Here is a 72,089-nt window from a genome sequence, read left to right on the forward strand (position 1 = left end):
TCAAACAAATTCATGTGAAAAAACATAGAGGCCATAAAATCACAAAAAATACTAAAATAAAAATCTTTAATGAATATGTAAATGTATTAAGCTCCTCCCCATGGAGGTGGGCTCTCTCCATGCTCCTCCCTCTCCTACCGGAGCTAAAAGAGGGCGTGAGGAGGGAGGCGGGCTTCATCCATGGTTCTCGCCTTAAAAAGACCGAAAATTGAGATCTTCCCTGACCAAGATTCAAACCCACCACCATCCACTTGTGAAGCCTATGCTTTACTCTTGCACCACCATGCCTTTCACATTTATTAGGATTTCGAGGTTATATTTAAAGTTAAAGCGAGAGGTGACAGGTCAAAAGATGAAAATCCACAGCAAACACCTCTACCCCTGACAAAATGACTGGATCTACTAGATACACCCTCTGATGATCAGGGAAAGGGTTCATTATGACACGACTGAGATTTAGGTTGTTTAAAACCATCTGTTAGAAAACGTTTACTCTGGCTGAGTCTGAACCCAGATTGACACTTTCATTGCAAGGAAACAGAGAGATGTTTCGTAATGTCATAAAAAATCATACCCTTTTTGACATTTATAAATTCCTTAGTTTCAGATGATCAAAACTATAGCAGTTTTGGTGTTAAATCAAGTAGGCTACATTGTTCTCACTTTGGACTGGACGTTTCGGTAGTGACACAATGGTGTCACTACCGAAACGAGAAAAAAAATGTTCCCCCAAAAACCTGTTAGGAGTACGTTTCAGGCAATTTAAAGTTGATTGGTAGTGACTTTTTTTTTGGCCCCTAACATTCATCGAGCTCTGGACTTAGTAATTTTTTTTCCGTTTCGGTAGTGACAATGGTGTCACTACCAAAACGAAAAAAAAAATGTTCCCCCAAAAACCTGTTAGGAGTACGTTTCAATTGTACTTTCCATGCCAGCGTGGCTCAAGAGTTAAACACAGGGTCTGAAAGCAGAAGGTTTGGGGTTCAAGGCTCCTGAAGAACATTTTCACTGTCCATCTAAATTCTAAAAGGCGGGTTAAGGATGACGTTCCCAATTGTACTTTCCATGCCAGCGTGGCTCAAGAGTTAAACACAGGGTCTGAAAGTAGAAGGTTTGGGGTTCAAGGCTCCCGAAGAACATTTTCACTGTCCATCTAAATTTCAAAAAGGCGGGTTAAGGATGACGTTCCCAATTGTACCTTCCATGCCAGCGTGGCTTAAAAGATAAATCAAAGGTTCACAAACTAAAGGTTCGAGGTTCAAAGCTCACTCAAAACAACTACTAAATAAAAACTAAAAGGGTAATACAACAAAAAAAACAATGGAGCTGTGGTCAATACAAACTGGTGATGAAAAAAACAATAAAAAAATGTCTCAAACAAATTCATGTGAAAAAACATAGAGGCCATAAAATCACAAAAAATACTAAAATAAAAATCTTTAATGAATATGTAAATGTATTAAGCTCCTCCCCCTGGAGGTGGGCTCCCTCCATGCTCCTCCCTCTCCTACCGGAGCTAAAAGAGGGCGTGAGGAGGGAGGCGGGCTTCATCCATGGTTCTCGCCTTAAAAAGACCGAAAATTGAGATCTTCCCTGACCAAGATTCAAACCCACCACCATCCACTTGTGAAGCCTATGCTTTACTCTTGCACCACCATGCCTTTCACATTTATTAGGATTTCGAGGTTATATTTAAAGTTAAAGCGAGAGGTGACAGGTCAAAAGATGAAAATCCACAGCAAACACCTCTACCCCTGACAGAATGACTGGATCTACTAGATACACCCTCTGATGATCAGGGAAAGGGTTCATTATGACACGACTGAGATTTAGGTTGTTTAAAACCATCTGTTAGAAAACGTTTACTCTGGCTGAGTCTGAACCCAGATTGACACTTTCATTGCAAGGAAACAGAGAGATGTTTCGTAATGTCATAAAAAATCATACCCTTTTTGTCATTTATAAATTCCTTTGTTTCAGATGATCAAAACTATATCAGTTTTGGTGTTAAATCAAGTAGGCTACATTGTTCTCACTTTGGACTGGACGTTTCGGTAGTGACACAATGGTGTCACTACCGAAACGGAAAAAAAAATGTTCCCCCAAAAACCTGTTAGGAGTACGTTTCAGGCAATTTAAAGTTGATTGGTAGTGACTTTTTTTTTGGCCCCTAACATTCATCGAGCTCTGGACTTAGTAATTTTTTTTCCGTTTCGGTAGTGACAATGGTGTCACTACCAAAACGAAAAAAAAAAATGTTCCCCCAAAAACCTGTTAGGAGTACGTTTCAATTGTACTTTCCATGCCAGCGTGGCTCAAGAGTTAAACACAGGGTCTGAAAGCAGAAGGTTTGGGGTTCAAGGCTCCTGAAGAACATTTTCACTGTCCATCTAAATTCTAAAAGGCGGGTTAAGGATGACGTTCCCAATTGTACTTTCCATGCCAGCGTGGCTCAAGAGTTAAACACAGGGTCTGAAAGTAGAAGGTTTGGGGTTCAAGGCTCCCGAAGAACATTTTCACTGTCCATCTAAATTTCAAAAAGGCGGGTTAAGGATGACGTTCCCAATTGTACCTTCCATGCCAGCGTGGCTTAAAAGATAAATCAAAGGTTCACAAACTAAAGGTTCGAGGTTCAAAGCTCACTCAAAACAACTACTAAATAAAAACTAAAAGGGTAATACAACAAAAGAAACAATGGAGCTGTGGTCAATACAAACTGGTGATGAAAAAAAACAATAAAAAAATGTCTCAAACAAATTCATGTGAAAAAACATAGAGGCCATAAAATCACAAAAAATACTAAAATAAAAATCTTTAATGAATATGTAAATATATTAAGCTCCTCCCCCTGGAGGTGGTCTCCCTCCATGCTCCTCCCTCTCCTACCGGAGCTAAAAGAGGGCGTGAGGAGGGAGGCGGGCTTCATCCATGGTTCTCGCCTTAAAAAGACCGAAAATTGAGATCTTCCCTGACCAAGATTCAAACCCACCACCATCCACTTGTGAAGCCTATGCTTTACTCTTGCACCACCATGCCTTTCACATATATTAGGTTTTCGAGGTTATATTTAAAGTTAAAGCGAGAGGTGACAGGTCAAAAGATGAAAATCCACAGCAAACACCTCTACCCCTGACAGAATGACTAGATCTACTAGATACACCCTCTGATGATCAGGGAAAGGGTTCATTATGACACGACTGAGATTTAGGTTGTTTAAAACCATCTGTTAGAAAACGTTTACTCTGGCTGAGTCTGAACCCAGATTGACACTTTCATTGAAAGGAAACAGAGAGATGTTTCGTAATGTCATAAAAAATCATACCCTTTTTGTCATTTATAAATTCCTTAGTTTCAGATGATCAAAACTATAGCAGTTTTGGTGTTAAATCAAGTAGGCTACATTGTTCTCACTTTGGACTGGACATTAAAAAATATGTCTTAAGTTTTCAACTATAGTTCCTCAAACAGTGCTGTATTACAGATCCTCTATGATTAACTGAATTAAGTTTAAGAAAATACCACTTCGCACTCATGGCATGCAGCATATCAATCAAATCAATGATCAATTATAGGCCGAGCTCCATACTTCGTTTTGAGGTATTCTAGTGACTCAGGGATAACAAATTACATATATTCAACCACTTAAATGTAATGTATTTATTGCAACAACCAACCAAGAGTGTTGCAAACGGCTGAGTTCGTAACAAAATGAGGAAACTCACACAAACAAAGAACGTTTAATTTTTTTTATTAAAACCAACTTAACCCTATATGGGTAACCGGTGAGCCTCAGGGCTCAATACTAGTGTATTTTCTGTTTTGTGTTATTATGAGGAAAGTTTTGACTGAAAATAGCCGATCGACAAGCTCACAACGTGTCGCAGTGAGCTTGTCGATCGGCTATTTTCTGCTAAGGCTGAAAATTTGGGTTGTGTAGTTACCTTGCCATGATGCATCTCCAAAGGTGGGCAAGAAATCTAAAATAATTGCTCCATTGATAATAAAAAAATATGCTCCTCATTGAATTACATTGTAGGCTGAAACAGCTCTCAAAGTCACTCTTTTAGCACAAACGAATGCAAATAAAGTTGATTCAGACTATATAGAACATCACCAAACCCAGTACAGTTTGTTTTTTAAATAAAAATGCTAACATCCTGTTGATTTTACTATTTTTATTAAAAAGAACTCGGACTGGATCCGCGGATCTGGATCTTCAAATAGTAAAATCAACAGGAAGTTGACATTTTTATTAAAAAAAAAAAACAGTACTGGGTTTGGTGATGTTCTATATTGACTGAATCAGCTTAGTTTGTGTTCGTTCACGTGCTAAAAGAGTGACTTTGAGAGCCGTTTCACCGTACAATGTCAATGAGGAGCATATTTTGAATGATCAATTTCTATTCAATTATTATACACCAATTATTTTAGATTTCTTGTTCACCTTTGGAGTTACATCATGACAAGGTAACTACACAACCCAAACCTCTACCACAGTGATCTTGTTCTTTAACAAGCAAAATCCAAAAGGCTGGAGTGCTCCCAGTGAGCTTCACGGTGAGAGAGAGGACAAGAGTGAAGTCCAGCCACCTATTTTATAGAGGACAATCCAGGTGGGCCAGATCTCCACTGATGACACACTCCGCCCTCCAATCATTCTGAAACACATGACGCATGGTTAGTAACCATGACAACCACACCAGTTATCCTGACAACCCCCAGGATTGTCACAAGAATTAAATATAAAAATAGATAGCTGTGCTGTAAACAATTTAGGCTGACAAGAACAAAGTATTATGGCATTGAATAGCTTTCTCTTTTTTAACAACAGGACTGTATGGCATTTTGTTTAAACTAAAGTATTGTATGACTTCATTTTTTTATGACACAGTTGATTTCTTATACCAGGGGTCTTCAACCTTTTTAGGCCAAGGACCCCTTAGCTGAGACAGAGATGAAGCAGGGACCCCCTCTACATATTGTATAAAATTGTGTTTCAGATTAAACTTTATTGTTTACTTGGTCTGCTCTTTTTTCCCTCTACACCTATCTCTTTGCCAAAAATAGCCGATCTACAAGTTCACAATGTGAGTTTGTAGATCTGCTATTTTTGGCTAAAGTTCACCTCAGAAAAGGGATGCTAGGGTTCAAGTGGTTAAGGTAAAAAAAATCATATCACACAAAGATTTGGCGGACCCCCTGTAGTAACTCTGAGGACCCCCTAGGGGTCCCGGACCCCCTGTTGAAGACCCCTGTCTTATACTATACTATATATACTAACAAGCTAAATCAACTCCTCCAAGGAACAGGCCATGTGATGTAGTTGGCAGGGCTTCATTGAAGAAAAGGTGACATTAAAAACAAACAACATTAGGAAGGGGGGCAAACAATAATTGACAATTATGAATTATGAATTCCACTTAATTAACTTACAATATCACTGGTGTTCAGCGTTCACTTTTAGGCTACGGAGTTGGGAAAAATTCATCTAAAACTTAAAATGCAATCAAAAATCCATAATTCAAGTTGCACAAAGACGTGTCTTTTCAACAGACGTCTCTACCCGCTGGGCACATAATACTACAACGCCCAAACGCCGTGCATACGCCGTCCATACGACGTCCGAGTCAGACGTGTCTCGACGAAGTTTCAACGTATTTTTTGCAAAACAGCTGCTGACTGAGGTTTGACTCGGACGTCGTATGCACGGCGTGTGCACGGCGTATGGGCGTTGTATTGTGCCAGTGGGTAAAGAGATATCTGTTGAAAAGACACGTCTTTTACAACGTCGATACGACGTCGTCGCAAAACGCTGATAGGATGGATTACTGACAATGAATTACGAAATGGTAGAATCCCCCCCACCGTGGGGCCCACCCCCTCTAAATTCAATAAATCTAAGATATGATCGCTATTAACTACCTGAGACATCATCAGCAGAGATTCTAAGGCAGTTCTACTCTGTAGCAGCAAAATGAGGAATAATAATAATAAAAGACTGTCTTGCTAATAAAGCGTCATGTCTCTCATTTTTTACAATGTATTTGATATTACCTTTTTATTATTATTTTTGTTTAAAAACTCTTTATTTTCAGAAGTTTTATCAGACAGTACATAAAATCAAATACACACACACACACACACACAGTCACACACACACACACACACACACACACACACACACACACACACACACACACACACACACACACGACATCATATAGTCCAGTCAGAAGTGTGACATCATGGTGAGGATGAGTTGTTTACTGCTTTTACTTAACTACTCATTACATTGTGTCAGTTTGGTTGAACAAAGAGCCTGTGGTGGGGTTTAATTCAGGTTTCCCTTGGTGGAACAAGTTGTAACCGTCGGGGTGACACAGACTGACAGCTGTATGGACCGTTATGTCAGTGGTTAGTTATAGGTACCTACTGGAGAAGCTAATAGCTAACTGCTAGCTGATGTAATCATTTGTAATAACAGCTAATGTTAGTGTCTGTGCTGTTGTGTAACTCTGTTGACAACACTTGGTGGGATAGGAAAACAAAGTAATACACGTTGTACAACACATGACATGACTGTGGCACTCTGTGTCTGGGCGAACATTTTTTGCTTAAGTAAAAGTATCAATACTGCAATGTAGAAATACTCAAATACAAGTACAAATTCCGGAATTCAAAATGTGCTCGAGTAAAAGTACACAAGTATTAGTATCAAAATGTACTAAAAGTATCAAAAGTAGAAAGTACTCTTTATGCAGAATGTCTCATTTCACACGTTTTCAAATGTATAAATTGTATAAAAATCTTTAGTAAATAGCAGATGAGCTTGTCGATCCGAAATGTACAGTATATAGGGCTGAAGTGGTTAATGTATGTTTTGTAATAATAATTAAAATCTAAGTAACTAGTGACTAAAGTTCAAATAATTATAGTGTAAAGTAAAAGTATAATATTTGCCTCTGAGATGTAGTGGAGTAGAAGTAAAAGTAAAGAAAATTGTACAGTACTTGAGTAAATGTACTTAGTTACTTTACACCACTGGTGCAGATAACTTTTTAACTGCAAGATAACATAACATGGACATGATTAAAAATACATCTTTGTAAACTTAATGTTAGATCATACATACAAGGCATAGCCATAGCAGCTGGATTTGTTTTTATTTTATTTAAACTTTTTGGAACCACAGACAGTGGTTTGGTGTTAAGCTTGGAGGGCTTTTCTAGGACACGTCACACGATACATACATACTACATACTTATATATTAGGCCTGCATACAGAGTGTGTGTGTGTGTGTGTGTGTGTGTGTGTGTGTGTGTGTGTGTGTGTGTGTGTGTGTGTGTGTGTGTGTGTGTGTGTGTGTGTGTGTGTGTGTGTGTGTGTGTGTGTGTGTGTGTGTGTGTGTGTGTGTGTGTGTGTGTGTGTGACTCCCAGAGTGCACTAGTGGTATATTAATAGAGTCCCTGGCCTGATATGTCTCCATTGGTTATCCTGACACTTGACTGACGTTGCTCTTCCTCTGGATGGCAGACTGTGTGTGTGTGTGTGTGTGTGTGTGTGTGTGTGTGTGTGTGTGTGTGTGTGTAATCCAAATTGTATCTAAATGTTTCATGTGTTCTCATGTTCTTGGACATGTAGGTTATAAAATAAAGCGTTATTTTTGGAACATTCATAACCATTTATGATAATACAGGCCTTAGACGTGTTTATAAGCATTACAATTAGACATATGTGAAACCCATCTGCTCTATTCTGTATGCAGATGTTCATAAGAAACGTACACAATACGCAATATTAAAAAAAGAAAAAATGGTGAAAATAGCATATCTGCAATTTGTGAAGACTTTCACCTAGACATGCCCAAAATAGGGACGCCAGGTTGAAAGTAGGTTTTAAAAAAAATATATACTTTTATTGCAATTAGTTCATATTACAGTACACATATTACATTACATTTATGTACATCCGGTGTTACAAACTAAATAAAAATGCAGTAGACAAAAACATGATTACACAAATCCAAGTCTGACATGAGGTTGAAAAAATACCCCCAAAATTAGAACCTTTTATATGGATTATTCACCTCACGTTACCTTGAATTCCTGGAGTAGGCGTGCTACTTTGTGCAAGAGTTGCTGTTTGTCCGGAAATGTTTTATACTGTAATTTAAAGATTTGGAGTGTTTTTTGGATGTACCGAGCAAGTGAGCATAGTACTGTAATCACTGGCTACAGTTTTGCTCGTTTTAAACTTGGCCCCAGTTAACTTCAGCTCATCAAGCATTCTCTCAGTTTTTGGATTCTTCATTCACCAAGGAGCAGGCCAAGTGAGAAAAAATAAATCCTGGGGAAAAAATGGATATACAAATGTTCATTTTAGGGGTGAGAAGTATTACTTTAACAGCTTCTGATTTAGTGTGCTGTTCAGTGTGGAAAAACATGTTCTTGGAAGCATTGCAGTGAAACTCATCCACATTTGGCACTAGTGTCAGTGTGCTCCAATTAATGGATATTGGAGGGAGAGCTGAATAGTGTTATGCTGAGTCGAATATGCATTGTCTCTTTGCCACAGGGAGTGTGCTGCGAGCTGATCATGTTTTTTTATACAGATGCAACCAGAACTTAACATTCTGGAGCCCCTTAAATGAAATGCACAAAAAAGTCTACACTATACTGCAATAACAGTATTGTGGGGTTTAAATATGAAGGTTAATATATCTTGCAGAATGTGAGAACTTGTAGAACAAAAATCTGAACTTGTACAGTACAGTATGTAATAATAATGTTAATAGTAATAATAATACATCAAACTTATAGAGCGCCTTTCTAGGTACTCAAAGATGGTTACATAAACAGAACGAATACCTTAATTAAAACAACAATTAAATAAATGAAAGAAATGGGGGGTACAGAATAAGACTAAAAGCAGATCAAATCTAATTGGAAAACAATGGAAAAAGGATTAGTTTGGGGGAAGGCAAGTCTGAAGAGGTGGGCTTAGGGTGATCAGCTTTTATGTGGGTTGGAAGTGAGTTCCACAGAGAGCGGGTGGCAACTGGGAAAGCCCTGTCACCCCAGGTTAGGCACTTAGGTCCTGGGGGCTTCTAGGAGGTTGGCATCCCTAAGGGAGTGGGAGGGGACATAGTGGTGGAGGTCGTCAAAGAGGTAGAAGGGACTTCAAGGGAGCAGCTAGGTTGTTGAGAGTATTTTGAAATGTATTCTCGTGAAAAAAGCGTTTGTCTTCGGATTCCTGAATCCTCACTGGTTAACCCCCCACCCCCACAAACATACAAGCTCAGATCTTTCCTGTACAAGTTTTCACATGATATTCTAAAACACATTTTCCTTCATGTTTAATGTCACTCGTCATAGTGATGGATCTGGCGACTCGTTGGTAATCTTAGCAAATATCACCCACATAATTCCTATATGCTTAGTCATACGACGAATAGCAAAGATCTACAAGCTCACAACATGGAACATTGCGACACATTGAGCTTGTAGATCACATGCACAAAGCCACAATCCTGGTTAGAATGGGACTTTTTAAAACTTGAACTAGCTATTTTAAGGCAGCCTATCAATAGTTCTACACATGTGTATCAGCTGATTGTCATGATTCTTCTCTGTGCAGGGATTGTGTCAACAAACAAGTCAAACACGCGGAGGCGTTCCAGTGAGCCACTGCAGGGATGTTCCTCTGTGGTTAGTTATAGTGGCTACGAGGGCGTGGTCCAACACCAGGCTACATAACTTTGTTTGGTTAACTCACCTTACTGCACTTGATTACGCCCTTACTACACCTCTGTTGCCGGTCACTCCGGGACATCACATTTCATAAGAGCAGACACTATAACCGAGCTCCTCATTCTCTGCGTCGTCTCCTTGGTTCACTTAAGCCGAAGGAACTCTTTTGGCTTCATTTGATTTTGAGCAATTTTTTTTTCATCATCGTGCCTCAACACCAAGCCTTGTTATTATTATTCCTCCGCTGATCTCTCCTCCAGCGTGAAGATGAGGCCCGAAGTGCCTGTGATGCTACTGGTGCTGCTGGCCGTGGTGGGGCTGAGCCATGCCCAGGTCAAGACCTCTCTCCTGGAGCTGACCAACAGCATCGGCAGCCTGCTGCCCACGCTGAGCCGCCCGGCCAACTCCAGCCGTATCTTCTACGCGGTGATGTTCGACGCAGGGAGCACGGGGACGCGCATCCACGTGTATACCTTCATCCAGAAAGACTCAGGTAGACTCATGTGAACCGGCCTCTCTTGGCACACATTGCTTTTAGTATTATTAGTTTATTTTCTTACATTTAAAAAAAATAATTTATGCTTGAAAATTACTGTGAGCTCCTTCTTTAAGATAATTGCTGTGTATGAATACGTTTTTTTTATATTGAATGCAGCAGTCGTACATGTTAGGTGCATTTATTGTACAGCAGCAGAGATTTTAATACTCCCATGACATTTGGAATGTATTTACATTCCACAAGCAAGCTCAACAGTATGCTATTGTACATACTATGTCGACTGACAGGTGGGAATCCCTAGCCCTATTGCACAACAGCAAATTTATACCTGCAGATTATATTGAATTTAATCTGTTTTCCAAGTTATATAAAACCAATATTTTGTCAAATACGAGTCAACTTGAATTGTCTTGAATGAGATCAATGCTGCACTGTATGTACTGTATACCAGGTTATTTCGATTTTAAGGCCTCCGAATGTTTTGAATATCTGCTGTATAACTGATGCGTACTGTATATATGTTGTATCTTTTAGCGGAGCTGCCTGTTTTGGACAATGAGATGTTCCATTCCATAAAGCCCGGCTTGTCGGCATATGCTGACTCACCAGAGATGGTGAGTTAATTGTCAGTACTAATCAGTTCAGTTGAGCTGAATAAAAAGTGCTGTTTTCTCTGAAGCTGCATAAAGAAAACCGTCAAAAATGATTTAAGACTTGGGGCCCGATCAGACAGGATGCGTTTCAGCAGCTGGGGGCATCTTTTTGTAATTCTTATTTCAACTTTTTGTGAAGTTTTTTTGCATTGCAGTGCACCAAGCGTTTTTGTACTCCATGCGCTTCATGTTTTTGGTGGAAGAGAAAAAGGTGCTGCAAGCTGCTCTGCTTTGTAGGCTGCACATAAAAGGCAGTGCGGTGCACCCTGTGTTTTGCAGCGTGCAAAATGCATCCTGTCTGATTTGTGGTATACTGTTTGGTTCTTTTTTAATTCGATGTTGTTTTGCATAGCACTGTTATGTATCGAGTGATTTCCATCTGTCCCCATAGGACAGTCACACAGTGATGTCCCTCTGTCCCCATAGGACAGTCACACAGTGATGTCCCCTCTGTCCCCATAGGACAGTCACACAGTGATGTCCCTCTGTCCTCATAGGACAGTCAAACAGTGATGTCCCCCTCTGTCCCCATAGGACAGTCACACAGTGATGGCTCTCTGTCCCCATAGGACAGTCACACAGTGATGTCCCCCTCTGTCCCCATAGTACAGTCACACAGTTATGTCCCTCTGTCCCTATAGGACAGTCACACAGTGATGTCCCCCTCTGTCCCCATAGGACAGTCACACAGTGATGTCCCCCTCTGTCCCCATAGGACAGTCACACAGTGATGTCCCCCTCTGTCCCCATAGGACAGTCACACAGTGATGTCCCCCTCTGTCCCCATAGGACAGTCACACAGTGATGTCCCCTCTGTCCCCATAGGACAGTCACAGTGATGTCCCTCTGTCCTCATAGGACAGTCACACAGTGATGTTCCCTCTGTCCCCACAGGGCGGTCACACAGTGATGTCCCCTCTGTCCCCATAGGACAGTCACAGTGATGTCCCTCTGTCTTCATAGGACAGTCACACAGTGATGTTCCCTCTGTCCCCATAGGACAGTCACAGTGATGTCCCCTCTGTCCTCATAGGACAGTCACACAGTGATGTTCCCTCTGTCCCCATAGTACAGTCACACAGTGATGTCCCTCTGTCCCCATAGTACAGTCACACAGTGATGTCCCTCTGTCCCCATAGTACAGTCACACAGTGATGTCCCTCTGTCCCCATAGTACAGTCACACAGTGATGTCCTCTGTCCTCATAGGACAGTCACACAGTGATATCCTCTGTCCTCATAGGACAGTCACACAGTGATGTTCCCTCTGTCCCCATAGTACAGTCACACAGTGATGTCCCTCTGTCCCCATAGTACAGTCACACAGTGATGTCCTCTGTCCCCATAGGACAGTCACACAGTGATATCCTCTGTCCTCATAGGACAGTCACACAGTGATGTTCTCTCTGTCCCCACAGGGCGGTCACACAGTGAGGATGCTGTTGAAGGTGGCCCGGAAGACAGTCCCTCGTTTGGAGTGGAAGAGGACGCCGGTGGTCCTCAGAGCCACCGCAGGACTCCGGCTGTTGCCTGAAGACAAGGCCAAAGCTCTCCTGGACCAGGTAAAGGAGCTACAGTACACACTGGCGTTGACTGAAGCCTAATCGGCATACGTTGTTAGCTTGTAGATCAGTTATTTTTTGGCAAAGCTTCGCCACCATGCCATGGGATTATAAATTAGGCTCCGGCGGCGTGGTTTGAAGAGCCAGGAGGCAGGGGGAGATAATGCGAAGCGCAGCGTTAGTCTCTTGTACTGCCTGGAGTGATCATCGCCACAGAAAGCTATCCTGACTTGACTGTTATTATGGGAAGAAGAGTAGCAGGGCAATCTGCACAGCCTGGTAGAGATGAGGGGGGCGGGGAGGGGGGATGACAGGTACTAGAGCGTTGAAGGAGGAACAGCATTGTTATCAGGAGCGCCGTGGAGTGAGCTTTAGTGTGGAGAGGGCTCTCACAGAGAGGATAAAGCATAATGGATGGCCCCCGGGCATTGTGGGAGATATATGATACTTTATTAATCCCCCGGGGAAATTAATTAATCCCCATCTTGTGGAGGGCACGTCTGGAGGGGCTACCATTACTGCAGATAACATTAAGTCAATTTTTCTCGTCCTCGCTTTATTTTCTCACTCGCTTTATTTTTCACTTTCTGTCTTAATTCTTTCTTTCACTTTACTTTTTTCTCTCGGTTTTACTCTTTGTAATTTTCTCACACTTTGTCTTTCTCTTCATTTCTCTATTTGTTCTTGATTTTTTTCCTCTCTCTCTCTCCCTCTCTCTCTCTCATCTTCCTCAGGTCCTGGATGTTTTCCATGAATCTCCCTTCTTGGTGTCAGACGACAGCGTCAGCATAATGAACGGCACGAATGAAGGTAACGTCTGGTCACCTTTGGCCCCAGCAAGCAGCAGTCAAAGCCTTTCATCAGCTCCCACTGTCACGCTGCTTGTTTCTGCAGCACCTCCACAGTGCCATCAGACCAATTCTAGCATGCTGCGCACATTTTCTTCATGAACTATTTATGACATTAGCTAAATTACAGTAGATTATTGCCATGTTTTATGATGACACTTTAGAAAATTGAATTGTTTTGGGGCAACAGGGCTGTTGTGACCTGAACAGGCTGCAATTATGTGGTGAAAAGATTTGATGTTCTTAAACCACACGTTGTGCCATGGTGTAATTGATTTGTCAGCGTTTCAACCTTGTTTTTGTGAATTATAGCTCTGGTTCCAGGTGTTTGCACTTGTTAATGTATATGTTGTAAGCATTGCAATTTCAAATGAAATTATGTGGTTATCTTCCCTGAAACGGTCTTGTTAGCTTTTCTTGAAAATGACTGTTATCCATTTCTTTTGCTTTTGTTTGTTTGCTAATTTGCGTTGTAGGAATCCTGGCCTGGGTAGCCATCAACTTTCTGACTGGTGAGTTCTGAAAAACCCACATGACCTGCTATGTACATGAATACAGTATTTGAGATAAAACATTGTTAATCCCAGAGGGGAAATGTGGTTGTCTCCGTAGCCAAAGTTATGTAGCTACAACTAGCATTACTCACAAATTACACAACCAACAAAAACAGTTCCACTCAAAACTTCCCACGATCTGAGCACCTCCCCACTAAACTAAGAACACATGACCTCATATATTATAACTGATAAATACCTCAATATTAAGATATGAACCCTCGTGCAGATCTACAAGCTCACAACGTGTCACAACGATTAGGTGTAGAGGGGAAAAAAGAAGCAGACCAAGTATAGAGCCCTGGGGGACCTCGGTCAACTAAGTATATATAGAGTTTAAGTGGTTAAGTGAAGGTTTCAGCTGCACGTATAATTTCACATATTCTGCAGTTATATTTTCACCAGTAGATAGAAGCTGAACGTGTTTACCTTACAGTGTGACTGAATGATTTGGCTCATTATCAGCTACAAAGCTGAGTTTTCGTACCCCTGGTTACATAATGGGCCTTTTGAAGATAACATCTTAAGTGTAGCGGATTCCTATCTTCTCTGTGTGTGCTGCAGAGTTCACCGCTGGATTAAACCAGGGACCTTTTTTTCTCGCTTTCTTTTAGGTCACCTAAATTCACAAACTAAGAAGACTGTGGGGATCTTAGATTTGGGTGGGGGATCAACCCAGATTACCTTCCTACCGAAATCAAAGGTTTGTCGCCTGTATTTTAATTAGCTTCTTTATTTAATGTATTCTTGTTTTCTTTATTTTAATTAGCTTTTTCCTGTCATTTCTCTGCGAGTTGTTTTGAAATAATGTTGTATTTTTGGTCTGACATACAGTATTTGATATCCCTCCGTAGAAAACAGTTGAAGGCGCCCCGTCGGATTACATTGCCAGATTCGATATGTTCAATTCCACGTTTGAGCTATACACTCACAGGTAATACGTTTTTAAATGCAAATAAAAACGGTAATAACAGTATGACAAGTAATGTGTACTCATTTCCATGATATGAAAGCTTTGTTGTTCCATCTTCTGATGTATGTTGGCCTACTTAAGAGACAGCCATGCTGAAATCTGATCTCAATTATATTTGATTGTTTGGAAGTAATGTCAGACTTGATTCTTATTTTTTAGAATTACCCAAATAGTGAGATGTTCCGCCTACATCATTTTAATTGGCTTCCACAATAGAGCAGTTTTCTTGCATTTGGGACTCCAATTAAAACCTACTGTTGTGAGTCAGATGACCTATGTGCCATTGCTATTTCCAGAGAAGCAACTAAGGAACTCTCCACTTAAATCACAAGTTTCAACCTGCCATCCGTATTTTGGGCTTAAATGCCTTTGTATTTATGGAAATAATAATCCCTATGTCAATATAGGCACAAATCTTTTTTGAAAATAGCAGATAATACACAAGCTCACGACATAATCCATAATGAGCATTTAATCTGTTTGGAGTGTCATTAGTACATGGATCATGTGACAGTGGGGCAGGGATATCTAGTTTGCAGAGTACATTATATTGTGGTGTGACTGGGGTGGGGGTATCTAGTTTGTTTGCCGAGTACATTGTGACAGTGTCTTATTACCTTTTTGTTCTTTTCACTCATTGATTCCCTGCAGTTATCTGGGCAACGGGCTGATGGCAGCGCGACTGGCAAGCCTGGGAGCTCTGGGAGCAGAAGGTACATGAATGAATGGTTATTCGGTTTCCATTAGCTGGGACTCCACGACGCAGGCGACACAGGGGTTTCACTTTCCTGTGTGCGCGCGCACGTTTTTCGAGTGTCAATGCTTGAAGTACCTTTTATTCCTTTCATCTTTTCCTCATAATATTTAAAGGTTGTGTTTTTGTGTTTGGGGTGAGGGGTGATACAGGGGTTTACTAAGGTCAAATCCTCCTTTCTAATCAGAAATTCTAGTGAGATGCTGAGAAATAATAGGGAGTGCCATGGATTGCCAAAAGGCTTGGGTGGAATTCATTGTCGATCTGTTTGACTCCGTTCCCCTGTCTGCGCCGTAAGACCACAGAAACCGGGTGTGTGGTTTCTTGAGCCAACCGAGAGATTAAACACACTCTTTGTGTCCTTCCTCACTAGATGTGGAGTGGCGGGTCTTCAAGAGCTCCTGTCTGCCAAAGAAGTTCAGGGATGAGTGGAGCTTTGGAGGAATCACCTATCAAGTCAGCGGGATCCCAGATGGTGCGAACTGATGTGCTTTGAATACAAGCACGCAATCTGTTGCTTGGGGTTAACAAATCAACATCAGTGTGGAGAAAGCCATTTAAGATGCTCAACGCTCTCACAAAGCGTTGTTTACTACAAATATAAATGTCCTTGGGTTGATGGAAATGGTTCAGCGTTGACAGCAGGGAAGGGGTAAATGTATTGCAGATTTTTATCTACTAAATGTAGATGCCTTATGGGGCATTTTGGAAGGTTCCATATGTAACGTTGTGTCTCTGTCCCTTGCATCAGGTTATGCAGGATACAAGCTGTGTTATCAGGAGATCATCAAAGTGGTAAAGGGGATCATCCACCAGCCGTACGAACTGAAGGACAGCGGTGTCTTCTACGCATTCTCCTATTACTTTGACAGAGCTGTGGATGCAGGCCTCATCGGTGAGCGAATACACACACACACTCACAGCAGGAGGTCGCCCCCCCCCACACACTCTAATTGCAGACAGAGACAGGGAAATATGATTCATCAGCAGCTGAATCGGTGGGTTTGACAGCCTATAGGTGTGTAGTTATTAGACTAATCACTATCCTCTCTGCCGGCCCGAGCCAAAAGGGCACGCACACTATTATTAGCATGATAGAAGTGTGTGTGTAGGCCTACTTTCACTGTAATTAATGGCGTATAGAATTAGCATGAGACGCAAATGACCCCAATCACCTCTTGTTGCAGACGGGACCCAAGGAGGCAAGCTGGAGGTCAAAGACTTCAAGAAGAGGGCTAAGGAGGGTGAGTCAAGCGCCGAGTGCTGGAACGCACGGCAATGCATAACGTCGCTGTCGGGTGGAAACCTTGTATGTCCAAAACGATAACGTTTCAGGAAATGGAAAAAATAACCTGTGTTCCATTGTAGTTATTTAGACACAAGCACTTGTTAATACTTCATTGGTTCAATATTAATAAAACCCCACAGACGCTTAACTTTCACTGTTATCATTTTCAAAAATAGCAGAAATAGCCGATGTACAAGCTCAAAGCACATCACAACAGGTTGCGGCTATTTTTGCTACTTTTATGACGAAGTAGGGCAATAATTGACGAAAAAACATGACAAGTTGAAATATGGAGATACAAGGTTTCTGCCCGACAGCGACGATAATCACTATTACATACCTGCCATGCACTTGAGACGAGGGAGCATGTCAATTGTCTGCCGCCCGCTCCGCCCTTCAACTGCCCTATTTGAAACCAGGACCTCGGCCCACACAGCAGCATACAGATGACTGATTATCCAACCCGTTAACAAAGGCATCACTTCACTGTTTTTGTTCTCTTTGTGTCGGCTCAGTCTGCAACAAGATGACCAAGTATGGCACGGCCAGTCCCTTCCTGTGCATGGACCTGACCTACATCACCTGCCTGCTCAAGGACGGCTTTGGCTTCAAGGAGAACACTGTACTGCAGGTAAGACACACATCACAGTAATAATGTAGTCCAGACTCTAGAAACAGCTCAGGTCGTGTTACTAATTGAATTTGTACATTGTAGACAGGGCTGGGCAATATATCTATGTGACAATACTATGTGATATGAGTAGTAATAATAATAATAGCGGTAGTAGTGGTATAGTAGTACTATTACTGATATTTCTACTACTATAGCAGTAGAAGTAGTAACATGCCATCAAACATAATCAAACGGTCATATAAAATGTTGTCAAAAACCAGCAAAACTATAATGCTATAGCATGTAGTCAAAATTCATCACAAAAGGTCATACTAACAGTGATACTCAAACCCATGAGTGATTTTAATTGACCCCCCAATGAAAATCAAATAATAATATCATTCAATCTAATTGACGCATATCATCAACTTTGGGTATTTTGGGGTGATTAGCATGTGTTTGGACACTTGACTGACATGAAGAAGACATGAACTGTGATGATTGTTAGTATTTAATTAAATCAACAGCATGTTAACCTGGCCTGGTGTTGAGATGGGACATTTTTAAAGTTTGACACATGTATAAAAGTGCTTCGACTTGCTTTTCTACATATTTGGTTCCTATCAGTTAAGACTTAACTACAAATGTCTCCTATGTTTAAGTTGATTGTAAAAAGCAGTTGATTCGGCAACTCTGTCCCGATAAAACTATTGCACAGACAAAAAAAAACCTAAGAAACGTTACACAGACAGACATGTTACTTTTTTTATTTTATTATTTCAATAAATACAAAGGCATTTAAGTGATTTGGTGTTGTTATTTTCATTATTTGTTGTTCTATCCCCCCCTCCCAGTTGACCAAGAAAGTGAACAACGTGGAGACGAGCTGGGCTTTGGGCGCCACGTTTCATCACTTCCACAACCTGAAGATCCACTGAGGAGGGAGGAGCAAGAGGATAGATATACTGCTCATTTAGTTGGTGCTCAATCATCAAGGGTACTGAATAATGGCCACCGCCTTCTCTGTCTACCCCGGACGTTTGCTGTGTATTTTATATGGGGCTGTAAAAGAACTCATGAGTAATTGTTTATGTCTATTTTTTGGAACGCGATTCCTCTTGTGTGTTGATATATCGAGTTGTAAACGAGCCACCTGTTGTCTTAAGCCCGAGTTGCACTTGGTTGCGCGCCGTTGTTGCACACCGAAAATAGCAGATCTATAAGCTCTACAAGCTCAAAGCGCGTTGCAAGCTTGTAGAGCTGCAGTTTTTGGTGCATGACACTGGTGCACAATTATTAAGTATAAATCGGACATTACACCGACACCAGCTTACTTGACAGTTTTTGGTAATACGCGCAGTAAATGTTTTGAATGCGATTCATCTCAGGGGTTGGTATATCGAGTTTATTCACACGCCGAAAACAGTCAACCTCACAACACGCAGCACGATTCGTTGCGAGTTTGGAGACTGGCTTGTTTTCGGTGCACAACACCAGCACGTAACCAAGTATAAATCAGGCATTACATAGACACCGGCTGAAACATGACAGTCTTTTGCTAATACGCGCACAGTAAGCATATTTCTTTGCATAATTTGGCAAAAACGTGTCCTCATTTGCCAGAAACTGATAGGGAGTTTCATGGTCCATGGATGTCCTGTGGTGTAGCCCTTTCCATAAGATGACTGGCAGTGTGCTCCATCATTTCCATGCAACAGTGGGATAGACTGTTGGTGACAACTTTACTGTAACCGAGTGTAGAGGGAGTGGTTCTCAAACTAGTTTTTTATTTCAAGGACCCCCATAACTCAAGAGTGTACAAATGTACACATTTGTACACTCTTACAGACCTGTAAGGGGTCCATTTGGAACCCCCTCGAGGGTCCCTGGACCCTACTTTGAGAACCACTGGCGTAGAGAGAGTGCAATATGTCTGGCACATTTCAAGTGGTAATTTTATAAATTATTATTAGCCGCTGGAACAAAACAAATAAATGGCATTCGGAGTTGTTAATTTTACATTAGGAAAACCGCTGTTAACCTTAAATGTACATGATGATGAAAATGCAGGTATCTATACATTATTGTGTTTTCATAAAACATAATTTTTACACCCGTCTTTGTATTTCTTTGGGAGTACTTAGTTTTCTTAAAAAACAAAAAAAGAAACTTGAGGAAAAATGTCATTTTGTACAAACTTTAGCATTTTGTGCTTTTTGTCAAAATAAAACCGTTATTGGCAGCTAATTACATATATATCTACAAGGGTGACAGTCAATGGTAACTATTTACAGATAGACGTCTTCATGTTAAGTCCATTCCTTTTGCTTGACTGACCGCTCAAACATGATGTGAGGGGGAAACAACTGCATTATGACGACACTATAGCAGAGCCACGGTGACCTGTTCTCCATACGTTGCATGGCCCTCGGATGTCATCGTCACCAGCTCATGAGGTTGAGAGAGAACCACCACAGAGTCTGCAGAACCTGGCCAGAAAAAACAGACACCATGTTCAGAGAGAGAAGAGACGTTACGCTAAAACTAGAGTTTCCCAAACAATGGTGTCGGGAGTCTTTTTCAACAGAATTTCAGAAATGTATAATCCATAAATTAAAAGAAACTTGTAAGAAATAGTGAAATTAGCAGATCTACAGTAGAGTATCTGTGTCATTTTAGAATGTTGCATTGTCTATTCAAAAACAGCAGATATACAAGCTCACAGCGTTGAGCTTATACATTCTTCTATTTTTTTTTTACATGTTTTAAAAATCTGGAAAGAGTGAAAACTACTGATTTAGAAGACATTTGTTGAATCTGCCTCAGGTCTTAATGGGTTCAGTTTGGGTCCCGGCCTCCTGGGAGACAGACACCACATTTCTCTTTTGAGTCTCGAGCTAAAAAGGTTTGCTGCGCTAAACATCAAAGGTGTCTGTGACAGGGGGAAACGACTCGTAACAACCTCACCGAGGTTGAACTACGACAGCGAGGTCCTCCTCTTAGACATCCATTCATTCCTGGCTGGCTGAAGGGAAATGTTAACGGTGTTTGACAGACACTTGTCACATTGCAGGAATGTGTTGCTACAGTTGTCCTTGAGTTTTCTGCAAGCTGGCGGCTGGCTCTGCTGCTTGGATTTAATGAGGAATGCTGACAAGTCATTTTGGGGAATCTGAAGGACAAAATGGAGTAACTTTTCCAAGTAAATGGGCACTACTCCAGCCAACCGTGGTACTTTGCTAGTATTTGCCTTGCATTTTTCACAAGCCTCGTTCAATCTTAACTAGTCAAGACAGGCCAAAACCTACAGTAAAGCCTGAGTTATACTTGGCTGCACGCAGGTGATCTACAAGCTCAACATGTTCTGCTGTGACGAGTTGTGGGCAAAAATGCATTTTCTGCTTTATGTAAAGCACACTGAATTGCTGTTGTGTTATGAAATATGCAATAAAAAATGAATTAAATTGTATTTAAAGCAAAAAGTGGGGTCCAGGGACTCTCTGGGTTCCTTTAGGGGTGCTAAAATGGACCCTTACGACAGTGTACAAATGGACCCAAATGGACCAGTTAGGGTCCTTTGGTTTCATTTGTACACGGTCATAGTTAAGGGGGGTGCTTGAAATGTGCAAGTTCGAGAACCACTGGGTTAAAGACATTAAGTCAAATAGTCATTCCTGCATGTATGACATGACTGTTTAGGTGGGATGCGGTCACTCTAGGTATGATGAGCTGTGACTGTGTAGTTACCATCACCATCCTCCTCTGCCGGTGACGCGTTTGTGTCACATGTGATCCTACGCCTACCTTGAGCTCTCAGCAACGCATGATGAAGGTTCATGGGTTCCACCGACGTCGTCGTCATGGTGACCATGCTGTCACCTGTCTCCCCATCAGCCTCCAGCAAGCTGCTTTGGGTCAGAGCCTCTCCTGTCAATCACACACACACACCGCTTCAATTATGTGCCCATACAACAGCACCCACAGTGACACTTGGGGAACAGGTAGGGGCCGATATAGGGATTTCTAGACCCATTTTAAACAGCCATAGTGGGGACTCAAAATCACCCACACTCCACACAGGTTTAAATTATTATTAACCACCCTACTAAACCCGCATTGCGACATGCTGTGAGCTTGTACATCAGCAATTGTCATTGAATAGATTTGGTGTAGAGCAGGGGTCTTCAACGTTTTTAGGCCAGGGACCCCATAGCTGAGAGAGAGATGAAGCAGGGACCCCCACTAAATATTGTATAAAATTATGTTGCAGATTAAACTTTGTTCATATATTTCATACATACTGTAGTTGGATTCATGCTAATGAGTATTTTCAGATAGTTAACTTTTTAAACTCTCAATATTTAGTCAGCTTGACCGCTCTGTAAGTGGTCTGCTCTTTTTCCTTCTACACCGACTCTCTGAAAATAGCCGATCTACAAGCTCACAACGCCTTGCAGCGCGAGGCGTTGTGAGCTTGTAGATCTGCTATTTTCAGCAAATGGTCCCCAACCACACAAAGATCTGTCGGACCCCCTGTAGTAACTCTGAGGACCACCTCTTGAAGACCCCTGGTGTAGAGGGAAAAAAGGGGGCGGACCAAAGTATAGAGGCCTGGGGGACCCCCGGTCAACTAAGTATAATAATAGGGTTTAAGTGGTTAAATAATAATTGTTGTGTTTGCGAGTCGTGCATTTCCCCGGCGAGCTTGTCTGTTGTACACTTGCGTTTGTGCATCCTCCTGTTATGTTCTGATGAGTGCAACTCAGCAGTTTACTGTACATAAGACTCTGGATTGTATGTCATGCACAGAGATAAACAAGTATAACAAACTTCGCCTTATGTGTCGTTTGCAAAACAATACATGATTTAGTTGACTATGATGGCTGAATTTTCTCTTTGCTTTGCCAGGAGAAGCGTGGAGGTTTGGGGCACATTTAACCCATTAAGACCGGGGACGCACCTGTGGCACCGAGTGCCGCACTATGAGCTTGTAGATCTGCTATTTTTTTTTAATCTTTAAAATCTCTGAATATGTATATTTTTTAAAGCAAAAATATATATGTTTTTACTCAAATCTTTGCTTCTGGGGGTCCCTGGAAAAATATGTTTTGAGATGGGGGTCCGCAGCCAAATACATATCATTTTGGGGGTCCTTGACATGAAAAAGTTTGAGAACCACTGATATTATAGCAACAAGATAAGTGTTTCAAAAAACTGTTAGGATTCAGAAGACATTTGTAGAGTCCCCAGAAGCAAAGATTTGAGTTACAAATGTTCGCTTTAGAATATATATATATTAAGATTTGCACACTTTCACGATTTTTCAAAAATAGCAGATCTACAAGCTCATAGCGTGCTTGTATATCTGCTATTTTTGAATAGCCAAAGAAATTAAAAAAATTACAGATTCTTTCACGGTCAAATGGATTAATAGCTCTAGATTTCACCGGGATCAGCCTGGAAACATGCACAACAGTACTATATTTATTTATTTATTTATTTATATAAAAACATTATGTCCTCAAAAATTCCTCGAATACAATGTAATGCAATTGTATACAATCATGATTCACTGTTGCCTAAATGCTGCACAGATCAGATGATCTTTACAACTAAATCTAACAAGGTTTGTAATAAGACAATATGACAAGGAAACCATGATATACGGTTGGGTTGATGCGCATAGTCTGCTTTACTCAAACAGACCACTTTCTGAATATTTTGAAACGGTTTCAATACCCATTTGCCACACTTTCAATACCAGTCCTGCATTTTATGTCTCTTCTCTTGTCTCTGACCAGTGGTTCTCGCATTCCTCACCTTCACAACTCATATTATTTCTCATCTTTAAAATGCGTGGCGAATAAAAAAGTATTTTCTGATACACGGCACAGAAAGCACTGGAATATTGCCGCAGCTCGGGGGCCGCATTTCATTTGAAATGTTTCACAGAACTAAATCTGCCTGTGGGAACAGGGTGCCATTAGACCTCGTCTGGAGTCTCGGAGCGCCAGAGGAAAGGTCACTCAGGCACCAGGCTCCTCTAGTCTACACGCAAAGAAAAACATTAAGTGGGAGTCTGGCAAAGTGATGAAGAAGCTGTGACCTTTTTCTACACAGCCTGACTAGTGACTACACACAATTTTCTGCCCATGGTGGATTACAGACTACTGGTCTGAGAATGACAAAGCAGTTGCTTGTTATCACAATGTTAGGGTTAGGGTTAACATTTTGTGATCAGTAAAACCTTATTTTTTAGACCTTATTAAGTTGTACTTAATCTGCACCTAAAGGCGTACTATTTTGAAATCAATGCCCCAAATGTGTAATGGCTGTCACGATTATGACATTTTCCTTGATTAATTGTCATACAAATAATTGCGATTAACAATTTAATTGTGTGGCTTTCAGGCCATGTAAACAAAGGTTGCAAAGGGCAATTGTGACAACACACAAAGAAATTATCCAAATATCAATAATCAAAATAAATAATGCATTATGGCCAAAATACGGAAATATTATCTCAATTATTTTTGAAAATGTTTCAAAATGTATGAACCTCTCTGTTCACAGGGGAAACTTGTGAGCAGATCGGGGTGTGTTTGGTATCATTTACATCATGTCCACTCTCGCCAAAGAGACAGTTCTATGGGGACTTGGCTGGCACAATTAAATGTATCGTTCTTAATTGGGACTTCTTGAGGGTGTGTGCGCCAAGTGCACAGTTCTGCCTGTGGTGGGCCTCTGCAGCCAGAAAATCGCTCCCACTGCCCCCATTAAAAAGATCCTATATTCATCAACTCATCCTATTGTTGAAACCAAATCCAATATAGGACAGCATTGTTAATTTAGGCGATACAATAACAATAACAACTAACAAATCATTAGAGGAACATTGGAGCGATACTGGGATTAGAACCAAGAATAAACCTACTGTAGGTCCCATTACCAAAATGATCCACCACAGCTATTAAGAACTTTTTCAAAAGACATAATGCCTGTTCTAAAACTGAACACGAGGAATTTTGTCCAGTGACTGCAAGAAAAATGAATGAGTTCTGTAAAGACAAGCGTAATGAGGGGTATCTTGTTATTGCTCATATACACTTGAGAGAGATTCAAAAAGAATTATGTCTGCTGTGCAGCCAGTCACAGATGTTTTTCCAAACCTGTAGGGCTTGTGCGGAATCTGAGCCAAATATGTGAAAAATTAAAGTGCCATAGAATTCATCATTTAAAGAACTGAACATCATGAACAATTCATGCTGCAGTCTTTGATGTAACAAACCATGAAACAGCATCTGTACTTGGGCTGAGTATAGCTAATGCCCAACACTGCTTTTATTGTGTGTGTGTGTGTGCGTGAGTGCGTGTGTCTGTGCGCAGGCGTACAGGCACCCACACAAGTATATTATACTTGTGAGGACCAAATGTCTCCACAAGTACAGTAGAATTTGATTGATAAATAGACATTGTAAGGAACTTTTCCCTTTTTAGTGAAAGTGTGTGTGTCTGACCTGTTTCTCTGCCCTCACAGATGAGTCCCTCCTCTCCGTGTCTCTTCCTCATGTGGACATTTCTGCTGCCGGACTGAGAGAAAGTCTTCCCACAGATCCCACACTGATGGGGCTTCTCACCTGGTTATTATGGGTCACACACACACACACACACACACACACACACACACGTTTGTATTACTAATTATAACTGTACTTATAAGGACTTGTTTCAATTGACTACATTCCCATTCACCATTACAAATCGTTGCTGTTGGGCAGAAACTGCTCATCTCCATATTTTGTTTTTTTTCGTAAATTAATGCCCTACTTGATCATACTACAGCATCACACAAAAGCATCAAAAGTAGCAGATCTACAAGCTCAAAACATGTCGCTTCGCACAATGTTTTGAGCTTGTCGATTTTTGAATATGAATCTTGAAAAGTAACCGTTTTGGACATACTGCATGAGGTTTTCCACCCGACAGAGACGAGATCTAACATTGAAGTGGTTAAGATCACTTTAGCCCCATTGTAATACTTTGTTTTATGACCCTGTCGCGCACAAATAGCACAGTAGATCTGCTATATTTTAGTTAGTGATGGCATCACTGGGTGGTGGTGAGTGGCATCACTGACATAATTGGATGGTGGCAGAACTACAGACAAGAGTTTCAACTGTACAGTATGTGTGGTTCTGTTATGTGTCTGTATGTGTCTGCAGCTACGAGGATCTCCAAATGGCTGAACAGCGAGAGGCTGCCAGTGAGGAGAACGCAGTGTATTTTTAGAGCAGACGTTCATAGTATTCATTGTTTGGTCCAGGGAATGTTCCTGTAGCTGGTGTTTTTTTTTTGTATGTACTTAATCCATTAAGACAGGGAACGTGTCTATGTCATTTTAGATTTCTTTGGCTATTAAAAAATAGCAGATATACAAGCTCATAGCGAGGCACCGAGGGCCGCGCTATGAGCTTGCAGATCTGCTATTTTTGAAAAGAATTGCAAATCTTTGAAAATATATATATTTTAAAGCCAACATTTGTAACTCAAATCTTTGTTTCTGGGGGTCCCTGGAACTAAATATTTTTTAATATTTCATATTTTTTATATTATTTTCAAAAAACTGTTGAATGAATGGGTTAATACAATAAATCGTGAGTATTCCTTCAACTCCAAAACCTAAAACGTAGCACCCTTGGAGAGTTATGACTAACAACACTGAACCCACATTTCAGGATTCTCGGTTGGCTTTCTTTCCCTGACACATATATCCACTTGTAATCCTGAAATATGAGGTCCTCCAGAGCTCTGCTCCTCAGCCCTCCTCGGCTTATTAAGAAAAGTGTGTCCCACTCACCAGAATGAACGAGCATGTGCTTTCGTAGACTGGAGTATTCTGCAAACGATCGCCCACAACCATCTGCTTCGCACAGAAAAGGTTTCTCTCCTGGAAGTATCCACATACACACAAACATATATGTATATATCGTATCTGTCGGGTGGAAAAATTGCAGATCGACAGCTATGCTATTGTGTGACGCTGTAGTATGATCAAGTAGGGCGTTAATTTACATAAAAAAAAAAAAAAAGACAGCAACGATATACATTTATAGATAGAGTATATACACACCCAGCAGATACATATTACGTTGAAGCAGTTTGACTTATTATCTTACTTTTATTTGCCAGTTATGGCATGGCCTGACAATGTTAGCAACGTTAAGCTTGAGTAAAAGGTCTAAGGTCACCCTACAAAAGGTGCATGTATCAAAAAAAGACCTAAATATCAATCTCATGAACTCGTAAGGTTCAGATAGAGCTTGGTTGGATATAAAACCACCGTGCATTAACAACTGGAAAATAACAGTTGTAGAGATCAAAGAGATGGAAAGAATTACTTTCGTGAAAGCGTGAAGATGGATTTGAAAGAAACTGGGGTAAATGGGTCTCAGAAATATATGAAGTATAAAAGTTAATTTAAGAGTGCTACAGGAGCACTGCCCCCAATTTAATTTGTCCTTATTTTTGCTTTATTCGTTTTTCACTTTTTTTCTTCTATGGACTCAGTGGGGGGTGTTTATGATAACACATTGAATAATTGTCAGATAGTAAAGTCTTGTAAAGTCTTGTATGTCTGTGGCTCTGACCTGTGTGCGTGCGTTTGTGGTTCTTCAGGTTGCCGGCGGTGGTGAACCTCTTTCCGCAGTTCTTCTCTTTGCAGATGAAGGGCTTCTCTCCGTTGTGGGTCCTCATGTGAACCTGCAGCCTCTGCAGCACGTAGAAGCTCTTCCCACAGCCCTCTGCCCCGCACCGGAACGTACGGTCGTTCCTTCAACGCCCCAAAAGCAGACAACAAGCACACGTATAAAACACAGGAGACTTACTCAGGAGTTTATGGATTAAAGCAAAAATAAAATCTCACGACTGAAAACATTTGTATGACCAAGTTCTAAATGTGTGATTTGTGAAAGCACTGTTCCCTAAACAATTAACATAATATGTAAAATGATGATTTAGTAATATTGTTCCTGCTGTTCTACATACTGCCAACCAGGTGAAGAAATCACAGATTGAGGCTTTTATATTAAAATTTCTGAGACTATTAAGATTTTATGGATGATGCTTCTGAACATATTGCTAGTTTAACCACTTCAAATGCTCTAATCTTAAATAACCAAAAATAGCCTATTTACAAGTTCTCAATGCGTCTGTGGTCCGGGCCCTTAGGCTCTAATGTAGCCTGACAGTACATTGCGGGTTCGAGTCCCGTTCCCGACGATCTTTACTGCATGTCTCTCCCCATCTCTCTCTCCCTGTTTCCTGTCTATCTCCACTGTGAACTATCAATTAAAAGGCAGAATGGCCCGAAAAATATCTTTAAAAACAAAAGAAGGCTTCTGTGGAATCCAAATTACTGAGATCAGTCGTTGTGACTGAGAACTTTAATCCATGCAGTTACTCAGAACTTTGCCTTCATAAAAGGCTAATTTACCGCAGCTCACCACACTTATCAGGCAGGCTGACCGCAAATCGCTTTTTTTCCAAAACTGATACAATGAACAAGATCAGAGCTTCCTGCATTGCACAAATTGCATAAGCAGTCTTCTCCTCTCCGCTTTGATGCCGTTTTCTGTTGCCCCGGCCAGCTGCTGCAACCACAAGTAAATCAAAGAATGTGTAAACAGTCTTACTGCCAGCAACCTCCCCAACTTGCCTGCTAATGATTCTGCACAGTCAATTCAATCCACCTTGTTTATGTTTGATACAATTCAATATCGGGAGATTAAATTCAAGTATTATAGTGATGCGCTTTCATTTTCTATTTTTTTAATTGGAGATGTTGCGGTCGATTCAGTAGTCAAAGTAGATACAGCAGCTAGAGAAATGCTATCACACAAGAGAATAAGGCAAACAAAGAGAGTATTCAAGGAGAAATTTTGATTTAACATCTACAATAAAAGAAATCAACCTGGGGTATGCAAGATGAATTTATAAATACATTTTGTTAAATACATTTAATTGTTTTGGTTTGTTTTTTAAGCAATTTCATTATGGTGGGTGATAGCCTTTTTATTTTCATTCGTAATAAACAGTTAAACGCTTTAGGTCATGTCAGTTGACAACGGCAAAGGCATATCTGCCTAAGTCAAAGGGATGACTTTTGTAACTAGCATTAGACATAGGCAATAAGGAAGGATGAATCAGCAATGAAATGACGAAAAAGCACATTTTGCCGAAGTCAAGAGATGACTTAGGCAGATAGTGTTTTTTTCTCCTTTTCCAAAAACCTTAAAATAAGACTTAGGCAATTATGCTATGAGGCTAACAATATGCAGTACCTTTACTGCATAGGGATAAGCGGTAGTAGCTGACTTGGGAAAATGTGTAAAGAAATATTTAAAAAAAAGGTTTGCTCAACTCAAAGCTGCTTATGGGACTACAGCGTGTATGCCCATGACAATCTTGTGACTTCGTTATAAGTCTGCTATGGGCTTCGGTCTTTAGGGCTGGGCGATATGACTTCAAATCAATATCAGGATTATTTCAAACTTTTGCCTCGTTTAAGATTAATGGACGGTCGGCTATTTTCACTTTTTTTCGTACGCCACCATTGTACAACAAAGTATAATATTAAGTGTTTAATAACACTAATCAATTTAGATGATTAAAAAAATATATATATTTTTTTGTGTTGATTCTTTGAAAAGAAAAGCAAAATTTGCAAGATTAAGTCGGTTTGGATATGTCTTGTGTTAAATGCCCAACCCTACCGAAACTAACATTATAATAATAAGCCTGTTATGTTCTCCAGAGAGTCCCTCTTCTTACCTGTGTGTTTTGAGGTGGTATTTGAGGTGAGCGGGCCAGGTGAACGTCCTACAACAACCCTCGAAAGAGCAGCGAAGGATCTGCTTGGAGAGCGGGCGGCTCACCCGAGACAATAGCTCGCGCTGCTTCTCCCCGTCTGGCGTGAAGCTGTGTGTGTGGTCGCCTAGGCAAGCCGGAGGAGAAAGAAGCCGGAGGAGGGAGATTGAGAAGACGAGGATTCCATAGGAGTCTGGAGCCTGGCTGTATAGAACCAATCATCTGGGACAATCTCAAGACCCACTGAAGGGCTATATGGTCTCTGTCAGGCGGAAACCTTGTATCTACATATTTAAATTTTTATGTTTTTTTTTTACGTATATGAATGTCCTATTTTGTCATGCAAGAGTGTTCCAGCAAAAATAGCAGATCTACAAGCTCACAAAGAGTTTGTAAATCGGCTATTTAAAAAAAAAATAAGTGTGTCTGTGTTTTATAAATATTGAACCAATGAAAAGTATTAACAAAAACCTTGTGTTGCAGTCCAGTCTAAATGTAAAATCGCAAAAATAAATGATTATTATAAAAAAAAAACTACATTGAATCCAATTGGAACACAGGTTCTTTTTTCCCCATTTCCTGAAAAGCAACGGTTTTGGCGTACAAGGTTTCCTCCTGACAGGGACGATATAATACATGACGGCTATACTATGCTGAATATGGAATGCAATCACTCTCTCTTTTAAACTGCCAGGGTATTGGAAGGAATTTATCAGCAAGAATCACACCGACGCCGAGTCAGTGGTAACGTCTGTCTGTAACAGACACATTGATGCTGAGGGGCACCTACTGTACAGGACATAATTTAATCATTGGCGGCTGGAGGGGTACTTATACTAGCTCAGGGACTGAACATTTTATTCCACACTGCACTAAGGCACGCCGTGCTGCAGACATTGTACTCCACACTGCACTGAAGGCAGTGCAAAGACCGAAGTACTGAGAGACAATATTTTTTTGTCTGCTGCATTAGCTCAAGGCCTACTACATACTGTATGAGCCAAGACTCTGTGGCGCAGAGTACAGCTTGCTACCTGAAATTCCATCAAGTTGCTTTTCTACAACGGCCTTTAACATTGAGACCTTTAACATGTCTCCTAAATCTCAACAGTTTTCTGAAAAACGTATGTTTCTATATCAGTGGTGCTCAATCTTTTTCATGTCAAGGACCCCCAAAATTATATCTATTTGGCCACGGACCCCCATCAAAATATTTTGTTCCAGGGAAGCCCCCTGAAGCAAAGATTTGAGTTAAAAATGTTCGCTTTAAAAATATATATATTCAAAGATTTGCACACATTTTCACGATTTTTCAAAAATAGCAGATCTACAAGCTTGTGCCGCGCTATGAGCTTGCATATCTGCTATTTTTGAATAGCCCAAAGTGTAAAATAATGCTATTTAGCTCAAATCTAAAAATGACACAGTTCCAGGTCTTAATGGGTTAAAAGCTTTGACAAATTACGTTCTAATTGCACTGTTGACAATGTATCCCCTATAGATAAACTTCAATGGTTATCTGCTTGTACTGATTAAGATAAAAAAGAAGACATTTACTGCTACTGACGCTTGCAGCCCTGGCATCTTGGCTGGCCCTGGCATCCCTGGCAAGCTGTGCCCGCGTGGCAGCGATCAGGCTGTCGTGCGCCAGCTCCTGCACCCGTAGGTACCAGGGAGCGCTGCCATCCATCCCGTAGTCCCCGGACGAGACCCCGTCGTCGTCGTCCTCCCCTGCTCCATCTGCGGAGAAGATCAGCGGCTCTGACGAGGTGCTGATGCCTGAAGATGAAGAGGGAGCGATATAAATAGAAAAAAGTTAGTCAACAACAAATAGTGAGCCGTAATGCGGACGCGCTAATGCTTAAAGGATCAACCCGGGGGTGTGCCAAGTTTAGCCCACTGGCTAGGACTCACGGTATGCTTAAAGGAGTAGTTCACCCAAAAACGACTTCTTTTCTATCAATTGCACACCCCATGAAGCCTTGCATCCATGGATTTATTTTTGCTAATAATTAAATTCCCGTCTCCTACCGGCTAATGTATCCGGTAGGAGACACAAAGTAGATTATTTGTGTCTCCTACCGGATACACACCCGGTCATCAAATTATTGTCTTAGGAATGCCACAAAAAAAAATATCCATGAATTCAAGGCTTCATGGGGTGTGCAATTGATAGAAAATATGTAATTTTTTGGGTGAACTCCTCCTTTAACATTACTGACGACCATTTTACAAAACATACCGTAGATTTGAAGTGCCACTGGATTACCATTCATTTCAGTAGAGTAACATTGTCACCATAGTTTTGCTATTATGCGTGTTATTGTTATCTAAAGACCACAATGACGTACAGCCTCTTCAACTCACTTCAACAGCAGCACGTTGCATACATAGAGAGGGACAGAGACACAGAGAAAGACGCAGTTTATTTCATATCATGTCATGAGACAGTATTATTAGGGCCTGCATACTGGCAAAAAGGTGCACTCTCCTCAGCGCTTACAGCAGAGTACCGCACAATCAGATATATCTCCCCCAAGTGGAATTTCTGCCCCTAATCTTTCTCTTTCCACATTTGAATTCCATGCTATCACGACAACACAATCTGCCCCTCTTTGCATCATTGTGCTCAATCATCCCCAGGGGCCACTTGGGGACTTCCTGGAAGAGTGAGATTCTCTTATCGGCTCTTTCCGGAAGATGGCACTCCCCCCCCCCGCATTCTAATGGGCAAGTTCAACCTACCGCAGATAAGTATCTTCTTGTTAGGTCTGTTCTGTCTTCATTCGACATCTCCTTATCTCCTTCTCCTCCTACGACATACAGTAGGGTTCTCTAGAGGTTCTCCCTCGAACCTGTTACCCCCTACACCTCTGATTACCACTTCATAACCTTCTCCGTCTCTCTCTCGCCAATGTGCCACCTAAACCTAGCCACCCTCAAACTGTTACCACTCGACACAACGTGAGGTCTTTAAACATTTCTCTATTCTTCCATCCTCTCCTCTCTCTTTCGCCAATCTTTCCACTAATCAAGTGCCTAACTCACTCAACGCCAACATATGCCTGTCTTCCTTCTCTCCCCTCTCTCCAGATGAGGTCATAAAACCGGTGACATTTTCAGACCTCATTCCTTTCTGGATCTTCTAGGCCGTTGCCCCCGATCTGCTCCCTTTCATTACCATCATCATCAACACATCAGCAACCTAAGGCTGCATCCCATCTGCATTCAAGTCAGGCAGAGTTACACTGCTCCTCAAGAAACCAACCAACAAAGATGAAAAGGATTATCTCTGTTGTGCCTTCATTCACAGAATCACAATGGATCCATAGACTGGCAGATAGCAATTGCACAGATTATACAAGCATGGGCATTTGCTTTGTGTTTTTAATGTTTGCTTCACCTTTGGCAAGGTTTAGCAGGACATAGGAGGTGCTGTCTGACTGCTGCAGGTCGTGGAGGATCCGCGGAGGGCTGGGTGGGCTCCTCGGGTGGGAGTGGGCTTGGACAACCATGGGGCTTCGCTCTGAAGCACCCCCGAACTCCGATAGGGAAGGAGTGCTCTCGGGCTCATGGCTGAGGCCGCCATCTGGGAAGAAAATCACCAAAAAAATCTGTTTAAGTTTTTAAATGAACTAAGTTGTTACCTTAAGGCAGAATAATTGAGTATGGTTAAAGGCCGCAGAGAGTGGGTAAAAAAAAAAAGGATGTACATTTACACTCCAATTAATTTGAATTAACCTTTCAACTGTGAGTATCGACAGTTTCAGAATGTAAGCAGCTGACGAAATCGCTCTTGGGAGATATGTTGGTCTTTTATTCATTTCTTAAATGTGTCTGGATTGAGGCCAACAAGTAAGTTGACCGTGATTTGACTCCAACCCGAGACTCTTTACTGCATGTCATTAGCCTGGTATCCAGCCTGCTTCGCTACGTTCGGCGGACTTTTTTTTCTCTCTTCCCCTCTCTCTCTCTCTTGACTTTCCTGTCTCTGTTCATTGTCTGAATAAGGCATAAAATACAATTAAAAAAATGTCTTGACTGTGCAATTACCTCGACTGGTACCGCAATTGCAAATCATTTGTAACCCAGCGATACCCCAAGAAATGTTTTCTTCCTGTTTTTATGATTAATCTTTGACTTTTGAAGCTTTATTTGTATAGGTGTAGAGAGACATTAAACTGGGGGACTGTGATGGCTGACTCAGCAGCCAGGGACACTAATACATGCCAGATATGACTGATTCTTTGTGACTGATAAGGAGCAGAAACCTTGTATGGCAGAAACCTTGCATCTCCAAATTTCAAAATTATAATGCCTATAATGACATGCCCAAAATAGGGACAACCAGGTCGAAAGTGGTTACGTCTGTCTGTGGGTTTTATAAATATTTAACCAGTGAAAAGTATTAAAAGCTTGTGACTAATTAATAACTTCGGATCCATTGGAACACAGACCCCCCCCCCGAATTTCCTGATATAAAATACAAGGTTTCAGCCGGACAACAACGAAATACGGTTAGTTCACGAAAACCAAGGAAATACCCATGTATTCTTTTATCTTGTGTTTTTTATTCATCTATATTATTTATATGGTTTTATATTTTTTACGCCTTCTTTTAATCAAACCTATACCTTGCACTGCTCTGTTTTTATTTCCTACATTCTGCTGGAACATCTTAATTTCCCTCTGTGGGATCAATAGGTAATTCTACCCATCACTAACAATATGAAGCATAATAATCTGAATCAAGTTCATTTTGTGTCGAGCACAAACAGTACCCAGTTTGTCCTGGAGCAGAGATCTCTCTCTTGCAGAGTTTCAAGACTCTCCTCAATGCGCTTAAGTTCTGAGGCCTTCTTAAACCTAGGTTTTTGGAATTACATAACAATCCCGAGGTAAGAAATCTGTGTGTGCATGCGGCAATAGATGGAGAGAGAGAGATTCGTCATAACCTTTGAATACACACTATACCTCTGCAAAACGTCCAACTGAAAAGAGTCCATGCAATGACACGGTTAGGCATAACATTAAACTATAACTGTATAACATCTAATTAGGAGTTTGGTCAAAACACATGTACAGCATTGTAGCCGCTGCTGAAAAGTAAAAGCATTTTGGTCTCACTGTTAAAAGTTTTGGATAAAGTCCATGTATATGGCACATGACTGATGAGAGAATGGCCATCACCAGTCCAAATTAAAACATGCCTGGACTAGATCACTAGTTTTACATTATAATTCAAATGCTTTGCCGAGTGCCAATCCGTCTGTATTATACACAAAACCTTTTTGTCTGGTGAAAACCTGAATAGCCTGTAATCAACCACGTGGTAACAGGCAATTCAGCGTCTATAGCCTCTGTGACAATGACTGTAGTTTTCTATGAATAGTTGTGGATTTGGAAACGTATTGTTGTCTCTCCTCAACTGTCTGGCAGTAAATATTCAGGCATGAATTTAGTGTTGACTCAGATTGCTTTCCCACTGCAGGACCTGAACCCAATCATTGCGTATCTACGTCATTACGCCCTCCTATCGGATGGCTTTGGCTGAGCATGGTTATGCCACCGTGCTGACTAGCCACAGTTTGAATCATTCCATGCCAAACTGTGTGCGCATGGAAATGCAATATGAACAGTTATTAACCGTGCTCAGAAACATATTCTGAGTGAATTGAGCCTTTACATTTCATGCTAGGACATAAGAATATCATTTATATGAGACAACAGACAAAATACACACAAAGGCCCTAACCTTTTATGGTCATAATGAATGTTAATCCAAAGACACACAGAGCCCTGTCAAACCCATTAACTTTAAAGCGTTTTAGCGGCGCTAGCCGGATCCTGCTCTATACCTGACTTTGTCCGTGTTCACCGTCAACGTTCTGATTGGTCAGACCCGTCAACGCTCTGATTGGTCAGACCCGTCAACGCTCTGATTGGTCAGACCCGTCAACGCTCTGATTGGTCAGACCCGTCAACGCTCTGATTGGTCAGACCCGTCAACGCTCTGATTGGTCAGACCCGTCAACAAAGTGATTGGTCAAGCTTCACATGACACGTGTGTTTATAAACACATTAAAAAACATATCGGTGACAAAATGATGACAAAAACATATCGATGACAAAATGTATCAAAGGCGCCGCTACCTTCACACAGGGTGTGATTTTTTTTAAATAGCTGACCTACAAGCTCACAACACCTCACGGTGCAACACATTGTGAGCATGTAGATCGGCCATTTTCAAGATCATTTGAACATTTTTGTGGTTAAGTGATAAGTGAAAGTCAATAACCACATGACTTTGCTGCCATAGCGCTAAAGTGTAAGTGCCAACTTTGAGGTTTTTCACCCCATACTTGTGGAATCAACATGAACATGGCTGGTGTGGCCTGGTGGCTCTAAAATGACCACAAACTTGTCAGTAAGTGGCCCGAAAGCTCTAAAATGACCACAGACCTGCCAGTACCAGTGAGCTGAAACAACATCTCTAAATGAGAACAAACCCGTCAGTTCCAGTGGGCCAAAACAAAAGCTCTTTATGACCACAACCCTGTCAGGTCCAGTGGCCTGAATGCTCGGTCCATGGGTATTCTACAGGGGGTCCTCGGAGTCATTGCACGGGGGCTGCCAAGTTATTGTTTGATAGTAACGTTTTCTTTTCCCCAATATTTAAATGTCTGAAAATATCCAACAATATTTTAATGAGATGATAGGGAAGCTGAGAGGGATGGCTTGTTATTCCTGTAAATTGCTTTAAAAATACAGTTAGAATTAGCATTATCATTATCTCCAAGGCTACCTCTGTACTTTTTGTCATCTTTCTGCCATCTTACAGTATACATTTGTATACTGTCAGATATAAGGGGAGACCTTTGAGAACCATTGATCTAAAGGGTCATAAAAGGGTCAGTTCCAGTGGGCTGAAAGCTCTAAACGACCACATACCTGTCAGTTCCAGTGGGCTGCATAGAGAGCTCCCAGTGGCTGTCAGCAGAGGCAAGCAGCAGTGCTTGGACTCCGAGTCCTCCAAACCCTGTGCCAATGGGATGGAGGCGTTCTGTACAAACTGCACCAGCAGCTGATGAGAGAAACAGAGGAACCGATAAGCTATTATAGACGCATGTCATTTTAATGTTCATACTCAAATAGGTGTGCAACAGGTAAGCAGACTTATTGATTTAATTGATTGTAAGACCAAAAAAAATCCATTTATAATAATAGAAATGCAATTCTCGATTATTTGATAAATCAAAAATGTAATCGATAGAATAAATTGCTACGCCATAGACTACAATTTGAGTTAATTACTCAGTTAAGTACAAAACAGGTACTAGGGATTATAGGAGGGCAGGTCACCTCAGGTTTGGAGTCGAGCTCATCGGAAAGCATGGGTCAGACTTCTGAAACCTGCAGGAATGAGATAGGAAAACCATGACGACCACACATTATACACACATATGAGTGGACCGAGGTTCTTCAAACATGACAACAACCAACCAGCAGCACTTACTTACCCCCAAGTTTACCCGTTACTTCTGTTGATCATATATTATTTTTGTTTTCAGTCATCTCTCGCTCAAAACCATCCTACAGCGTCTACAAACGAGAACATATGGGATCAATCAACAAGTCAAAAAGAAAATAAATATAATTTGTCTTACCATTTGTCTACATGGCAAAGTTATTGTATATTATATGCACTACCTTTACAAGCTGGAGACGATGCTAATTTTCTATGCAACTGTGTAAATAAATAAATTACAAAGGTCAATATTCAAAACACTTTGTAGCCTAATATAATAACAATAATAATAATAAACTTTATTTGTATAGCACCTTTCATGACATCAAATACAGCCCAAAGTGCTTTACAATAATAAAAAAAGAGATCAACAAAAGAAATATAACACAAGATTTAAAAAATAAGATCAAAAACATGATCAAGAACAAATTAAAAGGAGGCCAGATACAAATGTAAACAATACAAGAAAATAGCAAGAACAAACCATCACTACAGAACACAGTCTAAACATTGCTGCGAGCTAGCTTAACCTACAGCTGTGCCAATACTAGCCGGCGTGTTTGTTATTGACATTCTATGCTAAGCTAACTCTGCTAAGCGGCTAGCCACTTTAACGTGTCATACTTTGTGTCAAAGACAATCTTTGACGCGGGACACTTTTATTGTTATTACACCAGCACTAGTACTGACCTGTATCACCCATATAAAGGTTAAAATACAGTTGTTTCCCTTGTTGACTGTAACTTATTGACAAACATACGACAGAGAGAAATGTCTACATCTACCAGTGGGCTGCGAGCTTGTTTTCTGTGTTGCCAGATGTTGTGAGAGATTTAAGCAGCCAGGTCTATGAAAACAAGCCAAAAAGAAGCCACATGACCACTTGTCTTTATTGGCTATTTCAAAATAGCTGATCTACATGCTCACAAGATCTGCTATTTTCAAAAAGATCTTGAAAAGAAAAGGTGAAATATTTGGAATGTATTTGAAAGTTAAACCTTTTTTCCAGATGGGGGGGTCTTCAGAGAAATACATTCATTTGGCCATCCTTGACATGCAAATGTTTGAGAACTGGTTTAAACAATAATACCAAATTGGAAGCAAGACCAAATAATTACACTTTATAAACAAGCCCAAAACCTGCAACTACCAATATTTACAAGCAACTTTACAAGCCCAAAGTCGCTTACAATAAGCAGACATGGCAACACTGCGTGTTATACGGAGAGCCGAATGGATCATGAATTGTTCAACTTCCGCGTTTCTTTTATTTTTCATAAATTGCCACAAACCAAATTTCTAAAGCCTGACTGCCATCTCGTGTTGAAATGTGGTAACTGCAGGAGAATAGTAAATCGTGCACCCAGACCATGTAATACTGTCACGATATCGCCGCGGACAGAGAGGTGGATCCAAATGCAGGACGCGACACAGTATAACGTTGAAATAATGTACTTTACTTTAAGTTCAGGGAACAAAACAAGATCACCTCTCACAGGAGGGAAACAGACAGGAACAGAACAACACCGTAACAATGATTATCAACCAGCAAAAGGCCACCGGCTGGAAAGTCTTAAGTAGCCAACATAAGTCATTAGCCCAAGGGCTTGCAGCCGGGCGTGCTGCGGGTCCAAGCTCAGACACACAGGCCAAAATCAGAGTCAGAGAGGAGGAGGGGGGCGGGGCCGAAACCCCGCACCGTGACATAATACTGTACGATAATGTATAATTATTACACTGTAGTAAGGGCGGCATACAGTGGTGGAAATAAAGTACATTTACTTTTACCACGCTGGAGGCGCTTTTTTATTTTACTTGAGTATTTCCATTTACAAATGATCTATACTAGTATACTTCTTTATGAAGTAGCCTAAAGGATTATGAGAAAATGGGCCCCTACCTAGCTGGACAATGACATAGACTTGTAAAAGGCCCTCACCTCAGGCGCACTGACTTGCAGTCAACACCACAATAACTATTTTGAACTCCAAGAGGAATCTACAGCACACATGCACAAGCTCCCCAAGAACACTAACACCATTTTAACACACTGCATCTCAACAGGACTTTAGAGCTTCCAACACATACACACCACGTCATGCAGCACAACATAATTTGCACACCGCAACAATGGAAATAAGCCACTGGCTTGTTTGCGTTTTATATAATGGCTTTTGATAATGGTGTGACAATGTATGTATTTTTTACATAATGTGTATTATCAATACAGAGGTCAAAGTCAAAGACATGCTGTTAAGCACTTTCTTTCTGCATGCCCCTCTAAAAACATGACAGCTTCTTTCTTTTGTGACATCTACAATGTGAATGTGTAGGCTTACTAGGCTATTCCTTCAGTTTTTCAACAGAACCTTTTGGGCTCTGTTATTGACATGAATGACTACACCCTTTGACTAGAAATGCAAAGTTAATAACAGCGACGACAAGTCACACAAAAGTCTGGTTTAGGGGCCTCCTGAGGTCTTGGGCCACTGGGTCTGGGCCTGGTAGGCCTGTGTGGTAATACAACCCCATTTATTGTACTTTTTACTCCACTACAATTATTTGACAGATTTAGTTGCTTTGCAGAAATCGATACAATAACTAGCACTACACCAGAGCTTCTCAACCTCTTCAATTTCAAAGGCCCCCAATTTGATATTCATTATGCCACAGACCCCCATTGGATAGGATTTATTTTATTGTATTATTAATCTCTGGGACCGCCATCTACATTGTAAAAACCTCAGTGTTAATTTAACTCTGAAAGTGTACAAATGGAACCAAATAATATGGTTCCATGTATATACTCTCTGATTTACAGACATGTAAGGATCCATTTGGTTCCTAACTATCAATAATTTAGCTGGGGACTCCCTGCAACCCTTTCAAAGGGCCCTAAGCTGAGAACCACACTGCACTACACCTTGCATACTCAGCCAAGGTGAAGCGGTCACACCACCCCACCCCTAGAGCAGTGGTTCTCAAACTTTTTCATGTCAAGGACCCCCAAATTGATATTTATTTAGCAGCGGACCCCCATCTGAAAAGGGTTTGTGCCAGGGACCCCAGAAGAGAAGATTTATGTACACATTTCTTTTTAATAAAAAAAAAATGTTCAAACTGTTTAAATATGTTTTAAATACTGTATGTTTGATGAGCCTGTGGATCTGCAATATTTGATTTGCCAACGTATAAATGGATAAAGTGGCTAAAATGATTGTGATGCTACATTAACTACTTTTGCTGTGGACCCCCTGGAATCCGCCCAAGGACCCCCGGGGGTCCCTGGACCCCACTATGAGAACCAATGCTCTAGAGGGTATGACTTATGATTGCCATGGATGGAGCTGATGTTCATAAAATTACTGTGCTCATCTTAAAAGACCATTAAAATAACAAAAAATATCAATAAATAGTAGGCTAGAACTAACTTGAATGAGCATAGATGGGATCTAGAGCAGTGGTTTTCAAAGATTTTCATGTCCAGGACCCCCAACTTGATACACATTTGGCCATGGACCCCCATCTGAAAAGACTGTGTGCCAGGGAACCCCATAAGAGAAGATTTATTTTGTTGATAATGAAAAAGTTTCAAGAGGTTTTTTTAAATAGCCAAAGTATATATTTTTTTTTTTTTGCTGGGGACCTGCTGGATCACCCCCAAGGAACCACTGATCTTATCTAGGATAGCACAGCTGTGGCTTATGAGGATCTATGTAAACAGAGCTTCTGTTTGGGCTACAGTGAATCGATGTCAGATGCTGTATCTAATAAACAAATGTGTTGTTGTTGTGGTGCAACGCTGTGCCAGCAGACGCGATAAGCTTTTGACTCTAAAGTAGATCCCGACTGATGTTATCAGCCACTATTGGCTTTTCAGATATATATCACTTGTCAACACTTGCTCTGCTGGTAAATCACTGTTAGGCGGTGCAAGACAAAATTTGATTTCAGCGGTGACGTGCATACATTTTTTAAACCATCAATATATATATTTTTTTTTGACAAGTAAGCCTTGATTCCAAATGAAATACCAGAATATGTGTGCTGTGGGATACCAAGTGAAAATTTGAACTCAAAGTTTGTTCTTGCTCAACCACCATAAAACATAAACGTCTACTTTATTACAATGAAGAACAAAGCAAATATCATGGCCATTGAAATAGTTTTGTTTTTCTTTTCTTTAATCTCACGCATCTTCCCAGTTTCTTACAGTCAACAACACATAAATAAAACAAGTATCCCATGGCATTTCAAACCTTCGCTTTGACAAGTAAACAAGGATTTATTTATACACTCAAAAGCACACGACAACAAGACCAGAATAATATAAATCAATACCTTTAAAAGGAAATAATGAAACATTACTTGAGGTCTCAATCATAAGGCATCATACATACACGATCGTAAGCCAGGTGAGTGCATTGTAATCACCATAATACACCTGGTTTAAACTTCATACAATCTTCTAACACATGAGGTCAAACTGTAGAGCAATGTTTTTAAATCGCAACACAGACATGAAAAATGTATGCGTTATTTTATTTATAACACATTGGCATAATAAATTAAAATAATGCGTGTAGGTTCCATATGAGGTAATGTAGATTTCATATGAGGTAATGAGGTTAATTTGATTAACAGGATTTTGCTATGTACTGTACGAATAGCGCTTATCAGCTTATATTGTGCTTATAATGCCTTACAAGACACTTCAAACAAAGTGTAATCCTAAAAAACAGACCTTTGCAGACTGTGTTCCATATGCGCCCCAATAGCTGCCTCAAAGTACCTCTCAGTATAAAATTGCTGGGGAGCTACTCAGTGCAAATGCAAAACCCTTTAAACTAATATCATGTTTGATATTAAGGCGTAATTCTACACTGTACACACAGTAAAAAAAAAAGAGAAAAGAAACACAAAATTACAATGGAGAAATGCCATGGCCCAAAATCTGCAAGTATTTACAATGTTGAACCTCAGTGTTCACTTTCTGTTTGTTATATATAAAAACACACTTGAATCAAAGTCTTCTTGATGCAGCACTGCTGCATTTCCCTAGTGGAATTGTCTTGAGGGCTGTTTTTGCCCACATCGATTCGGTTTAAAGTTTCTCCCGGAGAACACCATCACATCCACGCAATTCGTCATTCCAAATACAAACTCTGAACAGACACAACTGTACACTTTGTAACAAGTGATGCAAAATGGACACAATTAATTAAATCCCCTGCCCTAAAAAAGACACAAACAACCCCACAAAGTCATAAATAAATATTTTGTGATATAAGCATGTAAGAAGTGCAGTTCACACCTCGATGGTACCTGACAGGGGAATGCTTGAATCAACCCTTTGCTACACTCCAAGTATAACCGGCATTCCATCAACATGATGGGAACGTTTAGAGAGAATGTGGTGGCCTATCGCAGAACTGTTTCAGAATACAGCACAAAATCAAATAAGACTCGAGGCACAGCATTCTCCTGTTTACGAGATGTAGATTGGTCAGAGCATACCCGCTGAAAGAGAGAGTTGAGGCATTCTTGATATCGCCGCAACGCGATCACATGGTTCATGTATCGCATGTGCTTCATCGACACCCATTATTGAGGATTCAATGATTGGAAGTACACAGTAGTGTTTGGAACTAGTGTTTGGTCTCTCGATGGCAAGCATTACTTCCGCTTTCTTCTTGTTCTTTTTATCTCTGAGCACACCGAAATCAACTGTAAGTTGGTTTTGGCAATAATTGATTGAATATCATATGAATATTACATTAATTGAACTGAATATTATATGATTTATACAAGGGATGTCTATGGGATTGTCGTAACTCTCTCAATAGCTCTGGGTCTGAGAAACCAGACACATTCAGTGCGACATGAAAATACTGTCGTGAGCCCGATATTATGCTCTCGCCGATAAAGCCACAGTGTCATTTCAATGACAAGCATATTTTGGAGTTCTACTTTCTTTTCTTTTCTTTTCTTTTGAAAAGCTGCTCTTCAAGAATCTACACAGCTGCTGTTGAGTTGAAGTGCACCTCAGCATCAATGGGGCTAGAGCTGATTAGAAGTATCATATTTCACTTCAATTTTAGATCCAGACACATTGTGCTGTGCACTTGCAAGGGAAAAATAATATCCATCCTCATAGATTTTCATCTACAGAATGTATTCATCCCCCAGTGGCGTTTTATTTTTAAGTCTGCAGTGCCTCTTGGGTCTTATCCGCACTATAGATATTAAGTCAGTAACTATAGTTAACCTTATGACGCATGGTGAAAATAGCTGATCTACGAGTTCACAAAGTGTTGTTTCGCTTCGCTACGAGGAGCTTGCAGAAGTGCTGCTTTTGCTTTTTTGATTTAATTTAAAAGATTTTCAACTTTGATGACATGCCCAAAATCGGGACACCAGGTTGAAAGTGGTTAAGAGGAAGTCAGTGGAAGTGATGCAGGCATGGACCACCAGACCAATGACTGACCAGCGACTGAAAGCAGACTGCAGCCAGAATGTAGGTCACATTATGCTATGGGTGGGGGGTGGAGGACGGGTGGATTTGTGGGTCATATTACTGCCGGCTCAGCATGTCTTTTGTGAGCTCCAACAACCCCCCACCCTTGTTTTCCCCCAGTCTGAGTCTAAAGGATTACCATCTGACCTTTAGTCTAGGTCTAGTCAGTGGTCTAACCCGTGGAGTTGGTTTGGACAACCATCTCTTTCTCTTTCTCTCTCTCCCTCTCGCGGTCCTCTTCCTGGAGGCTGCTCTGCAGCCGGACAAAGATGCTGCTGTCCCCAGTCTGAAGGGCCTTGAGGAAGAGCTCGGTTTGCTCCTTGAGCCGGTCCAAGTCTGTCTGGGCGCGGCGGTTCTGCCGGACCAGCTCCTTGGTTCTGAGCGTGATGTCCAGCAGCCCGGACTTGTTCAGGATGTTGTAAGTGTTACAGAAACGCTTCCGCTTGGCGTCGGGCTCGGCATCGAGGTCGGCATCGTGTTGCTCGCCGGCGTCGACACGGGGAGCCAGGTCGAGGAGTGGCGGGGCCTCAGAGTCTTCGAGGCAGTTCGAGGGAGTGAGACACTGGCTCGGAGAGAATCCCGATCGGCTGACGGCAGGCGAGGGCCTTTCACTGGCAGGGCTGCTGGAGCAGCTGCTGTCTGTCAGGGGCACAGCGAGGCGCCGAAGAAGCAAAGGAGGTACAGGGCTGGAGGCAGGGGTTAGACTGGCTGTGGAGGAACTTCTGCTAGAGTAAACGGACAGGCTTCTCTTCTGGTGCTTGTTCCTGTGATGAGAGCGCTCCCGGTGGCTGGAAAAGTCACTTTTTACGGAGCCTGAGGAAGACGAGGAATAACCGGACGAGGAAGAAGAGGAAGTGGTACTTCTTCCCGAGGCGCCGTGGCCGTGTCCGGGATGGGGTGCGATTTTGGGGTACGCCTTGAGGATGGGGAGATACTTCTTGGGGCGTCTGTGTTTCGAGGAGGCCTCCTTAGAGCGAGAGACCACCGGTTGCAGAAACACCACCTGAGGCTGCTGGACCACTGGCTGGACCACCTCCACAGCGGGACTGAACGCCCAGGGCTTCAGAGCGGGCGGGTTCTCTTCAGGCTGGAAGAACAGCACAGTGACAGTACAGACATTAGAGACAGGTCATTCAGCAGGCAAACCTCTTCAGACTAGCTTAATCTCTTCCTCATCCCTTATAATGGAAAGAAAGCACACTTGAGCTATGTATATCAAAAGGAACAACTGGCAAATACATGGAGCTATATATTATTAGAGCTAGACTGATTGTGTTGGCCAATACTGGCCTATCGCAGATATATTGGTATCGCCGTGTATGAAGATTTTTGACTGAACTGATTTCATGTTGGACAATAACATTTAAACCCTAATTTTATTACAATGTTTGATGACCACATTTTTGAGGGGTCATTGCAAAACTATTGTGTTTATATATCTGATATATCAATAGACAATTTTAACTCCCTAATATCAGTATTATTATTATATGCCAGTATCGGTCAGAAATATCTACCTACTGTAAAATTATTAGGAGACACAGCTACATGCTCAAAACTGCATTGTTATGCAGTCCTTATTGGATAAACAAGCGTGTTATGTGTTATTCCCCCTCTTTTCTCCTCTCTGAACAGACTGACTGTCCAGAGGCTCTTAGTCTTGATCATGTGATTAGTGGGTGTCCCTGCCCCAGATTTAACCACTTAAGCCCTATACTTTGTCGCACAACAATAGCCAAAGATAGCCGATCTACAAGCTAAGCTCAGCTGTGAGCCTGTAGATCTGCCATTCTGGAAAATAATAGTAATAATCTTTCGCGTATAATGACATGCCCAAAACAACGGACGCCAGGTTTAAAGTAGTTAAGGGAGCCTGAAGAAGGAGCTCTCTCTTTCAGGCGAAGCAACCTTCCTGCCGTATTAACGTTTTGTTTCTTGTGCTCATTGTTGTGTTTTTGTGGCTTGTTTGTTAGTTTAGACACGGTTCTGATAGTTTAGGGGAGGAAGCTCTAGTTCTGAAGGACTATAGCGTGGTTGGTTCAAATGGCCGGGAAATGTGTGGACACTTGCTACAGTGCACACTCTCTGGTAAAGATCAGGATGTTTATGCAGCGCGGTGTCCATGGCCTTGATTATGAGCATGTCAAAGTCGAGTTTCTTTTGTTGTGGCTGTAACAAAGGGGAACTATAACAACAAGCTGCTGTGTTTCAAACGCTGAATGTATATAAACAGGAAAGCTGTTTCAGTTCATCATATCAAGTGATAACGCTCCCCCCTGTTGACTTGGGATTTGTGTAATAGACCAGTGTTTTTAAAGCAGGTGAGTTGAAAGCATTGAGTTAATGTCAGAAACGATGAGGCAATGTTAGTCTTGTTTCTGATGTGGTTTACTCGCTGAACGTTTGTTCTGCAATGTCCTCTAGCACCAAAACACATCATGCACTGTGCTGTATGTCTGAGTTGCCTACTAGCTTGTGAGCAGCACTGCATTGAATGGTAACTGTTTTGTGCTGGGTTGTCACTGAATCATGTGAGCCAAAGCAGATTACTCGTATGTACTCCACAGTCCACACTGGACTAAGGACATGTTGCGCTTTCAAACCTGTTAAGGGTCATTTTAACATCTACTCAGGCTTTTGTGAGCACACCAGACAGTTTTTAATTTGATCAGAAACGCCCCCTACCTATACAAACCCATTGTAACTTCAAACTCCATTTTAACCATGATTAAAATTTGTATAATGTCTTGAAATTGAAAAAATAATAATAATAATTTAAAAATAAAATACAGTTAAAAAGTAATTGAAGAAACATGGTCTCCTCACACATTAGAAGCACAGTATCAGTCACCAGAACCAAGGACGGGTGTTTTCGATGAATTCATCATGGTTAAAATAGAGTTGGAAGTTACAATGGGTTTATATGGGAAGGGGGCGTGTCTGATGAAATTAATATAAAATATCTGAATACTGGATCAAGCAACTTAAAAACTGTCTGGGGTGTTCACAAGAGCCTGAATAGACGTTAAAATTACCCCAAACATGTTTGAAAGTGAACTATCCCTTTAATTTTTAGTCTACGTTAGTGGTAGAACATAAATCTATTATTAACCATTTTCAACCTGCAGTCCCTATTTTAGGCATGTCATTATAGGCAGACTTTTTATTTATTTATTCCAAAATAGCAGATCTACAAGCTCACAGTGCGACACATTGTGTGCTTGTTGACTGGCAATTTTCACCTGACTTCATTTGTTGTACGAAAATGTATATAGGGCTTAAGTGACCCCTTTTTGTTTGTTCTCTTGTGTGTGTGAGCAGAATACCTGCTTGAGTAAGACATTGTTCATGATGATCACAGAAGAAAGGTTGGAGTAGGAGCCCCCCACCACTGCCAACTGGGAGGGCTGTGGTCCAGAGCTGGAGCCCAGAACAGCCCGGGGAGAGTCCTCCGGTGAGTCTGCGGTGTCCATAGCGCTCACTGAGCCCACATCTACAGGTCAAAGAGGGGGAAGGTAAGAAAGTGGGTTGCAACCATGTGACACACTGCACAGTGAAGGCACAGGAGACTGCGGGGAGGACAGCGAGTGGTGGAAGAAGTACTCAGAATGTTTTACTTTAGGTAAAACTAGCGACACCACAATGTAGAAACAATACTCTGTTACAAGTCAAATCTATTCAAAACATAACTTGAGTAAAAGCACAACAATGATGGCATCTAAATATACTTAAACCCCATATGGGTAACCGGAGTCCCTCAGGGCTCAATACTAGTATCTTTTCTGTTATTGTTTTGCTGAACATAGCCGATCGACAAGCTCACAACGTGACGCGTCGCGTTGTGAGCTTGTCGATCTGCTATATTCAGCAAAAGCTTTCCCCACAATACCGGTGCTGGGGTTTAAGTGATTAAAGCGAAGGATGAACCAACCTGAGAAACCGGAGTCCCTCTCCGAATCCACTCTCGAACGCCCAGACTTCATGGTACGCAGTTTGCCTGCTGGTCTGATGTGACCCTCTGCCTTCCTCTTGGTGCTCATCATCCTCTTGTTCCCTGCAGCGCTGATGTGTGTGTCCTTGTTTCTGGAGCTCACCACATCTACATCAGCATCTCCTGACCTATAAAACGTTGAACCTGGAAGAGACGAAGCTGAGTAGCTTCTTTTTTTTTCAGGTCGTTGGTCACAATGGGTTTTGCGGTGGAGTATTTTCACACACTAGGTGAGTATTATCACACCAGTTGGTTCTCAAAATGGCTAATTTCAAAACATCTTGAACATTTGTTTTTGGTTTGGGAACATTTTTAAATATTTTATACAAATCTTGAATGGGGGTCCCTGGCACACAATTCTTTTCAGATGGGGGTCTTTGGCCAAATACATATTAGTTTGGGGGTCTTTGACATGAAAATGTTTTGAGAACCACTGTATTACACAGAGGATGGCTATACCTACAGTATAACACACCGAGAGGCATGGAGTGAACTGTTAATTTGATGACAACTCCATCATCAAATTAAACTGAACTTTGGGGGGGACAAACATGCTACTGATTGCAGTAAATCATTGTTTACACACAACACAAGCACCCCACAAAATCCATCCAGCCTCTAATGTTTTCTTGAAGCCACGATGTGTGTGAGGTCCCAAGAAGGGACAGAACATGCATTTTGGGGTCTATTGTACATGAGCTAGGACATGCATGGGTAATGTTCATATTAACAAAAACAATACCAGTCATTCCTTCCATAAATGACAGAAAACATGCAGTAAACTGGAATACAATAATAGTAGGATCTGCAGTGTGCAGATCTGGTTTGTATCTATATGTATAAAACATAACATAATAGTAGGATATGCAATGCAATGTGCAGATCTTGTTTGTATCTACTATATGTATAAAACATAACATAATAGTAGGATCTGGAGTGTGCAGATCTTGTTTGTATCTACTATATGTATAAAACATTAATAAACAACTGACCCCCCCCCCCCCCACCCCCAATTGTTTACTGTACATGTTTTTCTTTTTGATTACTACTCGAGTCACATATTATTGTATATTATTGTTTGTCTTTAAGTTTAAATGTTTCGATGAATTGAATACACAGGACCCCAATGGAAACAAGCCATAGTGCTTTCTTATAGGTTATCCTTTTAGCATCCTTTTGTATAGAACTGTACCTCTGTGCTTTTTTTTGCAAATTGTTAATACATTATTCAATCAATCAATAAATCAATCAATCAATAAATCAATCAATCAAAAGCAAGCCTACCTTTTTTTGTGATCCGTTCTTCCACGATCTCGAATCAGCAGCAGCAAATAAACCCAGGCCAGGACGTAGAGAGTGTGTCTGTCTGTGTGTGTGGATGGATGCTGTATGAGTGTGTGCTAGTACTACTCTGTGTCGTGCTATGTGTACAAATCCATGCTGGAACGCCGTGTTCCACCAGCTCCTCCACGGTACAGTCCACGGGACCAGGCTGTCCTACGCTCCTCCCCACTGCTGCAGTGTTGCCATGCCCGCTTATTATAAGCCACTTTGGGCTTGTTTTTCTGTGAAGTTGCTTGTAAATATTGATAGTTGTTGGGGTTTTTTTGGGCTTGTTTCTAAAGAGTAGTTGCTTATTTGGGCTTCTTTCCCTAATGTTGTTAAAACCAGTGGTTCTCAAACATTTTCATGGCAAGGACCCCTAAATTAATATGTATTTGTCCACAGACTCCCCATCTGAAAACATTTTGTGTCTGGGATTTGTGTTGTTAAAATGTTTTAAAAAGTGTTGGTTATTTATTTTATTCATTTTTTATTCCTTGGAAAATAGCAGATCTACAATCTCACAACGGTGAGCTTGTAGATCGGATATTCTGAAAAAGCCGTAGCCTAGTCGCTTCTTTTGGGGCAATTGTTTTCATAGACCGGTTGCCTATTTCTCTCGCAGAATCTGGCAACGCTGGACACGGGGCGGGATGCCGATGCAACAACCGTGCAGCGAGGACTTTCTCCGTGGATTAAACATGTGTATAATGGAAGTATATCCCACGATTCTCTCCATAAAGGAAAGGATAGTATGCATATGTACGGGATAGCTGTGGATTTGTTCACATTGATCCACAATGTTCCAGACACAGAGTAACAACAACACGAGAACCAGGATAAGATCCTTTGTAGTTCAACTTGCCATATTTGGACTATCGGGGCGTGGCTTCGCCCGTAGTAGTTCTGGTCGCGTCACGCACTCCCCCCGCCCACTGCCCGCCCACTATATGCCTTCCCCGGTCTCCGATTGGCTGGCGCGTTTGGCACCAAGCCAGAAAACGTGAGCCAAATCAAATGTATGGGAAGCTGAGGACATTGTGTCCACGTTATGATGAACACACACACACTACTCACTGTACACAGTGCAGGCATTTCAGATGTACAGTCTGGGGAACCCAGTGACGTGGTGTGTGTGTATGGAGCGTAGTGTTCTGGTTGGTGCATTGCATATTAACAACCTAGAGGAACTAACCGCTGGGCGGTGAGCACTGTGTGCATGTACAGTAGTAAACAGTACACTCCCTCACTGTACTCACTGTACATAGAGTCCTCACGTGCTCAGAGGGATGCTTTGGTTGTACATGCATGCACAGTGCTCAGCTGTGGTACAAAAGGAGGTGGGGGCTTCTGGTGTGTGTGGCGCGTGCCTTGGGGTACTGATACTGCACATGATGTTGAGGTTGAGGTACAAGTTGTTCCTTGCCAGTAAACCCATACTCGTGCATGATGCACCCATTCTTTCACACATCTAGGTGTACAAAAAAGGGAGAAGTTCGGAAACAAGTTAACAAGAGGAGATGGCGTACACTATGTTCTTAAAGTAATTAAGGCACTCATTCTTAAAGGCTGGGCGATATAGTATATTTTTTATCCAAATACCTCAATATATAGTAATGTAATAAATGATAATATAATATGTAATAACAGCTAGAACAATCAGGTAGCTTAAAGGAGTAGTTCACCCCAAAAATGATTTATTTTCAATCAATTACACACGCAATGAAGCCTTGAATTCATGGAGATTTCTTTGTTTTTGTCGCATTCCCAAGCCAATAATTTGATGACCGGTGATGCCCGGCAGAGTCTATCCGGTAGGAGACTCACTGAGCAGCCACCCGGTCATCAAATTATTGGCTTAGGAATGGAACAAAAACAAAAAAGAATCCATGAATTCAAGGCTTCATGGCGTGTGTAATTGATAGGAAATAAGTAATGTTTTGGGTGAACTACTCCTTTAAGTTCAGAAAATTACATCACTTTATTGTAATGCACCCTTTGAAATTAGTCCCATATCAGGATACCAATATATTGCCCAAACCTAAAGTCAATCCTTCTTGCTCTGTCTCTCTCTCTCTCTCTCACTCACACACGCACCTTCTTGTAAAGATACTAGAGTACACTCAAAAGTCTTATCTGTATGAGACAGCGCCATGCCTATTGACCCCCAGCTGTGAGTACATCACGTGACTATAACTCATTGTTTGAGCACAATAATTACAACAGTAATTCCTTGTTTTTCTTTCTTAAAGAGGCAGTGCCACAGGCCTATTACCCCTACATAATGATTGGGTGTCAGTAGGCCTATACTGTATCAGGGGAGTGGGAGGGAGGGTTCTTACAAAAACTGTAATTTTATGTGTTCAAAGGCTGTATTTATGTGGACACAAAACAACAGTTCCTTAACCAGTTATTTGTGGAAAACGTTCGCAGAAAATAGCAGATCTACAAGATCACAACAGCGTACGTAGATCGGATATTTTCAGCAAAGGTATTTCATGTAGAACAAAACAGAAAAGACAATAGTAACAAGAACGAGCACACCATTCAAGGTAATAGGGCGACTGAATAGAATATGGCGGCCACGTCCATTGAAGTTCAACGGAGAAGTAGCACCCTGTTCTATTCGGTTCATCAAGCTACAGTATATAGAGCCCTGAGGCACTCCACTCAACCAAGCATAGGGTTTAACCTATTAAGACCTGAGGCCGATTCTTCAAATGTCTTCTAAATCTTAACAGTCTTCTGAAAAACATATGTTGCTACATCAGTGGTTCTCAAAACCTTTTTATGTCAAGGACCCCCAAAATCAGATGTATTTGGCCGCTGACCCACATCTCTAAATATTTTGTTCCAGGGACCCCCAGAAGCAAAGATTTGATAAAAAAATATATATATATTCAAAGAATTTTTCACAATTTTTCAAAAATAGCAGATCTAAAAGTTCATAGCGTGCCACAAAGTGACACGCTATGAGCTTGTATATCTGCTATTTTTGACTAGCCAAAGAAATCGGAAATGACACTGATGCTTTCCCGGTTTTACAGCGTCAGCTTGCCTGTACACTTCCATTCTACGGGAGCAAAGGTGTAGAGCTGCCCGTTGCGATGCGTTGATGTGTGTGTCCAACGGGTCTGAAGCATGGAATTCAACATTGGTGAACTCTGACTGGGCGTCAACCAATAGGAAATAAGCGCTGTGGTTGTCCCCACTTGGCAGCCACTTCGCTTGTAGTTTTCTTTCAGAGAGAAAACGAACTACTACACACTGGCACTGCCCACAACCCCCAAGACAACGGGACAAAGGGACAAAGGGAAATCCACGCATCTGCAGCATCGGCGTCTGACGCCAATGCGTGATCGTACCCTGAGAATGAATTGCAGGTTGGGACCGTAGGACCACCCACTTGCAGTCTCACCAAAACACTACTCTCGCCACCCATCTGCTTGCTTTGCCAATGAAAATAGCAATCTTTTTTAAATTGCTTCATAACAACAATGCTTGTGTAACTAAGACATTAGCTGCAGCAACTAGTGTGTTTTGCATGCATGGATTACATAGATTCTGAAGAAATTCCACATTCTCTTCACTGTACATTTCCTCGCATGACATGTATAATTTTGAGAAACTTGATTCAATAGAAATATTAATGTGATGGAGGGTACATACATGGTCTTGATACGTCATAAGTCCAGTCTGTTTCTATTCGTCCATTTGTCAGAGAAGCTTTGATCTTACAAAAAGAAACTTGAAACATGAAAATACACAGGCAAGACATCCTCGCACATTTTTGGGTGGTCTAATAATCGACTCAATAGACGAATGAAAAACAGAAATAGTACCACAGCCTCTATTGTCGCGGAATAGATAAATAGGTCACTGTGACTTCTCATGTGGTTCCTAACAATTTTTCCTCGGAAGCTCTTACACCTAACAAAAGCTGAGACCCCCTACGCACACACATGCATCGCTTCGCAATGCGTTGTCAATAAAATGACATGCCCAAAAAAGGGATGCCAGGTTGAAAGTGGATGAATGCAAGTTATGTGTGCAACGTGTTTACAATGTTGGACTACCTCCTGACAGATAAGGCCTCATGCCCCTCACGCCCCCCACCCCAACACAAAACTCACAATCAGCATATCTGACACACATTTTATTCAAGCATTAAATTGTAGCATTCCATAATTACACAGAGTAGATTAAATAATACGTGTTCAGTGACAGTGCCAATAAATAATATCTTCATGACACTTGGACACAAATATCCAAGTGGCCAATTAGCATTCCATTCTTTTTTTAGCGGCACCCTTGGAGAAACGATCAGTATGCAGCAATTAATTCATTAATTTTTTAATGTTTTCACGAAAATGAGTCACTCTCTATATATGAGTGTCTTGCACAGTGGTGGACAAAGTACTTGCGTCAATGTATACACTGTAGATACTCCTGGTCAAATATGACTCAACTACAAGTGAAAGTTGCTCAGTCAAATTTGTATTTGAGTTTAAGTACTGGAGCACTTACTGCACTTAAGGAGCACTACTGAGTATTCCAAAGTACATGCTTTTAAGTATTCAAAAGTACAAATGACAAAGTACATTTCCTTTTTAATATCAATGCATTGCCGAATTAAACCTTTCACTTTTTCCCAAAACAATTTTAAAAATCCAGAATTTATCTAAAAATATCAACAATAGAGAAATAGTGAAAATAGCAGATCTACAAGGTCACAATTCATGCGTCACATCACAACATATGAGCTTGTAGATCTGCTATTTCCACTATAGCTGAAATAGAGCTTGAATGGTAAATTCATACTGTACTTTTTCCATTCCTAGAAATGGAGTGGAGTCAAAAGTAGAATATTTGTCTTTGAAATGTAGTGGAGTGAAAGTCATAAGTATCCAAAAACACAAATACTCAGGTAAATGTACTTTGTTACTGGACCACTGGGGAAGGGTATCTGGTTTCTCTTTGAATCCTGGCATTGTCCCACAACTGGTGGAGTCCTAATCATTTCTCCCCTGACAGCTGATGGTGCCATTCGTAAATGCAATTAGTTACATTTTGCTGTCTTTGTATCCTGTACCCTTCATTGTAATTTCACAACGGGGGAACTGGCATTTTCCAAAATTAGATTAGCCTGAGAACTGTTAGCAATGTTGATGAGTGTTGATATCAATCATACCGAATGAGAACTGATATCCATGCTGGGATTCTTAATTGTGTGTGTGTGTGTGTGTGTGTGTGTGTGTGTGTGTGTGTGTGTGTGTGTGTGTGTGTGTGTGTGTGTGTGTGTGTGTGTGTGTGTGTGTGTGTGTGTGTGTGTGTGTGTGTGTGTGTGTGTGTGTGTGTGTGTGTGTGTGTGTGAAAGTAGGAGTGGGAAGGTAGGTGTGTAGTGAGACAATTAAGTGTCGATATAGTGACTGTCCTGCAAAAGTCTTAGATTTAATCCCCACCGCAACCATATGTTGAAGTCTCTTTGAGCAGGACAGGGAGGAGGACCCTATACATACTCCCTCAACCTGAATGACTGTCAACTTTATCCTTAGAAATAATGTTAAAAGATAAAATCACTTTAATTTAAACCATGTCTGGAGACATGAATATTTGGTGCACTGATGATGTGAATAAACAGCATACGTACTGTAGAAAGCGAAGGTTGACCAGTCGCAGACTCTGACGGACACACTGTGTGTGTGTGTGTGTGTGTGTGTGTGTGTGTGTGTGTGTGTGTGTGTGTGTGTGTGTGTGTGTGTGTGTGTGTGTGTGTGTGTGTGTGTGTGTGTGTGTGTGTGTGTGTGTGTGTGTGAAAGTAGGAGTGGGAAGGTAGGTGTGTAGTGAGACAATTAAGTGTCGATATAGTGACTGTCCTGCAAAAGTCTTAGATTTAATCCCCACCGCAACCATATGTTGAAGTCTCTTTGAGCAGGACAGGGAGGAGGACCCTATACATACTCCCTCAACCTGAATGACTGTCAACTTTATCCTTAGAAATAATGTTAAAAGATAAAATCACTTTAATTTAAACCATGTCTGGAGACATGAATATTTGGTGCACTGATGATGTGAATAAACAGCATACGTACTGTAGAAAGCGAAGGTTGACCAGTCGCAGACTCTGACGGACACACTGTGTGTGTGTGTGTGTGTGTGTGTGTGTGTGTGTGTGTGTGTGTGTGTGTGTGTGTGTGTGTGTGTGTGTGTGTGTGTGTGTGTGTGTGTGTGTGTGTGTGTGTGTGTGTGTGTGTGTGTGTGACCGGTCCAAAGAGCTGTTGTTTCTTCACGTTGAACTGTTGAACTGACGTCAGAATCAATCAACATCCTGCTAGGGGGGTGGGTGCTGACACCTGATGTACACAATCAGACAAACACAGATTACAACAGGACTGCAGTGCTATCACTACTACTACGCTGTTAAATCCTAAACTCAAGAGGCATGTGCCTGTTTAAATGTGCCATACAGGCACCCTTAAACTTCACTATTTATTAGTAATAAATGATTGTTATCTTTGTGTTTCAAGCAGGGATTGATTTGTCAAGTCTAGACGAAAATAGTCCCTGGAGAAAATATTTACGAAACTAAATTCAAACCTCCATAATTGTTTTTACCACACAAAGCGGTTTGGCTAACAATGTTTTAATAAGATGGAAAATGGTCAGTATATGTACGATATACAGTATGGCCAAAGATGTGAACAGACAATGAAGTGTCGACACCGGTATGGTCCTTAAAAAAATAAATAAACAAATGTAATAAAACAATAATGATACAAAACATTCTACAAATTAAAAAAGTTTTTTTCTGAAGAAGTGCATTTTCAGAAGACAGTACTTCCAACGGTAATGGTTAAAGAAAACAAAAGCCAGAGCTTATCAGCACCACACTGAGAAACCATCAGGTAACACAAAAACACAATTGTTCATTATTTCAGATGTCTCTATCTATCTGAAAGAAATGAACAAAACCAGTACACCAGTGTTTGCTAAAGGAACACAGGACCCGGAGGCAAATAACTGGGCTCATAGTCACAAGATGGGACGTGGAAATGAAGAGCGCCTGGAGGACCGCCAGCTTAACGAGGCCATCGGTGCTGCCAAGTCCCATTACAACGGGCAGACTGCAGAGTCATTTGGCTAACTGTGACTCAAGCTTATTATCGCCAACGCTCAATGGACCCACAACAAGCAACAGGGGGCATGTAGACCCCTCCACCAAACCATCTAATGACCTCAATTCTTTTGACTACCCCGCCCCCTCCCTGCTCATCACAATGAAAGAATGTTCATACGCTTTTACAAAAACAAAACTTCAGTGAAATGTGCTTGATGGGGCCTGACTGTGACCATACTGTAGGTGTCACCAGCCTCTTAATTGAGCCTTTGTCCAGAGTAGCTGTTACCATGTGTAACAGCTGATGGGGAACCTAAATAAACTAAGTAAACTAAACAAAGACTCTTCCTACTTTCAAGCCTACTTTATTCTCTTTAGTTCGAAGGTGTTGCTTGACGACAAGAAGACTAACAATGCATTAGCTAAACTAGGAGATTGGTTCTTGTCTTTACATTTTTGGAATAGGGCTTACGTGGGAGGGCAATGAGTGTCGTTGCAAATGTAAGAACGCGGTTGCAATGGAACAGAGAGACCTGAGTGATACAGTTCATTCCTGTGCATAACACAGCGGTCATCTATCCTTCTAGTTGACACAGTTGCTAGCGCCCTTCCTGTGTTTTCTCCTTGGGCCCTACTGTGGGAGCTACCGTCAGCCATGATGAACACCCTGCCCTACACAGCTCTCCTCCACGTAAAGCCTAATTTATAGTCTGTCATACGATGGTGTCTCTTGACGACAAGAACCGCTTTTCAAATGATTTAACGCCATGCCACGAGTAGCCTGAAGAGACACCATCATGCAAAGGAGTATTAATTAAAGCTTAAGACAGAGACAATGCCGCTATGTTCCAGGGCTGCAGGGGAAGCCTTGACTGACCTTCCTTGACGGAGCCAATTTTTCTGTCTGTGTTACATACAGTAATATGCTCCGGGTAAGAACAGGGCAGGCCTGCCGTGAACCAGACAACGTTCAACAGGAGGACATTATGGACTTCGGCCTGTCTGAGCCGAATTCCTCCCTTAATTCTGCGGGTTCAGGCTCGGTTTAGATTCTATCCTTAACAAGATAAAGAGAATCATCATGGCCTGCTCAAAGACCAGTTAAGATTGTTTCAGGTTCCAAAAGTGGTACAATGGTGACAGAAACATATTATCCATCAGTACACCCTGGGCTTTATCAAGAAGAATCAGCTGAATAACAAGTAGCTGTAGAGAACAGACTGCATCCTGCTTGACATTTAAGCAATATCACAGGGAGGAGGAGTGCTGTTATAACTGTGTGGCAAAACTGCTGTGATTTGGTCATTGGCACAAGGCCACAGGCTGCTTCCCTTTCCTTTGCTGTACTCTTCTTCCTTTTATGTATATATGCTACGGGTCCATTTGGGTCCATTTTAACACTCTCAGAGTTAAATTAACATTGACAAATGTTTTGTTTGATTCTAAATATTCGGCAACCGTGGACACAAACACAAAATGGCCATATGTGGCCACTAGATCATAATGCATGTCTGCCAAGGAGGACAGCTGAGAGGTAATGTGACGCTGCACAATCTCAACTCATCATGGCAGCATTGCAGAAACAGTGCTTAATGTACCCATACATGTCTGACTGTTGAAGCCAAAAGCCTGATTTATACTCTGTTGTCCAACAAGATGATGCAACACATCTAAGGTTAAATGAGTCACTGTTTGAAGGGGTGGTGTGTGTGCCTGCGTGCGTGCGTGCGTGCGTGCGTGAATGACTATATGGTAGAGTGAGAGAAATAGAAGATACAGACAGATAGATACAGAAAGAGTGAGTAAAGGACACTATAATCCAACTCATGGAGATAATCAATCTCTTACTTGCCACAGTCTTTTAGTTTCTTCCTGTGTTTCCTCCTCCTCCTCGGTCTGCTCCTCACAGACTGACTGCTGCTGGGAATCAATAAACATATAAATGTACAGAACTCTGAAGAATGATGATGCTGCAAGATTTCTTTTGCCCTTTGTCGTACATTTTCTGGTGGTTAAAACTAGGAGGAATGCAAGCACAACTTCAGTCAAAATGAACGATACAACAAACCTGCCAGGTCCACGGCTCTAAAAAGTTCAACATAAAGAGAATGATGCCAGCACTAAGGCTTTGTCCTTCAGGTACTTCTTTATTTCAATGTAAGGCAATATGACAAATCAGACGTGCTATACGCTGATGATGGCATAGGGCTGAAACGTGTCTGATTTGTCATGTTGCCCGTCTTACTTAGGAATAAAGAAAACCTGTACCACAGAACGTGAGTGTTGGTATCATTCTCTTTACAGATGTTTTAGTGGTCATACATCGTCATATGCAAAAACAGTTATAAAACATTGGGCAGAAATATGCATTGTGGAAATATATAAACCGTATCTCTCGAAACTCTATTTAGAGAGGATAAAAGTGTATGTTTAAAGCGTGTTTACATGATTCCAGGGTCCAAAATGTATTTAAAGGTTTTAATCATACTGTAGATGTGAGCTATTTAGGAAACTACTTTTTTTGCATTGAGGGTGATCCAAAAGTGTATTTCTACTCACCTTCGACTACTCATATGTATTTGTCGGGGTCTGAAAAACAGCAGAAAGCAAGTAGGTTACTTATGGTCTGCATTGGCAGGTTCTCAGAGGGAAATAACTTGGAAGTGTCATTTGAGGGATTGTTCCCGCGGGTGTTATTCAACAGCACCTACCTGCACTCACATTCCTCATGCTCCACAAAGGTGAGCTCCACATAACGTCCAGATCTCTCAGATGGAGTTATCCTCAACAGCTACGATGGGAAGGACATGGTGAAATGCTACGAAACTAACCCACAAATCTATACATAAGCTCACACACACACACACACACACACACACACACACACACACACACACACACACACAAACACACACACACACACACACACACACACACACACACACACACACACACACACACACACACACACACACACACACACACACACACACACACACACACACACACGCGCAGGCACACACGCAGGCACGCACACACACACATTGCACACATTCTTCTCAAATGCTCTCCAGTTGTTGTTGATGTTCTCCAACTTAACCACCTATTAATGTTTTAAAGTACCATTCAGCACCTTATTAAGTTCCAATTTGATTCTGTGCATTCAAGTGGAAGGTAACAGTGTTTATAGTGTGTGACTGACCACAGTGTCTTAAGGCAGTGGTTCTCAAAGTGGGGTCCAGAGACACCCAGGGGTCCTTGAGTGGGTTCCAGGGGGGGTCCCAAGAACCAAATGGACCCTTATGGGTCTCTATACTCTGACAGTGTATATACCCTTACGGGTCCATATGGTTCCATTTGTAAACTGTCAGAATTAAATGAATACTGAAAAGTTTACAGTTTAGACTGGGGTCCCAGAAATAAATAATCATATCAAATGGGGGTCCTTTGAATGACGTCATACTCACACACCTGCAGAGTGATGTTGCGTGTGTGTGTTGGCTGGCACTCCAGGTTGGCATCTCCGCAGCAGCCAGAACATCGCCAAAGTGGAACACAAGCGGGGCTATAGATATGCTCCACCCCTCCCGGGTACTCTTGCTCTATATCCACCAATCGCTCCATGGGACGACACATGCTCCGCCTCCACACCTCATGGAACAGCACTACTGCAATGGCAGAGGATGAATTTTCTCATTATTACTCCATTCCTATTAGTGGCAGAGCCTGTTAATTCATTTATGATGATAATTATGTAACGATGCATCCATGGCCCTTACTTTTTGGAGGGACTTCTGATGAAGGGAGGGAGTCCTGTAATATGTACATTAAAACCGGCAAGATTAAACTTTAAACACATTAATTCTTCCTTTTTATCTGAGAAATAACCTGCTAATGTCCAATGAACAGAGCACAATCTGTCCAATCTCACATCTGTGAGATGAGATTAACACAGCTATACAGTACTAGAAAGTTTCATGGTCATATGGAGCTGATAGGAACAGTAGCTGATTTGCAATTGAAGAACGCCCTCTGGTGGCACAAGTAATACTAACAGGGTGCTACAAGGATGTGTTGTTGCTTACTACTAGGACTAGGTAATGAGTAATGACTAATGAATAATGAAAATGAACAGATTGTATTAAATTGTGACAAACAGAATCTTTAATGTGCCAATCGATTTTAAATCCGCAATATTTATGGTGTCAACTCAATAACTTTTGAGTATTCAAATGTGCAATTGTCAAACCCGAACCTGTTAACTGAACTCCAAACAGAAACTGTCCAAAAAGTATGGGAGTCATTGTTATGTCTTGTCAGACAATCAAAAGCATCAATACTATCATAGGTAGATTTTCAGGCAAAGACTGCACTTCAAATAATACCAACAACTGATATAATTCTATGTTATCAAACCTTTAACATGAGCACTCGCTTGCAGAGCATCACTTGTGTTAGTATTTTTATATAAAATTGAAGATGATAAATGGGTACTCTCTCCTGACTGGCTGAATTCGGCAACCCGACTGAACATTTATTTTCTGTTTATTAAAGACCAGCTCTTTGATAAACAGAAAATAGAGGACTAGAGCAGTAGAGACGGGGAGACCCCTGTTATTATACACTCTATGATTACTATCAGAATATAAAGTTATTTAACACTTGTTTTAATAAAATAATATCACTTACTGCACATTTAACAGACTTTCAATCTGAAAATGTGACGCAATCAGTTATTTTTGGTGAGCGACACCGTCGGGCTAGGAACAATAAATTAAGCTTCAGTTACTATGGACCCAGTACTTCCTTAGAATGTCCAAACTGGACCCAGTACTTCCTTAGAATGTCCAAACTGGACTCAGTACTTCCTTAGAATGTCCAAACTGGACCCAGTACTTCCTTAGAATGTCCAAACTGGACCCAGTACTTCCTTAGAATGTCCAAATCCAGTTCTGCAGGAACAAGGCTTCATGCTGAACAGCCTTCCTTTGAAATTACTAATGGACATTTGAAGATTAAACAAAGCTGAGTTGAGAGACAACAGACCCAGCAGGAAATTAGTTTGGACTCAACCTTTTTTCCTTGGATCCCCGCCTCTCTTACAATTGACAAAAACTGTGTTTTGAATTTGAATCTTGAAAATTAACAGTTTTGTACATATGAAGTTTCCACCGACAAAGACTATATCTTGAATTGTGAAAGTGTGTGTGTGTGTGTGTGTGCGTGTGTGCGTGCGTGCGTGCGTGCGTGCGTGCGTGCGTGCGTGCGTGCGTGCGTGCGTGCGTGCGTGCGTGCGTGTGTGTGTGTGTGTGTGCGTGTGTGCGTGTGTGTGTGTACACGAACACACCCTCAGGCTATCAGGGCCATGAACAAGGAACTACAGTAGCTGTCAGGTCAAATGTCTTCAAACTGTAAATAATTATTTTCTCCCGACAGATCATACAGCTTTTTTATCATTTTTAGGGTCAAATCTGCACATATTGTACCTTATATACTGTACTATAATTCTCTCTGTATTCAGCTCTTTCTCTCTCTCTCGTTGTCTTTTTTCTAAATGTCACATTGGGTTTCTGTGAATTTTATTCTGCTCAAGGTGACTACAGGACCCATCTGGGCACGTTTCGTCTGATCTAATAAAGCAAACCATTACATGCATCCTAGAGACATCCAGGAGGTCATCATCATCATTAGATCCTTCTGGTTCTATATGATTCAGACATTTTCAGTTTTGTTCAAAGTCTGTTGCCTCTGTGTATTCCAGTCAAGCCCCAGTCTTTATGTTTCCTACACTCCAGAAGAGATCAAATATGATTTTCTGGCCACGATAAGGCAATATTACTTCATAAAAAGACAGATCACATTGATATTCAGGATTGGCTGTTTCAGTCTCAGAGTGAAGGGAGGGGGTTTGATTTGACTTGCAACGATACAGCACTAAATAACTCCTCATATCCATCTTCAAAGGAGGTTCTTTTAAGCAGTAAAGTTCCAGCTCCCACTGGGGAGGGAAATTGACCTTTAAGGGTCATTTTATACATTCTCTGAGGATACCACTGTGTGTATATCCACACATCATGGTCTCTACTCTACAGCTGCAATATAGAGTTCAATCATCATATAGACTAGAGTGTGCACCGCTGGTTCTCAACATCGGGTCTGTGTACCGCCAGCAGGTCCAAATGGAACCTTATGGGTCTGCAACTCTGAGAGGGTATGAATGGAACCAAATGGACCTGATAACACCAAGGCCATCACAATGTAGATTGGGGTCCCAGAGATAAATTGCCTCATTGGGGTCTGCTGCTTAATGCACTGTTTCCCAGACAGTGGGTCGGGACCCATGTTCGGGTCGCGGACCAATTTGTATGGGTCGTGAGTAAAATATCCCCCTTTTTTTGTTTCCTACACTTAAAAAACATATGTATTCTTTTTTTTTTTTATGAAAAAAATCACAACTTTTTATCAATTAAAAACTTTTTGTTTTCAAAAGACAAATAAAATCAGATAATCAAATAATTTCCATAAATAAATAAGAATAAAAAAACACAGAAAATAGCAGTTCTACAAGCTAACAACGTGGCGTGAAGCGACGCATTGTGAGCTTGTAGATCTGCTATTTTCACTAGTTTGGGTCGCGGGCAAACGTTACATTTTTCTTTTGGGTCTTGAGCTAAAAAGCATGTGAACCACTGGCTTAATGCATATCAAACTGGGTTCCATGACATTAAAAGGGTTGAGAATCACATGGTCTGCGACCCCAATCTACACTGTTAATTTAACTCAGTTCCATTTGTATACATAATCTCTGAATTTGGACCGCTGGCGGTCCCCGGACCCGATGTTGATAAACAGTGGTGTGTACAGTATGACTGTGCTCTGCACAGCGTGCCCCCCCCCCCTCTCCTTAAGGGTCAAGGGTCAGAGGGTGTTGTAGGAAAAGGAAACACCTGGGAGACATGTCTAGCATTACACCCACACACCACACCCATGGGACCATGCAGCCTAAGGGAGCTGTGGTCTCTGTACAGACCAGCTGGAAGATGGGTTCAATATGTTTAGCAAAAAACACCAAGCGTTACTTTAACTCTGAATAAAACAATGTACATATGATGTAGAGATGAGTTATATGCTGTATCAGTATTATATCGAAATGGTGATATGACTGTGTTTCGTGCGGGATTTTTTATATTGTAGAATATCATGGCATAGGTGTTGTCTTTTCCTGGTTTTAAAAGCTGTCATTACAGTAAGTTGATGTAATTTTCTGAATACCTGACTGTTTTGCCTTTACACTTTGTTATCGTATAGGCATAATTATTTTATTATTATTTGATCAATTATTACTTATCACAAAGGATTAATGAGATGGCTATTGATCAAATATTTAATTGTGTAAATATTTTTGTGAATGCACAAATCCAATAGTCATCCCCACAATATCATCACAATATTGACTTTGAGGTATTTGATCAAGAATATCGTGATATTTGATTTTATGTCCATATCTCCAAGCTCTAATTAGTCTAATTCATGTCATCGTCACTCGCCAAAAATAACTAATCTTCAAACACGTATTTTCACTGGTGACACCGTCGTACGAGGAAGTATAAATTAGGATTAAGAAGATCACAACTTGTTTGAGGAAATCCAGGCATTTACATTTTCATTTAAGCCAGTTATAGACCTAGCAGCCTAGCTGATGTTCTTATACAAAGCTCCAGCTGGGGAGCATCTAAGCAGGCCAGATTAATGTGTGTCGGGGAGAATAAAGGGGTTACAACTGCCTCCAACTTACTCAACATAAAGAGTTGTTGTGTCATCTTGATTGATCTCGTTTTTCACAGTTTCACTCTCATTGTTCAATAGCCCATATTGTACGGTTTCTCTACGGTGGGTCCGGGGACCACCAGGGGTCCAAATGGACCCTTACCGTAACATTGAGAGTGTACAAATTTGTACACTCTCAGATTTATATGAACACTGAGGATTTTCCAGTGTAAATTGGGGTCTGAGAGATAAGAATAAGTGATTTTTTTCCCCTTCTTTTTTCGTTAAGCTTTTCGTAAAAAACGTTAAAGTTCTAATACTCTTGTTGTGTTGAGTAACTGGGGTCTCTGTCTCTCCAGCTCTTTAATAAAGAGAAAATACATTTTCTCAGGGGGTTGCCAATTTCAGCCAATCAGGAGAGAGTACCCATTTATCAGCTTCAGTTTTATAGTTATCCAGTTTCAATGTTGTCTGCTCATTTATTTGTCATCACTTCCAATTTCACTTGTTTGTCCTGTATCCTGTATGGCTTCTCTCTCTTGACTGCATACAATTGGTATCCTGACCTGAAAATGCAGTTTCTGTTTACTAAAGAGCTGGAGAGACAGGGAGACCCCTGTTACTGAAAAATCACTCTATGCACTGATTAGGCCTACTGTCAGATTCAGAATATAGAACTATTGATTTATTTAAAATGTATTTAACAAAATAGTAATAAATACATAAAAATCACTTAAAAGAAAGTAACCCAAATACATGTACTCAAGTACTGTACTTAAGTACAATTTTGAGGTATTTGTACTTTACTTAAGTATTTCCAATTTCCAATACTTTTACTTCTACTCCACTACATCTCAGAGGCTGAGATGTACTTTGGTACTTTAAGTACAATTTGATGCCGAGCAGCCGATACTGTTATACTTTTACTCAAGCACATTTTTAATTCCTGACTTTTACTTGTAACAGAGTATTTCTACATTGCATTATTGATACTTTTACTTAAGTGAAACATTTGAGTACCTTTTCCACCGCTGCTTTTAATTTGTCACGGCCCATTCAAACTGGGGGTCCTTGTAATAAAAATAGTTCTAGAATCACTAGGTCTATAGGCCGCTAAACCTCTATCATGACCTGGATCTAAACATGCAGAGTCCCAGCTGGACCATGCAGCTGCCTGCTGCTGCAGAGGCCAGTTGTGTAAATATGTGCAAATGAATGATAGCTAGCATATAGTCACTGTAAACAGCGCTTTGAAAATTACATTTAACACAACACAACAAGAGATGCGTAGTAGGCTTAAATGTGTCACAGTCAGTCAATATCAGTGGTGTAAAGTATAAGTATATGTACTCAAGTACAGTACAAGTACTAATGAGTACTTTTACTTTTGGTACTTTAAGTACATTTTGAATCCAATACTTGTGTACTTTTACTCAAGTAAATTTTGAATTCTGGACTTTTACTTGGTACAGAGTAGGCCTACTTTTTCCACCACTGGTCAATATGCTGCAAAAGTCTGTTAAGATCCTAAGTGTTGTTCTTGTGTTGTTATTCCCCCAGAAGGCTATTCAAATGTGACTCCAATTATCTTCATATTTCACGTGAAGTGCTCATAAGAGTCACAAGGAGAAAAAGAGAAGTCCAGGAGAAATAATTGCTACTCAACAACTAAGTTGAATGTTTTTACGATTTTATAGATGAGCAATGCAATCAAATCTCCTAACCCTTTACACATGGGCTATGTTTAAAGCACACATTAAATCCCTCATACATTCGTATGCATTAAGCTAACGATTCAAGCTCTGCATATTGTGTAGTTTTAAGTTTTCAATGTCACATTATAAAGCCTAGGCCTACTGTATAGGCCTATACAAAATTAGCCTTGGATCAATTAAGTCTATCATATCTGTATTTGATCGATTTTCAAAAATCGATGATACAGCAATACATCTATGATAGTCTTGATCCAAGGCTATAAAATCAGCATAAAGTTTGAATTTGTCAGAATGATCCTACCTGTGCAGGTATCAGTTGCAGGAGAACTGCGACACCGATCAAACTTTTCATTCTACCAAGAACAAATGCAGGCCTCGGCAACCCCAGCTTTGAAAGTAAGAACAAAGAAACATAAATATTGGTCAAAAAAGAAAAAGCTGTCAGTATAGCGTAGCGGGTCAAGATGAGAGGAGAGGCTCATACTGTCTCTCTGCGCTCCTAGCGGGAGCGCGCACGAGGGCGCTGCGCGTCACCGCGGAGCATCAGTAGGCTCAGCTCTGGTCCAGAGCGTTAGAGCAGTGGTGTGGTTCTAAAAACCTTTTCATGTCAAGGACCACCCAAATTGACCCTTATTAGCCCGCGGACCCCCATTTGATAAGATAAGCCAGGGACCCCCATAAGAGAAGATTTTTACGGCTCACCATTTTAATTTCAAGGACCCCCAGTTTGACATGCATTAGGCTACGGACCCCATTTAATGGCATCTCTATCTCTGGGACCCCAATTCATATCGTAAAAATCAATGTTAATTTAACTCTGAGAGTGTACAAATGGGACCAAATGGACCCTTTAGGGTCCATTTGTACGCTCTCAGAGTTACAGACCCACAAGGGTCTATTTGGTTCCTATAAATCATTTACCATCATTTAACCAATGTTAGGAGTGGGTGCTATTCCCATGAACTGAAAATTCCACTACTGTGCGAGGTCTCCAACTTCAGTTTGCCAATCATTGTAACAAAGTGTTGTTGAAAGACTATTCTCCACGGTGGGAAACGTCTCAGGACCCCACCTTCTCCGTATAATACACTTTTTGGGAAGAAAATAAAATATGTCCACCGTACGGAAATAATTGTATTTACTCCACTCCGCCCTCTATAGATCTGGTCAATATAAATTACCATTGACCAGATCTGTAGAGGGCGCAGGTGAGTAAATACAATAATTTCTGGTATGGCGAACATGTTTTATTTTCTTCCCAAAACGTGTATTATACAGAGTAGGTGGGGTCCTGAAACATTTCCCACCGTGGAGAATAGTCTTTCAATAACACACAACATTCTTTGTTTCAATGATTAACAAAACAGTTTGTCTTTATTTTGACCTAGCACAGTAGCACCCACTCCTAACAGAGCGTTGGAGAGTCGCTAACGCTCTGGACCATAGCTACAGTAGGCTAAAGAATCAATCCCTAATATCTGTTTCAATATCCCTAATATAACTTTCAACGTTATCCTCAACCCATTAAGACCTGAGGCTGATTCTACAAATCTTCTAAATCCTAACAGTTTTCTGAAAAACTTATCTTGCTATATAAGTTTTGTCAAGGACCCCCCCAAAATTATATGTATTTGGCCACCGGCCCCCAATTCAAAATATTCCAGTGACCCACAGACAAAGCAATGATTTGAGTAAAAAAAAAAAAAGAACTTTCAAGATTTTTCAAGATTTCAAGATTTCAAGATTATATCTGCTAATTTTGAATAGCCAAGGAATACAATTACACAGATAATTTCCCGGTTTTAATGGGTTGAAGGTATAGGGTAAGTGATTTTCTTTGGTTAAAATAAGTGTTATATTTTGATACCTCTCATTGCTATAGTGTTTTTTCAGTAACAGTAGTCTCTTCTCCATGTCTCTCCAGCTCTTTATTAAACAGAAAATGCATTTCCAGGTCAGGATACCAATTTTATCCAATCAGGATAGAGAACTGAAATTGGAAGTGATGACACAAAGAAATGAGCAGACAAAATAGGAACTGGAACACTATAAAAATGCTGATAAATGGGTACTCTCTCCTGATAGGCTGACATTTTGTCACCTACCTGAATTTATATTTTCAGTTTATTACAGAGCTGGAGACAGAGGGAGACTCCTGTTACTGAAAAAACACCCTATAACAATGATATCAGAATATAAACCTTTTAACAAATAACGTTTTGTTTAAACCAAAACATATCACTTACCCTACCTTTAAGGCTATAAAGACAGACTGAGAATACAGTTTTATGTATTTTTAAACATTATGCGAAATATGGATACTTGCTGATGTTTTCACAATTTCTTCTTCCTTTTTTTGTCTTTTAAACATTTATAATCAGGGCTTCTTGTTTGAAAATCTGGTGGTCCCCTTTGGCACTCACTGCCACTGGAGCCAAGCATCCAACATTGGCAGAGTGGATCCATCCCTTGAGTTCTCAATCATCATCACCCTGATTAGAATACTTAAATATATAAGATGGGGGGGTCGGGGTCACACATTAGGCTACCCACCTCCCCTCTCCAACTAAACCTCCATTAATTTGGGCTGTGGCTTATAGTTTAAGCGACCAGGCTGGATTACATTGTTTACATACCCAGGCCCCCAGAAGGTGATGTGTATGGTCTGAGCACCGGTTACAAATCTGAGGTTATCATCTCCGCTGTTCCAAATATGAGCAGAATGTCTGTGAAGGATCCTCCTTCATTCCTGACTAAGCTGTGTTTATGCACCGTCATGTTCGCCACAGATAACATGTCTGCCATCATTAGTGATGGTCTTTTATATTGTCTCTGACAAAACATTTCTGTACATGATTTACTTAAATTATATAGCTACATATTGGACTCATTGTGGTGCCCCCCCTCCTCACCCCCACCAAAAGGGCATTGTTCCACTTTCATTTAGTCATGCCATCATAGTGATGGATAATTTTATTTGAACTTTTTCCACTGACAAAACACTGCTCTATATGATTTACTTACATAAGTACATTCACTCCATTTATAAGTCATTGGCATCATTGTGGTTCATTTTTTATCTATTGTGCAAACTGGGCATCGGTCCAGGTCCAGCGGGGTCCACTCTGATTTACAGTCAAGCACCTGATGCCAACTCTCCATGATGTTCTCGTTTCATAATTACATACAGGTGCTTCATGTGAGGAAGGCCACTCCTTATGGAATAGCCACTGTTGGTTCAGCTCACAGAGGATACGGTCCATAAGTAAGGAGGTGCCACTCTCCCCCCTGTGCATTTATTACAAAGGTCTCAGATGTGTTTTTACAACCGCGGTGATTTACAGACCAATTAGGTTGGTGTGTTTTGAAAAACAGCGTCTGTAGAGAAGATAACGCAGACAGATGATGCCATCCCTCTCGGCCCCCCACACGCTGCGATACTTGGCATTTTTAAGCCTCATTTATACTCTGCAGGGTGGCAGTTTTGCTTGCCCAAAAGAACATATCTACAAGTTAACAATATGTTGCTTCGCAATGCATTGTTAGCCTGTAGATCTGTTGTTTTTAGGTGCCATATTTTCCTAACCTTGCACATAACTTTAATGAATTTATAAATAATTAGAAAAAGTGCTCCTCGGAGCACAGGTCTCCGCCAGGTCAGGTAGGCTATTGTGGGTTTGGACAAAATCTGTTTGACAAAATCTGTAGGAGTAATATCAAGAAATGTGTTATGCAAAAATCGTTATAGCGCCACCATAAGGCCGATTCTTCCTTGGCCTAGTGGTAATGTGCGTGCAAAGTTTCCCAGCTATCACACGCTGTGTTTATGATTTGAGGCATTTTGTTCAAAACGGACCACTCCTGCAAACTTTGGAGACAATCTTAACCAATCAGGATGAAATATGAAAAATCTGTGTACCGATTTGCGTGATGTTTGGACAAAATCTGTAGGAGTAATGTAAAAAAATGTGTTTTGCAAAGATCTGCCTCCTGGTGGCAGTTTCACGTTGATTGGGCCAACGGTGCCGGAGATTAGCTGTTGACAGACAGACAGACAGACAGACAGACAGACAGACAGACAGACAGACAGACAGACAGACAGACAGACAGGCGCACACACACACACACACACACACACACACACACACACACACACACACACACACACACACACACACACACACACACACACACACACACACACACACACACTTCGATTCTTCTTGGGACTAATATATGGAATATGCACCAATTCCAGCATTTAATGGAGATATGGGCAGGGACTCATGTGAAATTAGATGGAAGGCCAGCATGCGTGGTGAGTCTCTGGAACAGGTTGCTGGGTTTGCCACCCAACAGGGTGGTTACTGGCTAGCCAAAACATTTTTTGAGATCTATCTGTTGAAGGGGAATGGGTCTCTGAAATATTTGATTAATTGCGGGAATGTGGTCTGGAAGAACATTATTTACAAAGAATAACTGTGCAGGTGGAGGAGTTTAAAAACAGAATCTGTGCAAAATGCATACAAGCTCGGTCAGAAGAAATTTGGCAAAAGCCAAAATTAAGAACATATTGTCTTTTAAAAAAAGATTATAAATGTGAAAAATATGTTTTGTATAATTTGGCTAAAAGTCAGAGGTCACTTTGTGCGCAGATACGATGTGGCATTCTGCCATTACATATCGAAACAGGAAGATATAGGGGCGTAGCTGAGGAGGATAGAATATGTGAATACTGTGATCTGAATGAGAAATATTGTTCAAAAAAGTCCACACCCCTGATCTAAACCCGATTATGAGAATGGTGCTTTAATTGAGTTTCTTTTTCGTCATATTTTTGCATTTTCAGAATATCTTTACAAAGCGTGGGATAGGAGGAGACGGGTGACTTATAATAGATGAACTTTCATTTTTATTAACTTTATATATTCTATGTGCCGGTATATATGAATGTATGTACTGTACTGTATGTTTATTTGTTTTTGTTTTAAATTGATGTGTCTGATAATCCCATGTGGGATGGGTCAAGAAATTGTCCGGACAGTCGGACGCGGAAATAAAATATGAATGAATGAATTATTCATTCATTAATTCAAAACATAGTGTCAGCCATGTCTTTGGCCTGGCGTAGACAATGAATGGGGCATGTGAGAAGTCACACATGCAGATGTGTGTGTGTGTGTGTGTGTGTGTGTGTGTGTGTGTGTGTGTGTGCGTTTGTGAGTTGACAAATCTGCACAAAAATGCAACATCCCTGGTGTACATATCCCTAACATTCAAACTATCGTCTCAGTAGGACTGCCTAAAGGACAGGCCTTGTATACTTTCAGGAGTCCCCACTCCCACTCGTAGGGTCCCACAGGCAGGGGTCAGGCTGACAGACAGGCAGCTGCTTCTTCCTGTCCCTGGGAACCGAGAAGATGCTCAGGTCCCAGTCCGACCCCTCAGCCCCGTCGGGGGAGAAAGGGAGAGAAAGATGAGGGACGGGTACTGGGGGTTCCCCTTAACCGCAGCAACAGCAGCAGGAGGCAGAGCCCTCTCTCTGGGTACAACATATGTCTCCTCCCATCTTCTCAGATGTGGTTGCATGAGGGTCACATCCTAGGGGAGGGTGGCCTTTCTGTCTGGCATTCAAGTCACTCTCTTAATTCGACCCTGGGCGTCCAGCCATGGGTAGTGATGGTCTGAAGTCTCTCTCACTCTCCCTTCTAAGGTCATACGCTGGGAAGGTCATCTGTGAAAGATCTCGGCATTGATCGGTCTGCCACTCACATCATTCACTCAAATTGTGAATTGCTTTCGGGTTATTCGAGTTGTCCGTGCACCTTGTGCCACCACAGCAAATTATTTGCATACATGGCAATAAATTGTTTCAGATTTTGAGAATACACTAGGGCTGTAGCCATGTCTGAACTCACTGTGCAGTCCATAATTAGAAAATGTGCGATCCGATTCAACAGAAGTCATAAATATCAACATTTGTGATGCCGACAAAACTTTATTACCTCTCTCTCAGAGATGAGTGATGCTGGGTTCATGTTTTCTGACAGCGGGTCCTCAGAATTCTCTCAGCATGGACATAATCCTCCAGGGAAGCTGTTTGACGTGAGATCCTCAGCATCTGTTTGGTTCACTGCTTCAACTAAAAAGTTGTTTGTGAGAGAAAGGAAGATTTTTTGGAAAGGAATAGAAGAGGAGAAAAAGAGAGAAGGATGCAGGCGAAAAACAGAGATGTACATCTCTCATCCACCACAAGGGAATAATCTATCTCAGCTCTCTTCCATTAAATGATTACATTTGTTTATGCCTGTCTTCAGTAGAAACTTCACCCAATTTCCCAGACTTCTCGCCAGCTCATAGCTACCAGTGTGTTGTGTTTAACCCTATACACTGTACTTAGTTGACATTGGTGCCCCAGGGGTCTATACTTGGTCCCCTCTTATTTTCCCTCAACAAATCTCTTTGCTATCTTTGCTGAATGTTTGCCCCAAGAGCAGGGATGCTAGGATTCATGTGTTGCAAGTTGCCAAGTACACAGCAGTCAGCATTTTACAAAGACAGGAAAAATAATTCATTCTGACATCCACAAGCACACACATAAACACACACACCAGCTGAACCATTACTGGTGTCTCCTGTGAGCAAACATATGAGTCTTGTTCTGTCAACAAAATGTTGACAGAATGAATGAACTGGAGACAGGAGCAATGATTAGAGCAGTACTGGACATTGTCAGACAAATTATGTGCTAGTTCACAAAATCAACCTTTAG

General features: G+C 41.1%; 3 protein-coding genes across 7 annotated transcripts; 1 reads left to right on the forward strand and 2 right to left on the reverse strand.

The window, feature by feature from the left end:
• The first annotated feature begins 9,780 nt into the window (after positions 1 to 9,780).
• On the forward strand, positions 9,781 to 18,684 carry LOC311063418 (ectonucleoside triphosphate diphosphohydrolase 5-like). The gene is made up of 13 exons (XM_084082857.1): positions 9,781 to 10,243; positions 10,784 to 10,863; positions 12,320 to 12,463; positions 13,198 to 13,273; positions 13,788 to 13,823; positions 14,480 to 14,568; positions 14,720 to 14,799; positions 15,490 to 15,551; positions 15,966 to 16,067; positions 16,344 to 16,487; positions 16,780 to 16,836; positions 17,396 to 17,511; positions 18,348 to 18,684. The coding sequence occupies exons 1-13, from the start codon at positions 10,018 to 10,020 to the stop codon at positions 18,429 to 18,431; spliced, it is 1,296 nt and encodes a 431-aa protein (XP_083938983.1). The 5' UTR covers positions 9,781 to 10,017; the 3' UTR covers positions 18,432 to 18,684.
• A 1,072-nt stretch (positions 18,685 to 19,756) lies between these two features.
• On the reverse strand, positions 19,757 to 37,690 carry znf410 (zinc finger protein 410). 5 transcript variants are annotated; one of them, XM_084082851.1, is made up of 12 exons: positions 37,578 to 37,690; positions 36,880 to 36,961; positions 36,722 to 36,772; positions 36,311 to 36,443; positions 32,762 to 32,947; positions 30,916 to 31,137; positions 29,323 to 29,485; positions 27,141 to 27,322; positions 26,351 to 26,440; positions 25,011 to 25,130; positions 21,298 to 21,420; positions 19,757 to 19,982 (listed from the first exon to the last, which is right to left on the reverse strand). In XM_084082851.1, the coding sequence occupies exons 3-12, from the start codon at positions 36,752 to 36,754 to the stop codon at positions 19,876 to 19,878; spliced, it is 1,359 nt and encodes a 452-aa protein (XP_083938977.1). In that variant the 5' UTR covers positions 36,755 to 36,772; positions 36,880 to 36,961; positions 37,578 to 37,690; the 3' UTR covers positions 19,757 to 19,875. The 5 variants fall into 5 exon arrangements, with proteins under 5 accessions (XP_083938977.1, XP_083938980.1, XP_083938979.1 ...); XM_084082854.1 differs by having other exon boundaries at positions 19,757 to 20,623; XM_084082853.1 differs by having other exon boundaries at positions 37,673 to 37,688.
• A 5,886-nt stretch (positions 37,691 to 43,576) lies between these two features.
• On the reverse strand, positions 43,577 to 47,453 carry cipcb (CLOCK-interacting pacemaker b; the record flags this gene model as incomplete). The annotated part of the gene is made up of 3 exons (XM_084082062.1): positions 47,336 to 47,453; positions 46,731 to 46,897; positions 43,577 to 44,491 (listed from the first exon to the last, which is right to left on the reverse strand). The coding sequence occupies exons 1-3, from the start codon at positions 47,445 to 47,447 to the stop codon at positions 43,577 to 43,579; spliced, it is 1,194 nt and encodes a 397-aa protein (XP_083938188.1). The 5' UTR covers positions 47,448 to 47,453.
• Between the last annotated feature and the right edge of the window lie 24,636 nt (positions 47,454 to 72,089).

The sequence above is a fragment of the Gymnoscopelus microlampas genome (assembly GCF_963454915.1).
Source record: "Gymnoscopelus microlampas genome assembly, chromosome: 16".
Classification (NCBI taxonomy): domain Eukaryota; kingdom Metazoa; phylum Chordata; class Actinopteri; order Myctophiformes; family Myctophidae; genus Gymnoscopelus; species Gymnoscopelus microlampas.

Bases quoted from the DNA above. Each gene is read 5' to 3' on its own strand.
- LOC311063418 (XM_084082857.1), top strand. From the start codon at position 10,018: ATGAGGCCCGAAGTGCCTGTGATGCTACTGGTGCTGCTGGCCGTGGTG. The intron at 13,274-13,787 runs GTAACGTCTGGT...TTTGCGTTGTAG, and splicing joins AATGAACGGCACGAATGAAG to GAATCCTGGCCTGGGTAGCC. The intron at 16,488-16,779 runs GTGAGCGAATAC...CTCTTGTTGCAG, and splicing joins TGTGGATGCAGGCCTCATCG to ACGGGACCCAAGGAGGCAAG.
- znf410 (XM_084082851.1), bottom strand. From the start codon at position 36,754: ATGCTTTCCGATGAGCTCGACTCCAAACCTGAG. The intron at 32,948-36,310 runs GTATGTGGTCGT...TTTTCTTCCCAG, and splicing joins CAGCCCACTGGAACTGACAG to ATGGCGGCCTCAGCCATGAG. The intron at 29,486-30,915 runs GTAAATGTCTTC...CGGCTTGCCTAG, and splicing joins GGCTGCAAGCGTCAGTAGCA to GCGACCACACACACAGCTTC.